Source organism: Gobio gobio (assembly GCF_949357685.1).
Source record: "Gobio gobio genome assembly, chromosome: 25".
Lineage (NCBI taxonomy): Eukaryota > Metazoa > Chordata > Actinopteri > Cypriniformes > Gobionidae > Gobio > Gobio gobio.
The window spans coordinates 8427023-8499111 of NC_137121.1; the positions used below are offsets into that span (position 1 = coordinate 8427023).

A 72089-nucleotide genomic window follows, 5' to 3' on the forward strand; every position below is an offset into this window, starting at 1 on the left:
GTTAAATATTAGTTAATATTAAAACCTATTGGTTTTATATTTCCCCACGGAGGTGCTCATATGCTTTGCGCAGAAAGGGATGGCTGTGCCTACACAACCTGGAAAGAGAGCATCGCTTTTCTAATATCTTCATGTTTTCTCCTGATGTTCCAAAACTGATAGTTGTAGTAAAAGGTGTGAAGAACAAACTATCTTCCACAGGGTCAAGAACTTTAGGCTTTGTTTGATAATGCGCTGCGAGAGAAAGCAAAACTAAAAATATCCGGCATGTGGGCGTTTCTTCAACTAGGGGCACTTTTAGCCATGTGAAGTTTAATAAAAAAAAATTTTTTCAAAAGTCACATAACAGTCTCATAAGTTTAAATAATTTGTCTAGTTTTAAGGTCAGTAAGAGGACAAACTTAGATTACAATAGAAATTGTTATCATTTAAAATAATCGTTATTGTTTTGATGCCCGAGCATCAAAAACTCAAGGGCTCACCTCCAGGGAGGCCTGGGCCTACTACCTGCTAGCAATCCATGCTCACTGTCATAGAGACTGGAACCCGGGAACTCGCCCTCAGAGAGGCCTGGTGAGGCCTACTACCTGCTAGCAGCTTGTGCTAGTCACCCAGTGACTGATGCCCAGGAACACGCCCTCAGGGGAGGCCAAGAGAGGCCTGCTACCCGAACTGCAATCGTGCCAGCTGCCGGAGCGTGTTGGGTGCGACCCCAGGCTGACAGTAGCTTATCTGCTGGCTGACGAAGAACTGGACATCCAGTTACCACCTGGGGACTCATCACCAGGGAGGCCATAATGGGCCTACTAGTTGACAAGGTTTCTGCTGAAGCAGACATCGTTGGGGAAAATCCTCCCAGGCACACATGGGCCACGACATCGGGACTCTCTTGCAGGGAGGCCTGCTGAGGCCTACCACCCGTCCTGGAGTCAACTGCCCAGACTGCCCAAGCTGGCTCCTCACAGCTGGCCTTCATAAGCCCCTCCTGGGACCGGTCCATCCCAGCAGCCACAGAGCCCTCTGTGTGACTGCGCAGTCTCACTGGTAGTGCCTACAAGCGTGGACCTAATCACATTGCCAATAGCAGTGTACTCAGCAAAGAACGCCTTGAACCCTCTGAAGCGAGGGGAGTACAGCTTACGTCACCTGCCTTCAGGGCGGCCACCTGCTTATCCGGCGGCCTGCCATCCATGCGAGGGCGTCAGCCATGGCAATGCTTTAGCTTCAGGGGAGCATCCAACCAAACCATCACGGAGCAGAAGGTTGCGAAGTGCAGCTCAACCCGAGCCCTAATAGGTGGAGCAGAAGACACAGAGCAAGGGGTGAAGTATTCAACACATACTACCAAATGGCCGTTACTTTCAGGATGAAACTATAAGCTATATATAGAAACTATATAGGCAACAATAAGCTCTGGGAGGCGGGGTTTAGCAAAGCTAGTCTAACTGCGCACAAGCGAAGAGACGCCTAACCCCGCCCTACGACCACTGCCAAACGTCGCTATCCATTCTGCTTCACACCAACCTGCATTACTAAACAAAACCCAGAACGCAGAGAAGGGGGGCGGGCCTTGGCAGGACGACTCTCAACTGAGAGGAGGCTGAACTAGGGGTGCAACAGAGAAAGCCCTGCAATATTCAAGAAGAAAATATTCGATTTGTGAGAAGGTTCTTTGTTTCATAACTGCCAATGCATATGTAACCAGGTCAAAAGTTACTAAAGTCAATAACTGGACTGGTTATCAAAGCCCTGTGTTAAGTGAACTGAACATATAAAGTGTTTTAGTGCTTTTTTCATCCATGGATGGAATGTTACGCTGGCCCTTTAAAAAACGTCACTGTCTGGAAGTGTCGTGGGAGTGGTCTGTGAGCAGCGCGATTTCCCAACGTGGTTCGGATGATGCTCATGCGGGTGCTGTGTCGAATCAAGGCCACAAAAGTTGATGATATAACCAAAATAGTGAGAAATATGCACTTTTAGTACTTTCTGAAGTCCTTCTCAGTGTTGGCTTGGCCGGATGGCTGTGTATTGTGTTAATTGATGGTGATTTCTGTCGAGACGCATCTCTGTGTGGAGAAATCCCAACAACACAATTCTCTAGAAGCGTAAGTGATGAACTATCGTCAATACCAGCATAATGTTAAGATTATTTTGTGTATAATTTGATGTGAACCAGTGTTTTTGATTTGTGGTAATTCTGTCTAATTAAGAGGGGAGAAGAGTGCTCTGTGTAGGCCCTCAGTGTGTTTCTGGGGTGAGCGTGAAACATCAGAGTGAGTGTTGTTCACTTTAGTTGATTTCCAAGAAGTGTTTAGTAGTCTTGTGTTTCAAATATTGAAGAAGAGTGATGTATTACTTATTTTACTGTCCGCAGGGGAAAATTGAGTGCGTCATTCACTGTGAAAACATGTACAGGTTATAGAGTGGTGATGTAAAGTAAGTTTGAATATCATTTATTTATTTTAAGTTGTACAAGTGTTTATTTGCTGATGTAAGACTAAGTGTTAAATTGTTTAATCATTTTTGAAAGGTATTGCAAATACTCAAAAATGTAACTTCTAATTTCATTGCCATGTATTTTGCATGTAACATAAGTAGCCTTTTCTTGGTCTTCTGTGCTGACAAATGTTATAATTATTTGTACATTTGTTTTCTAGAATGAGAGGCTGCTACTGTTGTCTATGTTAACTAGTCTAGTTTCTGTGATTGATACCTTTAATGTTGTGACTGAGAACAAGAGAGATAGAGAGACTCATTTTGATGTGAAAAGCAAACTTTATTGATTTCAATCACTTTACACAAACCTTTCTACTCTAAGTTTCTGAAATTTTGCTTAATTAACGCTGCGCTGTTCCAAGTGCAGTCTGGAATAAAATACCCTGTTACTCTGTGTCCGGTGTTGTCACTATCTCACATACCGGGCTACACATATTTTTAGAAACTTTACAGTAATGGATCTTCTTAGATCTCTGCAGAAGATTAGGCATTTAGATTTGTGAGTTTCATATGAAGAGTATAAATCTATAGTAAATTCTGCATGCACACTACTGTAACACAACTCAATGCAAAAACAGAATCTATTGCACACAACAGTACTCTTGAAAACATGATCAGGATGTGAAGTTTTTTTATTTTCTTTATTCACACCACACACACACCACAATCACTGTGCGGCATCATGTCGCTGAGCTGCATCGGGCCACATCACCTCATCCACATCGCAGACTAAATTGTCTCTTGCCAGGCACCGTGGGAAAAACGCCCTGGAATTTCATCCGCATCTTTTGTCGCCAGAGAACTCGGTCTATTTTGGCCAAGCTGACATCATCAATGCTCTCAAAGTTGACATTATCGGCAATGACTTTGTCTCTGATCTCCCGGAGTCTGATGAGGTTGTTGATTTAAAGACATTCACGGCCTATCATCTGCGCGTTGAACTGCAATTATCAGAGGCAGCTGAGCGAACGAAATAGTGTATATATACAGTAGTCAGGTGTGTTGCCATTCGGGAAAGCGAACGGCTTTTGAAGCAGGTCGGCGGAGCGCGCATGTAAGTTTTGAACATATTCTTTAGTCCTGTTGCACGACTCTAGTAGTTTGATTCTACTACTAATATTTTATTTCGTTGTGTGTGATTTTTAGCCTTGTATTACTGCCATAGCCAATTGCAATATTGCATTTGAATAATAAAAATCAGTCAGAAATCTTGGAGTTACATTTGATGACCAGTTGTCCTTCAGAGATCACATTGCTAAGACAGCTCGCTCTTGCAGGTTTGCGCTCTACAACATCAGGAAGATCAGACCGTTCCTAACAGAACACGCAACACAGCTTCTTGTCCAGGCCCTGGTTATTTCTAGACTTGACTACTGCAATGCGCTTCTGGCTGGACTCCCCTCTTGTGCGATCCAAACACTACGAATGATCCAGAATGCAGCGGCACGTCTGGTCTTCAACGAGCCCAAAAGGACCCACGTCACACCTATCTTCATCTCTCTGCACTGGCTACCACTCGCTGCTCGCATCAAGTTTAAGTCGCTGACGCTTGCCTACAGAGCCACCACGCACTCAGCTCCTGCATACTTTGACTCGATTCTACGTCGCCACACCCCCACCAGAAGCCTTCGTTCAACCAAGGAGCGAAGGCTTGTGGTACCTTCACAGAGAGGCAAAAAATCCCTTTCCAGAACATTTTCATTCAACGTTCCCAGCTGGTGGAACGATCTGCCCACCGCCATCCGAAATGCGGATTCATTGACAACATTCAAAAGTCAACTAAAAACTCATCTCTTCCGTGAGCACTTAACCCCTCTTTTCCTCCTCTTTCCCGCCCTACTCTAGCCTGTGCAACACTGAGACCAAGTATTTCAGGCACTTGTTGCGCTCACTCGACTCTTCACGACCAATCGCTTATTGTACCCCCAAGTTGTAAGTCGCTTTGGATAAAAGCGTCTGCTAAATGCATAAATGTAAATGTAAATGTAAATGTTCTCACGAACCATATCCACAATGAGGGTTTCTTGTGCCGCTGTAAATATGGCAACCCTCCCACCTCTATGTGGCATTCTTTCAACTCTAAAGAAAGAAACGTGTTGTCAATTGACATGTTTTACAATACAGTAACAACTGATTTGAAACCAATAGACTACTTTCACAGGCTTGTAAAATTGTATTGTGACAAAGAAAGCAATAGAGTACAATACCTGTTGTGTTGTCTGAATGCCCTGATAATGGTGGCCACTGTGAACCTACTCAGGTTTGGACGGACTCTTAGTCCTGCTTCGGCCATTGTCATGCCATGGACAATGCCATGGTCAATGACTGTTGCTTGCATCTCGTCCGTAATGATGGTGCGAGGTTGTCTTGCTCTCCCTCCTGGACCTTCTCCTCTCCCTTGTTGGCCTCCTCCTCTCCCTTGTTGGCCTCCTCCTCTCCCTTGTTGGCCTGCTCCTCTTCTTCCATGGCCAGCTCTTCTCCCTCCTCTGACTCGAATTCCTCTTCCCCTGACTCTGCCTTCATCCATTGTGTTTGTTTGGAATCGTCAGCAAACTGTGCACTCTGAACTTGCTTTTATACATGTGGTCACAGCATTAGCTACAAGTGTCTTCAATTTTGAGTCGTTGTGTGTAATGAATGACGCCAGGTGTGTTCATTGTGTTCAAATATTGCTGACTGTGGCAAGCATTTTGCATCACATGAACTTTCATTTGAGAATATGAGCAGAGTTCTTTTGCAACTTGTGTTTTAGCAAGGAAAAATGTGTTAAGATTTATGAGAACGGAGGATTGTGTTTTGTGAATTGTGTCTTCATGTGAAATGTGTTTATGATATTGGAAAATGATGGCTAGATTTAGTAAATGTGTTTAGACAACTGGTCATTTGGTTTAGAGGATTGGCTTTTGTGTTTTAGCATTTGAGAAAAACTGTAATGTTTACCCTCGTGAGGGGGACTCACCAGCTCGCCATCGGTGCTTCATGATATCCACCCATAAGCTTCCTTGTAGAATACACGCTTGGGCGCACCACTGGCCTGAGGGGGGTGCTCTCACGGACCAAGCCAGGTGGGCCGTCAGAATCTCACATCCGCTCATCATGGACCCAGCCCGGCCTGATGTAAAAGCGCCTGGGGAGAAAAAGGGTGGGAGGAAGGGATAAGGTCCTTGATCTAGTGCGCCCTAGGGGGCGGGGACCTGTTGCGCTGCTTCCGGCACTGGTTCCGGTTTACTTCACCGGCTTCCTTCCTCCTGCTGCGGGTGTCCCGTCTCTTCTGCGTCCTACTCCGCCACGAAGGGGGCGTACGAGAGGCGACACTGATTCGCTGGCCCTGTCGCCGATCCTCGGACTGTGACCTCAGCGGAATACATGTTTTAAAAGCCGCCGAGCACGCCTTCGCCTCCCTGAACTTCCCCACCACCGCCTCGACGGAGGTGCCAAAGAGTTCAGAGGGCAAAACAGGGGCATCGAGGAGACAGGATTTTTCTTTCTCCCCGATGTCCGCCAGGTTCAAGCACAGATGCCCCTCCATGGCCACCATAGCCGCCATCGAACGACCGATGGTGACTGCTGTTTGCTTGGTGGCCTGGAGAGAAAGATCTGTGGTGTGGCGGAGCTCGGCCATCGCATCAGGGGGTAGGCCCTCCCCCTGATCGAGGTCCTTCAGCAGGTCAGCCCTCAGTGTCGATGGCCGCCCAGACGCGAAACGTCTCGGCGATCGGCGGCATCGACACATACCCAGCATCGGCCAACCCCTCGACATCAGCGAAGTTAGGCAGCTGATATCGATGGATACGGGCCGAATAAGGGCTCTTCCATTCCCCCGCGATCTGCTCGTGGAGATCGGGGAGGAATGGAAGGCTCCCGGGAGCTGGGCGGCTATGGTCGGAGAGAAACCGATCATCCAACCGATTCGAACGAGCGGTTTCTCCCCTGTCGTGCCGCCACGGCAACTGTAGCCTGTGGGTGGCGTGTTCCATCACCTTTAACAGCTCTGCATCACCTTTAACAGCAGGTGCTGCACCATCTTTCAATGTCGGCTGTCATTCCCTGCCACCAAAACTGATTTTGTATCAACTGTGTTGTTTTTTTTGCTGATACATGCACATAATCATGATATAATTTGATTATTGGTTTTTGGAGGGCTTCTGGAACGACAAATTTCCCATCTCGGATTACTATGCTTTCGATTACTTTTACCATCTGATCATGTTTCAAGTGTGGTACAAGTTCTCCATCAGAGACCCACAGATCTTGTTGATACTGTTTGAGGTCAATAGGTGTGACTTGGACAGCACTTGCTACAGAAGCAGAGGGTGTTTCTCTTTACCACTGATCATCTTTCACAGTGGCCATCTTAGCCAATTGGTCAACAAGATTATTGTTTTCCTCATGCACATCCGGATTTTTATTGATGTGTGCGCGCACTTTCACAATGGAAATGGGAGTTTCTCGCGCTTGTATTTCTTGCCATATTGACGTTATGGTGTTGAAATGTTTTATAGGCGTTCCGGCAGAAGTTAGGAATTTTCACAATTGCCACTGAGCCAAAAAAATCAGTTACAACACCAAACGCATACCGACTGCCTGTATATACGCAAAGCAGTTCAGGGTATGCTTTAATCGCTTCTAGTGATGCACTGAGTTCGGTTTCCTGTGCGGATATGTTAGATGGCAATTTAAACAACAATTGTTGCCTAGCATCTGTTTCGGGAAGATGGGGGGCCCACACTGCACATCCAGCATAAAAATGACCATTTTGACGGAATCGAGAACCATCTATGTACGCAGGTGCTTGGCCTGGTAATGGCTGGTCATGTACAAGGCTTTGTGCCTCTTTCACGGGCTGGCATGTGTGTGGACTTCCCTCAACATCCCAGAGCAGATGCAGCAAAATTTGAGTGTTCTTTATGGTAATTTCACGCGCTTGAATGTCTGCTAGCCATCTCGCTAGTCTTTGGGAAGAAACTCCCTTTATTCGGCCCTGTAACAGCATTCGTACCGGCGTGTGCATTGTGTGTACAACAACAGGCTGAAAACCTATAATGGGTTCTGTTGTTTTTAGCATCCAATGCACCGCTAGCACATGCTGTGTACATGTGTCGAATCCTTGCTCGACCAGAGTTTTTTTCGGCTATAATAAGCGATTTGACGCAGTTTTCCCCCATATTCTTGAGCTAAGACTCCGCTTAGTGTGCTTTCATGCGCGTCTACTTGAATGTGGAAAACTTTTGAAACATTGGGCAATCCCAGGGCATGTGCAGAGCACAAACGCTGTTTTAAATCAGTTAAAGCTTGTTTGTGTTCGTCAGTCCATTCAAGGACCTCATTGGGTTTTGTTTTTCCTTTTAGAAGCGAATACAACGGTGCCGCTGTGTTTGCAAAATCAGGGATAAATTCTCGCAAATAGCTTGCGGTTACTAACACTTTTTGCAGAGGTCAAGGCAGTTCGGCAATACATTTCTTTCTATCGTCTGTTAAAGCTCTGTGGCTTTGCGTCAGAATGTATCCTAAATAGTGTACCTCTTTTAGTGCAATCTGGGCTTTTTCTTTGTTCATTTTGAAGCCTGCGTCACCTAACATCTGTAACACTTCGTCAACCAGCTGCAAGTGGTTCTCAAGTTGCCCTTCTGTTGCTAACAGAATGTCGTTTACATAGTGAACGACCTTGCCATTCCCTAGTAAGGGACTGAGCACATCTGCCACAGCTCTGTGAAAAAATGGCTGGGCTGTTGTGAAGGCCCTGTGGCATTCGTAAATCAAAAGTATACTGCATTTGATTTACAGTAAACGCCAATTTCCATTGGTCTTCTCGTTTAACTTTAAGAGACCAGAAACCATTTTTGATATCAAGCACTGTGAACCACGAAGCATTGGTTGAAACTTGTGATAAGATGGTAGCTGGATTTGCCACCATTGGTGTCGCTTTAGGTAAAGCTTTGTTAAGACGCTGATAATCGATGCACAAACGTCATTTACCATTAGGTTTTGGTACTGGCAGGCACTGAGAATTTGTAGTTGAACTGCATTGCCTAACTATTCCTCTCGCCTCAAGCTGTTGTACTATCTCATGAACAGCGACCTCAGCCTCTGGCTTGATGCGTTATTGCTTTTGTGGAGGAGGGTGCTCTCCTTCAATGCACACCTCAAAGTCAACAAGGCCACAGCCGTGTTCATGATTAGCCCAAACATTGCTGTGTTTGCTGATGAGAAGTTGAATTGGATCTGTACTGGATATGGACATAACGTTTGCATTGCCTTTAGGCAAGCATCTCTTTGTAGTTTTATTCGTTTGCAGTTCAATTTGATTTTCCAAACAATTCATTACAAAGCCATGTTTTCTCATAATGTCCATTCCCAGCACAGTTCCTTCACTATTATCAGGTAAATACCAGAATTGCTCTGTTAGCACTACAATGCCAAGATCGGGTTTTGTTTGCGTTGCAGTCATCAAAGTATCGCCTATACGTTTAATTGGAATTGTTCTCGTGGTTAGCGATAACAGAAGGTTTGTGCAAGAGCAGGCGGCTCCAGAATCAATAAGAAGGTTAACCTACCGGCCTCCAAGATTAGCTCGTATTTTGATTCGATTACTGCTTGTGATAACGCTTCCTATAGCAACGGAGGCCACGCACCCCTATTGGGGTTTGCTATGTATTGCTAACAGGGCGGTGAACTCTGCCTGTAATTTGTTATACGGCCTTTCTTGGTTCGATGGCTGTTCTCCAGTTTGCTTTACGCTGTTTTCTGAAGTGGTCTTCTCTTCAATCAACTTCCCTAAACGCTTGAAAATTTCACTGTCATTTTTAGAATGCATTCTTTGATTATTTTGCACTTGTTTCAACTTAAAACAGTTCTGGATAGTGTGGTTATTTCTCTTACAATAATGGCATCGAGGCGGAAAATTAGGTTCAGGATGTTTAGCACCTTTCCCCTATGCTAACCATTGTGTTGTAGAAATGGAACAAGCTTTTGCTTGTTTTAGTCTAGCTTCTATTTTGGACACCCAATCCAATGGGATCGTGCAGAGCCCTCTGAAGCTATTCAAAGCCCTTTGAAACGGCATTGATTTGGACCTTCAACCCGGGTGGTTGCAATTGAATTATATGGAGAAAAATCCTGGAATGTTTTCCTCAAAAAAATAAATTTCTTTTTAACTGAAGAAAGAAAGACATGAACATCTTGGATGAGATGGGGGTGAGTAAATTATCAGGAAATTTTAATTTTGAAGTGAACAAATCCATAAAGTAAATTTAAATATGAGCTGCTTGTTGGTCTAGATTCCTGCTCTGTTCATTGTAAACATTCCGACTTTCTTTTGAAAAACACTATTACAGGAGATCAGGTTATGCAGATTCATAGTTTTCAGTCACGAATGGCATAAAGACCTGGAGGGCAAAACATCCTCAGACTGATCAAACTCTATTTCAAAGAAGAAAAACTAAAATGAACTAAATGAAATCACCTGCTGCAGTATTTCAATCTCTAAAAATAGTGGGACATTATAAAATGCTAAATGGGAAAAACACTTTAAGTGCGATGATCAATGTTCCCTCTAAGCTGCTCTATAAACCACTACAGTATCGCTATAGTGTTAGAACCGGTGAATGAACCGGTCTTTCATAGGAAGAGAATGAAGTTGCGTGTGAGCGACAGTGAGTCATGTTTGCGGTCCAAATAGCTCAAAATGAGAGGCAACGTGAAACTTTGACATGTGAGACATGTGAATTTAAACCTCATCATGTTTTAAAGAAGAGTGGCTTGATTAGGTGGCGGAAATAATGGAGGATGGGCAAGCACAGTAACAAAACAGACATTTACACTTACACACCCACCACAAGTGAAGCGTGCAAACCTCAGTGTTTGGGGTTTCAGGGATGTTTAGGTAACTATGAAAGAGTTCACGTTCCCTTGAACATATTTAGCTATTAGATCTATATATATTTTTTTTTTAACAAATTGAAGCATTTAAAATGATATAATATAGTTTCTCACAAGGGCATATTTTAGGGATCCGCACCATTTAAAGTTTGAAAACCCCTGATATAGAAATTCATAAGCAATAAACAAACATTAAAGTTTGATGGTTTAATGCTGCCTCTCGCCAATAATTGACTACAAAAACACATTAAAAACCATCTCAGTGTAACTGCTTAATTTTTTCATATTATATTATATTATATTATATTATATTATATTATATTATATTATATTATATTATATTATTATAATGAATTGAACCTCTCCTGGGGGAGATTTTTTATAGTATTTCTTGGTAAGAAGACTTGTTAACAGCAGTGTAAAAAAAACCTAAAATATGCTTAGTTTAGTGACTTCTGAATGAACTGCTTAAAAAAAAAAGATTTAATATATCACTAAGTTAAGTCAAGTCAAGTCAACTTTATTTATATAGCGCTTTTAACAATGCAGATTGTTTCAAAGCAGCTTCACAGTGTTAAACAGGAAAATAATGCAACATAATTTTATTCAGCCGTATAGCCGTTCTGGAGAAAACGGTGATGTCATCAACTCATTTCAATTATCATACAGTGACAGTGTGGGCTTTAGAACAGTAATTAGATCAGCGATTTAGTATATATGGTTAATTTAGTTTAATAATTAGATTTATTTGGATATTTAGTTGAACATTTTATTTATTTATTGTCCCCAACTGAGCAAGCCAAGCCAGAGGCAACATTGGCAAGGAAACCAAAACCCCATCAGGTGACCTAATGGAGAAAAATAAACTTTGGGAGAAACCAGGTTCAGTCGGGGTGCCAGTTCTCCTCTGGCCAATTAACAAACAGCGTATGATTATTATTCCGGCAACTTTACAGGTCAGAGGTCATAATAGATCGGAATACTCAAAAGATCGGAGGCAACACGCAGGAGACGGGTTTATTGAGGATGATGGGGTGATTAAATAATTATTAAATAGGAATAATCGAAATATCGGAGTCATCACGCCAGAGACGGTTTATTGAGGATGCCATATTGACTAAACAATTATTAAATTGCAATATTCGAAAGATCAGAGTCATCGCGCCGGAGACGGGTTTATTGAAAATACCCTAAGTCGCTCTAACTCGCCCTCAGACCTCTGGACCCCCACTTCACTTTCAGGAGGTCGTCGCTGCGGCTCGGTCACGGCCGCCTAGATCTTCGCCATCTCTCCACTTCCCCGGCTCATCGGCTGTGCGGTGGGCTCCATCCTCACAGTCATTGTCTCTAATAATTTGTTACATTTATATAGCGCTTTTCTGGGTACTCAAAGCGCTTTACATATGGAAGGGGGGAATCTCCTCAACAACCAACAATGGGCAGCATCCACCTGAACAGCCACCACACACTAGCTTATTGGTGGAGAGGAGACAGAGTGATGAAGCCAATCAGTATATGAGGATGATTAGGAGGCCATGATGGACAGGGGCCAATGGGCAAATTTAGCCAGGATGCCGGGGTTACACCCCTACTCTTTTTCCGGAAGACATCCAGAGATTTTTAATGACCACAGAGAGTCAGGACCTCGGTTTTGCGTCTCATCTGAAGGACGGTGCTTGTTATTGTGTCGCTATCGCTATACTGGGGCATTAGGACCCACACAGCCACACATATATATATATATATACAGTATATAGAAATATACCTTTTTTTTTTTTTTGTAAAATGACCTATTGTTTCGCTAGATAAGACCCTATTCCTCGGCTGGGATCGTGCAGAGCCTTCTGAAGCCATTCGAAGCCCTTTGAAACTGCATTGATTTGGACCTTCAACCCGGTTGGTTGTAATTGAAGTAGAATTGAAGAAAAATCCTAGAATGTTTTCCTCAAAAAACTTAATTTCTTTTTGACTGAAGAAAGAAACACATGAACATCTTGGATGAGATGGGGGTGAGTAAATTATCAGGAAATTTTCATTTTGAAGTGAACAAATCCATAAAGTAAATTTAAATATGAGCTGCTTGTTTGTCTAGATTCCTGCTCTGTTTATTTTGAACATTCCAACTTTCTTTTGAAAAACATTTTTACAGGAGATCAGGTTTTACAAATTCATAGTTTTCAGTCACGAATGGCATGAAGACCTGGAGGGCAAAACATCCTCAGGCTAATCAAATTCTATCTCAAAGAAGAAAAACAAAAATGAACTAAATAAAATCACCTTCTGCAGTATTTCAATCTCTAAAAACAGTGGGACATTCTAAAACGCTAAATGTGAAAAACACTTTAAGTGCGATGATCAATGTTCCCTCTAAGCTGCTCTATAAACCTCTACAGTATCGCTACAGTGTTAGAACCGGTGAATGAACCGGTCTTTCATAGGAAGAGAATGAAGTTGCGTGTGAGCGACAGTGAGTCATGTTTGCACAGGTTTCTAGCCGTTCTGACGCCCTAGGCGAAATCCTTCTTGGTGCCTGCAGTCAAATTTTAAAAAGCAACATTGGTATTACTGGTGTTACTTAACAAATGGATTCATACATTCCAAATTATATTTGTTAATAAGGATTCAAATTAATACCAGAAAATTGTAGCCAGATGCATGTATAGCCTTAATATATATATATATATATATATATATATATATATATATATATATATATATATATATATATATATATATATATATATATATATATATATATATATATGAAATGCTGAAGTGAACAGTGTGCAGTTATATTTTGCCTCTAACACATCGAGCAATGCTATTTGCCCATTTCACTGCGTGATTTCTCGACTACCACAAATACTGCCCTAACAAAATACAGATTCGTGCACTTTTTACTGTACCTGTTTTTTAAATTGGCCTCTAGTTTGAATTTAGCTTTATTGTATGGTTGTATGGCAACACTCTTTTATCTAATGGTGTTGTTGAGTGCTCCAAACCCAAACTTTTTTTTTTACAGTAATTGACTGTATGGCATCTCTGATCCAATGGCATATAGGAATCGTCAGATTGACAGTACTCTGATCCAGTGTGGGGGAACTACTGGGGGCAGCAATAACATTTTAGGGTGGCCGTGACACCCTTTACACACAAAAATCTAGTGCCAGATATGCGCTATTGGCTCCCCCCCCACTGATGGCGCCCTAGGCGACCGCCTAGTTTGCCTATGCCTAAAAACGGCCCTGTGTTTGCAGTCCAAATAGCTCAAAATGAGAGGCAACGTGAAATGCAAATACATGTGAATTTAAATGTCATCAAGTTTTAAAGAAGAGTGGCTTGATTAGGTGGTGGAAATAATGGATGATGGGCAAACGCGGTAACAAAAACGACATTTACACTTACACACCCACCACAATTGAAGCGTGCAAACTCAGAACACATCAGTAACACACGTCAGTTTAAATGAGTGTGTTTTGGGTTTCAGGGATGTTTAGGTAACTACTGTATAAAAGAGTTCACATGTTCCCTTGAACATATTTAGCTATTAGATCTATTTAAAAAAAACAAAAACAAATTGAAGCATTTAAAATGATATAATATAGTTCCCTTTCAGTCAGTCATGTTCGACGTACGTCGGATGTCACAGACGAATTGGGATCACTTCAGGGCGCCCCTATCAGCTTCGAGATATAGAGAACAGGCCAATTGCCATTGGCGTGCGAGATTTGTATCTCGCGCTCCGCCCCGTCCCACGGGTATTAACAGGAAGTGATAGCAGCGCACTATTGTCATTCACTTCGGAGCCGAACGGCGTTGATGAAGCAAGACTGCTTTTCTAAAAGAGAACCTATCTACAAGAGAGATACTCCAGAGAACGAGAAGGACGCTTTGTGTTGGCGAAAAGACACAATCAGCGCGATTGCGTGCTCACCGCTGCATCAGCATAACAAACTGCTGTTCTCACAGCACTGTCGGTTCGGTGAGGGCGTTTGTTTCAGTGAGTGCAGACACAGGACTGCACTTACCTCCTGTGTGCTGCCGCGGCCTTCCCCTGGGTGCTTCAGCACTGTTGAAAGAGCGTTTCCTCACAAAAGAGCAACACGGGTGTAACACTGCGTCTTTTTCAAGACGTCATTCCACCCGTGCGTTTCTGGATGCGGTTGTTTCCTGTCCTGACGGCCACGATCCCTCTCGCATAAACATGTTGAGACTGTGTTCGTGGGTGATCCATGTTCTCTCAGGGGAACGGGATCACGTCGGCGCGCTGTTCATCTCACCTTCCGCGTGAGGGTTTGAGTGTTCAGCGCACCGTGTGCCGTCTAGCTGCTGGGTGACAGCGTGGATTGCCACGGCAACTCAGCGCACGTCACTTGACGCCTCCGATGCGTGGTCGAGACTGATACCTCAAACGGGGTTGAGTCCCTTCACTTATACCCCGATCTAGTCTCTTTTCTGGTGCACCAGAAAAGGGGCTGCTTTGGCTGATAAGCCTGGGTGACCTGAGGATTACAGTGAGGCTTCCCTGCCGAGTACACCTCCGTGGGCCCCCCACTCCTCTTTCGCATTGCAAGCATGTTGAGACTGTGTTTGTGGGTGGTTTATGTTCTCTCATGAGAGCATAACCACGTCGGCGCGTTGTTCGTCTTGCATTTTTCAGAAGGGCTTGAGTGTTCAGCGCGCCATCGTGTGTTGTGCCATCTCACGGCCACGCTCACTATCTCACATGCCTGCTGGTGGCTTACAGTTGGGATTGCTGGTCCTTAAAAAAAGGGGACCTAGCGTTTCATTTGGGGCTCTAGCAGAGGACAGATGTCAATCGCTGCATCAGAGAGAGGGCTGTTATGTGTTGAAAATGAAGATGATGCTGAGATTCCCACTATAATAGTGGGCGCTCGTGCTGAATCAGATTAATATTTGACAGCCATGCTTTCCCGGGTGCAACGCATAAATCGCCTTGCCCGCCCCTTGCCTTTTCCCGGATGTGCATTGGAAGGCTTTGGCATTGTGGAACTATTTGGTGCCAAAATCTGAGCCGAGGTTGAGCTGCACACAGTGCTGGCCCTTGGCCAGACAATGTCCACCCTGGTCCAGAAACACCATTGACCCGGATTTGGTCAGGAACTGTTCTTCCCGCGGAGGAGGGCCGGGTGGAAAACCATTAGTAATTCTGTTCTGCCTCTGGTGTCAAAAACAGCCAGTGGTACCCAAATTCTCAAGAGTAGTTCCAATACCTCTGGGTCTCGGGAGTTCAGGAATGGCAGCGTGTGACGCTACAAAGCTCTAATTCCCTTGCCCCCACAAGAGGGCGAGACTGGCAGTGTGTGACGCTACAAAGCCTCGCCACTCTCATTCCCCTCTTCTCAGCGGTGCGTGGACAACAGTGCTCGACACTATGCCTCGTCGCTCTTGTTCTTCGCTGAGGAAGGAGGTGAGGCTGACCGTGTGCAACGCCCCAAAGCCTTGTCACGCTCAGCCCCTCCTTCATTTGGAAAGCGCGCTTGGCGGTGTACAATGCTCCCATGCCTTGTCAGCCTCTGGTGCCTCTCCAAATCGCCAGCAGGGGGTGCCGGCTGTGGGAACGCACACAAGCGGCCTTCCCACAGTCGCTCACCCCCTCAGCGGAAGCAGGTAGTGTTGCACATGTAAGAATGGATTTCACCTGAGAATGAACTCACGAGATCTAAGGTGCAATAAGACAATACAACTCCACTCATCTGAATAGGAGATCTACAAGAGAAAACAGGACACTACCTGTTTCAACCTTATCTCCTCTCCCTGCTGAGGCCTGACCTTTTTCACCCTCTCTTTCTCAGGGCTCACACAATCATGCAAATCTCAGATCCTGCAGGCCCTTTCTTGAGGGTCAATATAAATACTGTTGGTGCGAATGGTAAAGAGGTTTCAGTCCCACATCAGTAGAACAGGTCCAAATAAAGAAAACAATGCTTGTTCTCCTGGTGTGGGAGATGCTCATTGATAAACATTTGCTGTCATCCCCCAAAATAGGTGTGACCATTTGGGCACGAGAAAAGTTCAACCAGAAGCTGCATAAATATCTGGGTGCTGAATGTTTATTGTTCTTTTGTTCTGGGTGAGTATTTAAGGGGAATTGACAAACCACTCAAGGAAGCATCTGTAATCAGAACTTCCCACACTGTTGCGTGTGTCTCTACTGCCAGGTATGACTCCTTAAAACTATTTTGATACTATTTTGATACTATTAATTGGTAATTGTGATTTGTATTCTATGCTGATCAGTTGTGTATGTTGGATTTTTTAAATTCCTTTATTTGATGTTTTGCCTGGCTAAATAAACATTCATTTTGATTTATCTTGTATTCTTCTGAAATCATTATTTTATTAGTGTCCGTGAGGAGTAAGTAGGAGTTACCGCAGATCTCTCTGCCAGGGCAGATCATAATGGGGAACCCCATAGCGGGAGCATTGAGCCATGCATGAGGGAAAACCTGATTTCTGACTGCCACTGTTATTATAAGTTGCAGTTTCCGTGACTATCACTAAAATTACACGTTTTGTTATGAGTAAACATGTGTGACTCACTTAGAGGTAAGATAGTTCACCCTGCAATCCTCTGTAATATCAGAACTGACTAATCTGTGTCCGTTAGAGCAAGCAAAACCGGACGCTTAGCCTATTTGAGACTCCGTGTCCCATGGAGGAAAGAATATTTGAAAATAAGTGATACTAAGAAAAATCAACGATCTAAATTAAATCGCAACTAATCTTAAAATCAGCTGATAAACTCTAAACGTAATACACTTTATGGAGTCACATAAAATTGGAGTCAGATTAACTTATATATATGGAGTCAGATTTGAGGAAATGGATCTTCACATTTTAATGAATTAAAGTGATTTTTGCAGAAGCGCCAGAAAAGACATACACGCAGAAGTCCTTCAACCAGCTGCTGGATTTCGAAATTTGAGCCAGTGGGTGGACTTTACACACAGCACACTCAGACCCCACTGCGGGCCGCTACCATGCCGTCCGTCGGGTCCCTGCATGCCTGTGGTGCCGTTGGTCCCGCTTGCACGGTCTCTGGGAGCCTGGCTAGTGCTTCCCAGCCCGTCTCGCCAGCTCATCCGTACCATCAGACTCTGCTATGCGATTCAGTTTGCCCGGCGCTCCCCCAAGTTCAGGGGCGTTCACTTCACTTCAGTATCGAAGGAGGATGCCCCTGTGCTTTAGGCCGAGATCGCTGTCCTACTGGCGAAGGACGCAATAGAGCCGGTCCCTCCAGCCGATATGGAGTCCGGGTTCTACAGCCCGTACTTCATTGTACCCAAGAAAGGCGGCGGGTTACGACCGATCTTGGATCTGCGATACTTGAACCGCTCCCTTCACAGGATGCCGTTCAGAATGTTAACGCAGAAACGCATCTTCAGGTGCATCTGTCCCCAAGATTGGTTTGCAGCGATCGACCTGAAGGACACGTACTTTCATGTCTTGATTCTCCCTCGACACAGACCGTTTCTACGCTTTGCATTCAACAGACGAGCATATCAGTACGAAGTCCTGCCCTTCGGGCTGTCCCTGTTGCCCCGTGTCTTCACGAAAGTCACGGAGGCGGCCATTGCTCCCATGAGAGAGCGTGGTGTTCGCCTCTCAACTATCTCGACGACTGGCAGATACTTGTCCAGTCGCGGGATCAGTTGTGCGAACACAGGTACATGGTGCTTCGGCACCTCAGCCAGTTGGGTCTTCGGGTCAACTGTGAGAAGAGCAAACTCTGTCCCGCACAGAGGATCTCTTTTCTTGGGAGGGAGATCGACTCTGTCGCCATGACAGCGCGCCTCACCGAGGAGTGGCACAGCGGGTCCCTCCATGTCCAAGTGACGCAGAAATGCCGCCAAACCTTCAGCCCGTGGTCAGACCCTTCATTTCTACGGGCAGGAGTGCCTCTAGAACAAGTGTCCAGGCATTCTGTTGTCTCCACGGATGCCTCATCCACCGGCTGGGGTGCCACGTACAACGGGCTTGCAGTTTCGGGTCTGTGGACGGGGCCCCAACTGCAATGGCATATCAATTGCCTGGAGTTGCTGGCAGTTTGTCTTTCTCTCAGCCGCTTCAAAACGCTGCTCAAAGACAAGCACGTTCTGGTCCGGACGGACAGTACTGCGGCCGTTGCGTACATCAACAAACAGGGGTGTCTACGGTCCCGCAGCGTGTCCCAACTCGCCCGCCATCTCCTCCTGTGGAGTCAGAAGGCCTGGCACACTGCTGGCCCCGGGGCCTACGCAAATATGCGTTTCCCCCAGTGAGCCTTCTCGCACAGGCACTATGCAAGGTCAGGGAGGACGAGGAGCAGCTCCTCTTGGTCGCTCCGTATTGGCCCAACAGGACTTGGTTCCCGGAACTAGTGCTCCTTGCGACAGCTCCTCCTTGGCCCATTCCTCTGAGGAAGGACCTCCTGACTCAGAGACGGGGCACCCTGTGGCACCCGCGTCCGGACCTCTGGAAACCCTATGTCTGGTCCCTGGACGGGACGCGGAGGTTCTAGGTGACTTACCACAGGCTGTGGTAGACACCATTTGTCGATTGGTGCTCTTCTCACCGAGCAGACCCCCGAAAGTGTTCGGTCAGATCTATGCTCTCTTTCCTTCAAGATGGGTTGGAGCGAAGGCTGTCTCCCTTCACCCTCAAGGTGTACGTTGCCGCTATTGCCGCAAATCACGATATGGTTAATAGTGAGTCCTTAGGCAAGCACGATGTGATCGTCAGGTTCCTGAAGAGGGAGGAGGAGACTAAATCCGCCTCGCCCTCCCTCTATACCATCTTGGGACTTTACTCTGGTGCTGACCGCACTGCAGAGGGCGCCCTTCGAGCCTTTTCAGTCAGCTGAGCTGAAAATCCTGTCTCTAAAGACGATACTCCTGATTGCATCGGCCTCTGTCAAGAGGGTAGGGGACCTGCAGGCATTTTCGGTCGACGAATCGTGCCTGGAATTCGGGCCAGGCAACTCTCAGGTAACCCTGAGACCCCGGCCCGGATATGTGCCCAAGGTTCCCACTACTCCCTTTCGGGACCAAGTGGTGAGCCTGCAAGCGCTGCCCTTGGAGGAGGCAGACCCAGCCCTGGCTTTTCTCTGTCCAGTTCGCGCCCTGCGCATCTATGTTGACAGAACGCAAAGCTTTAGGACTTCAGAGCAGCTCTTCGTCTGTTACGGAGGCCAGCAGAAGGGAAAGGCTGTTTCCAAGCAGAGGATGGCCCACTGGATAGTGGATGCCATCGTCTTGGTGTATGAATCCCAAGACGTGCCCTGCCCGTTCGGGGTTTGAGCTCACTCTACCAGGGGTGTAGCTTCTTCCTGGGCGCTGGCTCGTGGCGCCTCGCTACCAGACTTTTTTAGAGCTGCGGGCTGGGTGACACCTAACACGTTCGCTGGGTTCTATAGCCTACGTGTAGAGACGGTTGCTTCTCGTGTGCTCGCTTCCCATAGTCAGTAACATTGAAGTGCCCGTTCTAGTGTCGGCTTGCTGCGCCATTTCCTTCCCCATGGAACGGATACGTGCGCTTATTTCTCCAGTTGAGTTCCCCAGGAAATGGTGAACCCTGTTGAGTCCTCCGCAACCCGCGCATTCGGATGTGGCGGACCGTCCGACGCCAGGTCTGGCACTTGTATGCATTGGTGGAACTTGTGTCAGGCTGGGTTCCGTATGTTTTGACCCCTACAGCGGTCCCATATGTGTATTCTCCACGGTACAGCTCCCTTCGGCAAGCTTGTGTCTTTCCCTCAGCAGAGCTCCTCTGCCATCTCAGTACGGTGTTGTTCCCCTGCCTGCAACAGGCCAGGGCCACCCCTGGGACTTACGTATGTTGCACTGCCCAAGGCCAGTCCATACGTGTATTCTCCACATGGTAACTCCCTCCGGGCATGATGTGGCTTCTGCAGCGTCCCTCCGGGGCACGCTTTCCCAGCATTATCCAATAGTCTGCTGAGTGGGTCTTGCGGAACAGCAGCAGTGACTCTCCCTGCGTGAGTTTTCCGCTCGGTACAGACGGGGTCTGAGGGGCTCTTCGCTGGGCGCTGGAAGTGGTAGTAACTGTGGTGTTTTCCAAAGGGATCCAAATTCGTCGCTGACTTCTGACGTACGTTGAACGTGACCGACTGAAAGAGAACGTCTCGGTTACGTATGGTAACCCTCATTCCCTGAAGGAGGAAACGGAGACGTACGTCCCGTTGCCACAGTTGCTGTACCATCACTGCATGGCCGAGTCACTAGTTCGGCTCCTCAGTGAAAAACAATAGTGCGCTGCTCTCGCTTCCTGTTTATACCCGCGGTGCGAGGCGGAGCGCAAGATGCGAGATCTCGCACGCCAATGGCCCATTGGCCTGTTCTCTATATCTCGAAGCTGATAGGGGCTCCCCCTATGAAGTGATCACAATTCGTTGGTGACGTCCGACGTACATCTGTTCCCTCCTTCAGGGAACGAGGGTTACCATACGTAACCGAGACGTTTCTCACCAGGGATTGTTTAGGGATCCGTGCCATTAAAGTTTGAAAACCCCTGATATATAAATTCATAAGCAATAAGCAAACATTTAAGTTTGATGGTTTAATGCTGCCTCTCTCCAATAATTGACTACAAAAACATTTAAAACCATCTCAGTGTAACTATTTAATTTTTTAATTATTATATTACATTATTATAATGAATTGAACTGTCCTGGGGGAGATTTTTAATAGTATCCATCCATCCATCCATCATCTTCCGCTTATCCGGGGCCGGGTCGCGGGGCCAACAGTCTAAGCAGAGACGCCCAGACTTCCCTCTCTCTAGCCACTTCCTCCAGCTCTTCCGGGGGAACCCCGAGGCGTTCCCAGGCCAGCCGGGAGACATAGTCCCTCCAGCGTGTCCTAGGTCTTCCCCGGGGCCTCCTCCCGGTGGGACGTACCCGCAACACCTCCCTGGGAAGGCGTCCAGGAGGCATCCGAAATAGATGCCCGAGCCACCTCAGCTGGCTCCTCTCAATGTGGAGGAGCAACGGCTCTACTCCGAGTTCCTCCCGAGTGACCGAGCTCCTCACCCTATCTCTAAGGGAGCGCCCAGCCACCCTACGGAGAAAGCTCATTTTGGCCGCCTGTATCCGGGATCTTGTCCTTTCGGTCATGACCCACAGCTCATGACCATAGGTGAGGGTAGGAACGTAGATTGACCGGTAAATCGAGAGCTTTGCCTTGCAGCTCAGCTCCTTCTTTACCACGACAGACCGGTACATCGACCGCATTACTGCAGAAGCTGCACCGATCCGTCTGTCAATCTCCCGTTCCATCCTTCCCTCACTCGTGAACAAGACCCCAAGATACCTAAACTCCTCCACTTGAGGCAGGAACTCTCCACCCACCTGCAGCGGGCAAGCCTCCCTTTTCCGACTGAGAACCATGGCCTCGGACTTGGAGGTGCTGATTCTCATCCCAGCCGCTTCACACTCGGCCGCAAACTGTCCCAGTGCACGCTGAAGGTCCTGGCTCGAGGAAGCCAACACGACAACATCATCCGCAAAAAGCAGTGACAAAATCGTGTGGTTCCCAAACCGGACACTCTCTGGCCCTTGGCTGCGCCTAGAAATTCTGTTCATAAAAATTATGAACAGAACCGGTGACAAAGGGCAGCCCTGCCAGAGTCCAACATGCACCCGGAACAAGTCTAACTTACTGCCGGCAATGCGGACCAAGCTCCTGCTCTGGTTGTACAGGGACTGAACAGCCGTAAGCAGGTGGCCGCCGACCCCATACTCCCAGAGCACCCTCCACAGAATGCCACGGGGAACACAGTCGAATGCCTTCTCCAAATCCACAAAACACATGTGGACTGGTTGGGCAAACTCCCATGAACCCCCCAGCACCCCGGAAAGGGTATAGAGCTGGTCCAGTGTTCCACGACCGGGACGAAAACCACACTGTTCCTCCTGAATCCGAGGTTCCACTATTTTTAATAGGTTTTCTTGGTAAAGAGGACTTGTTAACATTGTAAAAAAAAACTAAAATACGCTTAATTTAGTGACTTCTGAATTAACTGCTTAAAAAAAAAAGATTTAATATATCACTAAGTTAAGTCAAGTCAACTTTATTTATATAGCGCTTTTAACAATGCAGATTGTTTCAAAGCAGCTTCACAGTGTTAAACAGGAAAATAATGTAACAGAATTTTATTCAGCCGTATAGCCGTTCTGGAGAAAACGGTGATGTCATCAGCTCATTTCAATTATCATACAGTGACAATGTGGGCTTTAGAACAGTAATTCGATCAGTGATTTAGTTTATATGATTAATTTAGTTTAATAATTAGATTTATTTGGATATTTAGTTGAAAAATGTATTTATTTATTGTCCCCAACTGAGCAAGCCAAGCCAAGGGCAACAGTGGCAAGGAAACAAAAACCCCATCAGGTGACCTAATGGAGAAAAATAAACTTTGGGAGAAACCAGGCTCAGTCGGGGTGCCAGTTCGCCAACTAACAAACAGCGTATGATTATTATTGTGGCAACTTTACAGGTCAGAGGTCAAAATAGATCTGAATATTTGAAAGATCGGAGGCAACACGCCGGAGGCGGGTTTATTGAGGATGATGTGTCGATTAAATAATTATTAAATAGGAATAATCGAAATATCAGTCATCACGCCAGAGACGGTTTATTGAGGATGCCGTATTGATAAAACAATTATTAAATTGCAATATTCGAAAGATCGGAGGCAACACGCCGGAGATGGGTTTATTGAGGATGCCGTATTAAGCAATTATTAAATAGGAATATTCAAACAATCCGAGTCATCGCGCCGGAGACGGGTTTATTGAGGATGCCGTGTCGAGGGGGAGTCTAATTGACACAGTCTCTGCAGACACTTCAGGGTCATGCGTTGGTCTTGTCTGGGCGCAGGTCCACCATCTGATCTGGATACGGCCTGGATCCGGCTGACTGCAGTAGACCTCAGGATAGAACAGAGAGACTAACATTTAGGTACTAAAATTTACACTTTTGGACCAATATGTACCTTTGAGGTATGCACTCTGGGTACAAAGATTTACCTTTTGAAAGGGTACTGCCCCAGTGATAGCTTTTGTACCCCTTTTTTTTTTTTTTTTTTTTGAGTGAAGTGTTGATAAAAAAAAAAAGGATGCACAAAATTAGAAAAATTTTTTTTTAAATGTAAATAGTTAAATTACAGTTAAAGGTATATTTCAAGTATAAGAAATAATACCTAAATAGGGACATAGCAGTAGTGTAAAAATTAATATAGCCTATAAATAGTAAACTATGATGTTATTATGGTGTACTTACAGAAAACTCACAAGTACACTTGCAGTATAAAACTACTATACTTTTAACGTAAGCCTATACTTTTATATATGCCAATTTAGTCCCAGGCAGTATTGAAATAGTACACTTACAAGTTTACCACTAGTATATTAGCACATTAGTATGCTTACTATACATAAAATATACTTAAACCACCAAAAAACTGCAGGGTGTTTAAGTAAAAATTTAAATCATACACACAATTTAAAGAAATACAGTAAAATAAGAGGATAAAAGCAAAGCTAATTCATTACATAAATGTTTTATATCAAGCACATAAACAAAACACTATTTTGATTAAGCAAAAGCTGTGACTCTGCTCTCGTGTGGGGATTGAGTGAAATATATGTTAGTGAAATATGATTGTATTACTTTGATGGTAAACATATAGCATCGTCTTACTAAAACTTGTTTTTGGGAGATATAGATTGGCAACTGATAGCCTATTTCTATGCATTTTATGTACGTACATTAGCTAGTTGCAACTTGTAACTGAGTTTACTAAGGACTGTATTGCACTGGTTTAGACTAGCTGTGCTTGCACTGGTGTGTCGGTCAGAGCACAGTAGGATGGAATCGAAAATAACAGTCATAAAGTCCAGCATTAATAATCAGCACAATAAACGGCACAATCAGATCACAGGGCATTGAGTGGATCATCTTATCAGACATGCTATCTGAGGTAGGCTAGTATGTTGTGTGGTCTGAAACAATAAATAATAAACAACAATTAGCTAATATCGAACATTTCCATCATTATTAACAATAACTGCCATTTATCCTAATGTTGTGCTATTATAAACTTTTACAGTAATACCACTAGGTGGCGCAAAGCACTGATAAACGGAGGAGTAAAGTTTGTTAAAGGGGTACTTCAGCGGTGGGAAGATGAATGTGTATTTAAACTGTGCCATTTATGTAGTAGAAATGTGAAATTATTTTTTAATTTGGTGCCTTCTAGACTGAGAAAAGATAGAAAATGTATTTTTGTCTCATGTGGATGAAAGACAACAACTTCCAGAATGCACTTGCAGCCTACTCTTGCCCGCCTCGGCTCCGCCCCAACGTCGTTTTGATATTCATGGTAATCAGTGGTGGAAAGAGAACTGAAAAGCATAGCCCTACTCAAGTAAAAGTAGGCTACTGTTACTTGTCAAAAAATGTAGTGCAAGTAGAGTAAAAGTAGGCTACCTGTCTTAAATACTCAAAGTAAGAGTAAAAAGTAGCCCTTAGTAGTGAGTAGCTATTATTTACATTTACATTACATTTACATATTATTATGCTATGAATGTTATTCCACCTTACACCCTGCAAATAAAAAATGCAGCTTAGATACTCTTTTATGGATGATTCTCAGTAAGAACAAAAAATAGATCACCAACAGTAGCTTATTTCAGTATTTAAATATTTCTCCAAGTTTTATTTTTGACTGCTAGCACTAAAAATACAGCCATGCAATATTTGAGAAAGCAACCAATAATAACATTTATGACAACCATTCTGTGTAGAGGTTTTCTTGCAGGTTAATTAAAAAAGGTTGCAAAGTGTTGTACATTAACAATTTTATGTTAAAAAAGCAGAGTTCTTTCTTTTCAAGACGCATTCATTGCTACTGCTTTAATTTCAGTGGATGTTTTCTCAGTAAAAAGAATACACTTCAGAAATACACTTCACCTCTTATTTTTGCTCGCAATTAAAAAATAAATAAAAATATGCACTTCATTAAGCCGACAGAAAGCAGGTTAATGCGTTTACATGTTGAGCGAAATCGATGTAAGGGACACTAGCAGTGAGATTGGTTAATGCCTAATGCACTTTGAAGCCTGGCAAACAATCAAGATTATCAAGCTAAATGAAGTGTTTCCAGCAGATGGCACCAGAATACGTACCATTTTTGTGCATGTATTAGAAAAAGTAATATTCTGCAGTCAATTCTTAGTAATTGTTTAAGGCAATTTCAGTCATCATACAGTAACCACCAACAATATATATATATATATATATATATATATATATATATATATATATATATATATATATATATATATATATATATATATATATATATATATATATATATATATATATATATATATATATATATATAAACTAAGCAATTAAAATAGATTATTAGTAACAATATTGATTATTAAACAATTCAAGTTTCCGCTCTTTGTGTCCCTTACATGTTTGTTTTTCTTCCTATAGCGATGTTTTTGTTTTCTTCCTTTATCTGGATACTCTTCGTCTTCAATTCATCTATCAGGAGTTTTATGTTCACGTTTATAATCATGTTGTAACGGACATCTCTGATTTAAACTAAAGAAGCCAGAGAACGCGGAGTGATACGAGAGGTGTAAAAGTAGCTCCGGTTGTGAGCGATTGTGATGATCATCTGTCAGATACTGATGATGATCCATTTGTCACAGAGGAAACCCCGTGAAACGACTCCGTAAACATATGCTGTTAAGTCTAGCAAACTAAGAATAATATAACGAATAAATAAAATTATTATCATAAAGGTTTGTCCAAACCGCACCTTGACGTTTCCGCGGCGATGGAGAGCAACAGGTGCGCTGGACTCCCTCACCGGGCGGCTCTGGTTCTGGCTCGGGGTGGCAGTAAGGGAATCCCTCTGAAGAACATCAAGAATCTGGCCGGTGTTCCTCTCATCGGATGGGTTCTGAGAGCTGCCTTGGATTCAGGAGTCGTTGACAGGCAACTACATTTGATCTTTTTGTTATAATATGCTTTTTAAGTGTTCATTAGGATACTTTTCATTATTTGTAAGAAAGCAGGCTTAAAATTTGCCTAAATAAAAAGTGGCATTTATATAGGGGAGAGCGGGGCACAACCTAACGCTTTTTGACTTTGGGGTTCAGAGTATTTATTTTTTCACATTCATTTCACTGTCTACAGTCTACAATTATGTGGTTTTGTTTCATTAATACAGTGTATACTTTTTTCTTGATTTACCCCGAAAGAATGGAAGTGAAATGTGACAACATGCCCCATAGGTGGGGTAGGCTACATTGTAACATGTGAGGGGCACATTGTAACATGTGAGAGGCACATTGTAACATGTGAGGGGCACATTGTAACATGTGAGGGGCACATTGTAACATGAGCGGCACATTGTAACGTGACCAAATAACAGCTTAAAATGATATCTGATACATAAAAAAAAATATCCAAGACAAACTGAAATATTTTGACAATAAAATACAATTATTAACTTTTTAAAATAAAATAATGGCATTTTTTAACCATTCAAAATATAAAATTGTTTGAATTTGACAACAAGCACATTGGTAAAAACAGCTATAAGAGCAAAGTTAAAAACATATAACCATTTCTTAACATTGACTCTCAGTCATTATTCACCTTTTTCTCATGGTTTCTCAATTGAATTCGTAAAAGTATCGAATATAATAGCATAGTTCTCATTGTAACGCAGTTCAACAGGGATTTAACCCCATCTTGTGCAGGGCCGGCCCTGACCAATTTGCTGCCCTAGGCAAAATTTTACTTGGTGCCCCTTGTATCAAGGTTTAGCACTACATGTTATCTGTCTAAGTTGTGGAAACACTCGTACTGTTTTATTTTTGTAATGCATTGATGTTTTATTTTTATTGTTGTTGATGTTTTATATGATGTCCAGTCCATTCTACCCCGTCATTATGTTCATGATATTATTATTATTATTATTTTAAAGGCTGATGATAGTAAAACTATACAAAAATTGCACCTATGCCACATTACAGCCTAAACACAAAGAGCAAGAGTGCATCTAACATTCATGCACAAACTATTCATTGAGAACTAGCAAAAGTGTTTGTTTTCCAGTAGATGGCAGCAATCTTCCACTAAACTATGTTTTCACCAGGAATTCAACTGAGAAATTTTGATATTTAATGTGAATTTGACATAAAATGTTGCTATTTTAAATAAACCTGTATATAAATATCATTACTAATTTCAGCAAATACATTTTAAAATTGCTATACACCCCCTTAAAACTGCACAACTGCAGAGTAAAAACATTAGGCTATTTAAAAAGTGATATTACATGTGTTTAATATTTTTATATAATTTTTTTTTTTTTACAAAATCACACTGGCTGTGGCCTCTGGAGAACCCAGAACAGCTGCTTGCATAAGGTAAAAATAACTGGAATTAATTAGCAAACATTAGTATTTTACTACTATGCAATTAAATAAACTGTTCATTAATTTGCCTACATCACTTTACTTGTGTTTACACTGCAAAAAATGCTCTTCTTATTTAGAATCTTTTTCTTGTTTCCAGTCCAAATATCTAAAAATTCTTAAATCAAGGTGCATTTACTAGAAAAGTAAAATAACATAAGACATTTTCTTGTTTACTTGAAAATAAAATCAAAATGAAGTGAGTTTTTGCTTAAAACAAGCTAAATTATCTGCCAATGGGGTGAGAAAAATAATCTTATTTCTGTTTGGGACAGAAACAAGATTTCAATCAGAAACAAGATTATTTTTCTCACTCCATTGGCAGATAATTTAGCTTGTTTTAAGCAAAAACTCACTTCATTTTGATTTTATTTTCAAGAAAACAAGAAAAATGTCTTCCTGTTTCGTCATCCTGGCATGTGTGGAAAGTGTGTTACAACTAACCCCGCGTTAGGCTGTTCCCCACGCTCCCCTATACGTGCATTAAAGATATATTTGTTCAAATACAGGCTGAAAATAGCGTTTTAGTCTTGATTTGTGTTTTGTTAGTAAAATGAGTTATTTTTACTACACTCTAAAAAAGCTGGGTTAAAAACAACCCAAGTTGGGTTGAAAATGGACAAACCCAGCGATTGACTTGTTTAAGCAAACATTTAATCCAATCGCTGGGTTAAAACAACCCATTCACTGGGTTAACACAACCCAATCGCTGGTTTAAACAACCCAATCGCTGGGTTTGTCCATTTTCAACCCAACTTGGGTTGTTTTTAACCCAGCATTTTTTAGAGTGTAACTGTGACTGATGTTACTGTGTGTGGCAGCGTGTGGGTTTCCACAGATCACGATGAAATTGAGCGGGTCGCTAAAGCCTGGGGCGCAAAAGTTCATCGCCGCAGTCCTGAAGTTTCCAACGACTTTTCCAGCTCTCTGGAGACCATCCAGGAGTTCATCCGACTGAGACCCGGTGAGACAGACCTTCATCATCACGCGACTTTCATTTTATTAATGATCTTACTAACTTACTGACATGCCTGATGACGGGTAAAGATGCCCCAAGAACAACGAGGATTTACTTTTAAAGTAACACATTTAGATATAAGCATGTGCTGGAGGAAGATGACTCAGCCACTGTGTTGTTATAGGAAATAAATAAATAGTAACCGTTGCTAATTTATTTGCTATAACACAACATGTAAAATAGTAAAAGAGGTGTATGAAGCCTTTAAACTTTTACAGAATGTATAAATTACTCAAGTTAAATATAGATTTATCCAAAAATTATTCAGACACCAGATATAATTGTTTACTAGTGCAGGACACTATAGTTGATTTATGTAAGTGAGGATAGCAAAATAAAGTCAACTGTGACATTATACCCAACAAGTCTTCATACAGTTACTAACAGTAAAATTGATTTAAAAAAAACTGAACAAAATGAAGCATTGCTTGGTCATTGGTTGACCTAATTTGGTATTATCTAAATGTGTACTTAAATGTAACAGCTGTTTGGTTGATTGTAATCCATTACATACCTTTCTATCAAAGTGATCTGACATTATCAAGAGTTCTTGTCATTTTATTACCATTTTCTAAACCAGGGGTTTTCAAACTGGGGTCCGGGGACCCAGGGGTCCTCCAGGATGTTGTAAGGGGTTCCCAGATGTAATGCGAATTTCAGAGAATAAAAAGACAAAGCAAAAATGGTTAAAGTCTACTGAGCATTCTAACTGTTTAATTTCAAAATGTTTCTCTCCTTTTTTGCCGTATACATACTTTCCAGAATTGTTTGCTTTGTAAATCTACAGATTAAATGTTTTTTCATACATAAAAAATATATAGATGGATATTAGGAAGGGGGTCCCTCATAAAAGGTTCATCATATTTGGTGGTCCTTGGCATCATAAAGTTTGAAAACCCCTGTTCTAAACTATAGCGAGTAAACTGGGATAATGTGAGAAAATGTTGAAGGTGTCTCAATAAATGTTGGTTTGACTGTAAGCAAGTAAGCATGTATGTATGTATGCATATGTATGTGGATATATATATATATATATATATATATATATATATATATATATATATATATATATATATATATATATATATATATATATATATATATATATATATATATATATATATATATATATATAATATGTTGATCTGTTTGAGCGCAAACAAATGATTAAATGAAAATAAAGTTACATTTATTAATTTGTTTGGCTATTTAATTAATTAATTTAATGATTTGTATGTCTAGTTAACAGTTTAAATATGTTTTAGATCATTTATTTCAATATTTATTTAATTTTGAGTAATTTGACCCTCCATTAAAGCTACACTGTGTAACTTTTTTTAGTCTATTCTTAGCTAAAAACACTTTATATATACAAAATATATGTGCTCATTAATGTATATTTACTTCTTTACTTCGTAAAGTATTCTTGTAAGTTTATAATATGCCATTGAAAATGTATATGGGTGAGGGGTTCGAATGCGGGTCGCCATGTTGCCCCTCTATCTTTAAAGTACATTAGCCAAAGAGGGACATATCCGTGAATTCAAGCTTCGCCTTTCGCGTTTTAACACTCGATGGCACCGTGTCGAATGTGGACGAGGTCGAACTGGGAGCCATAATAATCTTGGACTAAATCGGCCACCATAGGAGTTAAAATGAAAGCGGAATTGAGAGGAAGAGAAACTAATATTCACTGGATGGTCATATACCTTTTAACCGCAGCTGTAGCTTTAATAATTTGTGCGTTAGGGCCGGTGAAAATGTTATTGAGGCAAGTAGAAACCAATCATTTTTGTCATTTTTTATTTTTGCATGTATTTTTCCATGGAAAATGTCATTTTAAATTTTTGATAAAAAGTTGAATCATAATTTGCTGAGAAAATGATATTTGTTGAAATTATGTTTCATAAGTAAGCAGTATGCATTTGTGTAACTTAAAGAGGGAGAACTGGAATATAGAGCAATTACAAACAATTAAAAGATGTACCATATTTAAGGGTTTGCCTTTATCAAAAAACATTTATTACCCTCCAGCTTTATTGTATTCGCTGTAATTTATTTTCTGTCTGTGTTTTAGAGGTGGACATCGTCTGTCATATTCAGGCTACGTCTCCATGCCTGCACCCTCATCATATCAGAGAAGCCCTGCAGATGATCACCGAAGACGGTTGTGACTACGTGTTTTCAGTGGTGCGCAGACACCAGTTCCGGTGGAACGAGGTTCATGGGAAAGGTATCTCGAAAACATCTCACAAGGAAACAACTGGAATTTTTTTTGATGTTTAGTGACAGTCTAAATAGTTTAGATGCCAGGCCAGGAGCTAAATCTGAAATTCATGAAGTTCACAAATCTTTCACTTCTGCCTAATTAGCGGGTAAGAATCCGACTCCTCTGAACATCGATGTGGCGCACAGACCTCGACGCCAAGACTGGCCTGGGGAACTCTATGAAAATGGCTCTTTCTATTTTTTTAAGAGAAAAGCCCTGGAAAACGGCCTTAAACAGGTGGGTCATTATCAAAATATGGACAAACCTGAACTTCTCAGTCATGGAAAAACAGTTATTATGTTATAAAAATATAAAATTGCCTCTATATTGTGTTACACATTTAGTTTTTTTTAAAGGAGTCATGAATTGAGAAATCAACTTTCCCCAGAGCTTTTGATATATAAAAGGTCATGGTAATATAAGAATATCCTGTAAGTTTCGGAACTTAAAACTTCCTTGTTAGTCAAAAAAAAAACTTTTATTGACACCAGGCCCAGCAAACGATCAATCTCAGATTATGTCCCACCTTGACGTCATTGTGTGGTGAAACGCCGCCTAAACAGAAAAAGAACAACGCCTGATTCTGTAGTCCCGCCCACCGACTCGTGACCGAGATGATATAGGCCTACATAGAGCTAAACCGGATCGAACTTCTAAGCAATAAACATACCGCATAAGCTTGACGACAGGCTATTTTAAATAGTGAAATAACATTCCTTTCTTGATGTGCGCTGTTCGCTCTCTTGACTTGAAGGGCGCGCGTGTGTGTGTGTACGGTTCGCGGTTATATCCACCGATCGGGCGGGCCAAGTAATAAAAAAATAACATTCCAATCAATCGCGGGTGGATGAGAGATAAATCATTGTGTTTGTTTGAAGACATTTTGCGAGCCCTGTGGGCGGATTCCGGTTGCCGTTTCCCCACACGCAGCAGAAGCTCATTAAATATGCAAATCTTATCCAATCATAGCAGTGGGCGTTTACTTCCAAGTCTTCAGTGCGACACGCTCATAAAAACCGAGCGTTTCTTGAGAGAGCCTCAAAACCAGGGCAGAAAATAGCCTATTACTTATTCATTATGATGTTTTTAAATTTAAAAACCACGCAAACGTCAGTATAAAAAAATAAAAAAGCCAGTTCATGACCCCTTTAAGTCCCCGGAATGCCCCTTGTCCCCTTTCATCTGGTACACCACTTATGACATTTACAGTTATTTATTTTTTTTTAAATATTTTTTCAGAGGTTAAAGCTGAAATACAAAAGAATCCAAATAAAGAAAAAAAACCCTAATTAAAATAAACAATGAATAATATAAACAATTTGCAAAAAAATGCTTGTCCATTGATTTATTTTAAATTTTTGATTTATTTTTTAGTTGGACAAGATCGCCTACTATGAAATGCTGGCTGAGCACAGCGTTGATATCGACGTGGACATCGACTGGCCCATCGCTGAGCAGAGAGTTCTGAGGTGTGGTATTTCAACAAACACTGAGGTCGGACAAAACACAATAATGAAAATATAAACGCAGCCTTTTTGTGCAGGTTTGGCTACTTCGGCCGAGAGGAGAAAGCGGCGGTCAGGCTGTTTCTGTGTAAAGTGTCTGGCTGTTTGACGAACGGTCGGATATACACATCGGTTTCGGGGGAGGACCTTGTGGCCATCAATGCTCGAGATGTGGCAGGCATACAGATGCTGCAGAGAGAAGATATAGAGGTAAAGTTGTGTAGTACAAATAATGGGGCATAGAACCTGTACAGTGTAAAAAAAAAATGTAACAGTAAAATACTGTAAAGATACTACAGTAAACATCTGATCATTTATAAATGGCAAGTTCCTTTACTACAGTAAAAAAATTTAAAGGATATAACAGGATATTTTAAGTGTAAGTTTACATTAAAATACTGTTAAATGTACAGATTTTGGATGCGGAAACAAGCAGTCCTCTTATAATGTACAGTAGCTATGTTTCCATCCACCTATTTTTACCTGTGATTTGTTATGCTAATTATGGGATTTGGCAAAAAAAAAAACACTGAATGGAAACACCAAGATGCAAATAAATTCTAAAAATGTGCATTCAAAAAACGTATGTGCTCTATTGAGGTGGATCTACAGTGCTACCTTTGCAACCCTTGGTAAATATGAGCAAAGGCGTTTGTGAAAATAAATCTTTCATTCACAAAAAAAATGCAAAAACTTTTACCTTTCATTGAAGTAAAACAATTGAAAGTGGGAGGAAACTCACATTATGAAATAAATGTTTTTCTCTAGTTCACGTTGGCCACAATTATTGGCACCCAAGTATTGCAACCTCCTTTTCCCAAGATAACAGCTCTGAGTCTTCTCCTATAATGCCTGATGAGTTTGGAGATAAGAGAGCATTCCTCCGTACAGCATCTCTCCAGATCCTTCAGAATCCCAGATCCATGTTGGTGCTTCTTCTCTTCAGTTCAGCCCACTCATTCACTCATAGGTTCAGGTCAGGGGCCTGGGACGGTCATGGCAGAAGCTTCATTTTGTGCTCAGCGACACATTTGTGTGTTTATTTTGATGTTTGTTTTGGATCGTTGTCCTGATGGAAAATCCAACCTAGGCCGTTAGAAGATTTCTAGAAGAAGCCGTCAGGTTTTGATTTTTTATCAGCTGATATTTCCTAGAATCCATGAAACCATGGATCTGAACAAGATGTCCAGGACCTCCAGCAAAAAAATAGGCCAAAAATGTCACAGATCCAACGGTGTATTTAACCATGGGCATGAGGTACTTTTTATCCCTTTTTTCACTAAACCCATCTGCTGGGTTTGGGGCCAAAAAGCTCTTTTTTAGTTTCATCTGAACATATGACCGTTGGTCCTGTTTGAAGTTCCAGTCGTGTCTGACAACTAAATCTGCTGGAGTTTGTTTCTGGATGAGCGAGGAGGATTTTTCTTGAAACCTTCCCAAACAACATCTGGTGATGTACAGTGAGGAAAATAAGTATTTGAACACCCTGCTATTTTGCAAGTTCTCCCACTTAGAAATCATGGAGGGGTCTGAAATTGTCATCGTAGGTGCATGTCCACTGTGAGAGACATAATCTAAAAAAAAAAATCCAGAATCACAATGTATGATTTTTTTAACTATTTATTTGTATGATACAGCTGCAAATAAGTATTTGAACACCTGAGAAAATCAATGTTAATATTTGGTACAGTAGCCTTTGTTTTTGCAATTACAGAGGTCAAACGTTTCCTGTAGTTTTTCAGCAGGTTTGCACACACTGCAGGAGGGATTTTGCCCCACTCCTCCACACAGATCTTCTCTAGATCAGTCAGGTTTCTGACCTGTCGCTGAGAAACACGGAGTTTGAGCTCCCTCCAAAGATTCTCTATTGGGTTTAGGTCTGGAGACTGGCTAGGCCACGCCAGAACCATGATATGCTTCTTACAGAGCCACTCCTGGGTTATCCTGGCTGTGTGCTTCGGGTCATTGTCATGTTGGAAGACCCAGCCTCGACCCATCTTCAATGCTCTAACTGAGGGAAGGAGGTTGTTCCCCAAAATCTCGCAATACATGGCCCCGGTCATCCTCTCCTTAATACAGTGCAGTCGCCCTGTCCCATGTGCAGAAAAACACCCCCAAAGCATGATGCAACCACCCCCATGCTTCACAGTAGGGATGGTGTTCTTGGGATGGTACTCATCATTCTTCTTCCTCCAAACACGTTTAGTGGAATTATGACCAAAAAGTTCTATTTTGGTCTCATCTGACCACATGACTTTCTCCCAGGACTCCTCTGGATCATCCAAATGGTCATTGGCAAACTTAAGACGGGCCTGGACATGTGCTGGTTTAAGAAGGGGAAAGCATGATGCCATGCATGCTTTCAAACCATGACGTCTTAGTGTATTACCAACAGTAACCTTGGAAACGGTGGTCCCAGCTCTTTTCAGGTCATTGACCAGCTCCTCCCGTGTAGTTCTGGGCTGATTTCTCACCTTTCTTATGATCATTGAGACCCCACGAGGTGAGATCTTGCATGGAGCCCCAGTCCGAGGGAGATTGACAGTTATGTTTAGCTTCTTCCATTTTCTAATGATTGCTCCAACAGTGGACCTTTTTTCACCAAGCTGCTTGGTAATTTCCCCGTAGCCCTTTCCAGCCTTGTGGAGGTGAACAATTTTGTCTCTATTGTCTTTGGACAGCTCTTTGGTCTCGGCCATGTTAGTAGTTGGATTCTTACTGATTGTATGGGGTGGACAGGTGTCTTTATGCAGCTAACGACCTCAAACAGGTGCATCTAATTTAGGATAATAAATGGAGTGGAGGTGGACATTTTAAAGGCAGACTAACAGGTCTTTGAGGGTCAGAATTCTAGCTGATAGACAGGTGTTCAAATAAATAGTAAAAAAATCATACATTGTGATTTCTGGATTTTTTTTTTTTTAGATTATGTCTCTCACAGTGGACATGCACCTACGATGAAAATTTCAGACCCCTCCATGATTTCTAAGTGGGAGAACTTGCAAAATAGCTGGGTGTTCAAATACTTATTTTTCTCACTGTATATAATTAAATTTTAAATTAATACAATTTTAGTCTTTCTGACCCCAAGACTCAACTAATCTCTGCGATTCTCCATCTGTGATTCTCCATCTGTGATCCTTGGAGAGTCTTTGTCCACTCAAACTCTCCTCATCGCCGTGCATTAGGACGATATAAACACACATCCTCTTCCAGGCAGATTCGTAACATCTTTAGTTGACTGGAACTTCTTCATTATTGCCCTGATGGTGGAAATGGGGATTTTGAATGCTTTAGCTATTTTCTCAAAGCCACTTTCTATTTTATGAAGCTCAACAATCTTTGCTGCACATCAGAACTATATTATTTTGGTTTTACTCATTAATGAATGATTAAGGGAATTTGTCCCTTTCTGTTTCCTCTTATTTATACTCCTGTCGAACAAGAAGTCATGACTGGACAATTTCGTCCTAGATACCCTAAAAAAACATAAATATGAATGGGAATATACTTTAGAGATATTTTACTCATAAGAATTTCTAGGGGTGCCAATAATTGTGGCTAACATGCATTGTAGAAAAACATTTATTTCATAATGTGAATTTTCTCCCACTTCAATTGTTTTACTTCAATGAAAGGTTAGAATTTTGTGATTTTTTTAATGAAAGCTCAAAAGGATAAACGATGCAGATTTATTTTCATAGCTGCCTTTGCTCATAATTACCAAGGGTGCCAATGTTAGTGGAGGGCACTGTATCTCAGCTTGTGGACTTTTTTTTTTTTTTTTTTACAATGTAGCATCATCTGTTTCATAACTTTCAACAGGTGATCCTCATATCCAGCGTGAATGAGCCCCTGTCCAGGGGTCTCCTGGAGAAAGTCGCCCAGCAGGCCGGATGTGACCTCAGGATTGGAGAGCAGCAGGGGCTTGAGGTGGAGCAGCTGATGAGAGAGAAGAAACTGCGGTGGGATGAGGTGGCATTCATGGGTGAGAGAGTCATGTTAAAAAATCCAGCTAAACCAGTTTTAAGCATGTCAAGTCACCCTTATTTAAATATCACTTTGTATAATACAGATTGTTTTCAAAGTAATAAACAGGAAAGTAACAGAATCAATCATGCATATCATCAAATATGAGACAAATTAAACTCCCGCTAATATTGTCATATTAAACTCAGTTCAGTGTTGATTCAGTTAAATAACGGTGATGATGTTGCAAAATTCATCAATTGAAGTTAAATCTACAATTCTTATTTTTTTATTGCAGTGTTTATTATAAATGATTTATCCATGCACATATATATTTTTTTATATTCATGTGCCCTCGTAATCTTAAAAAAAAACAAAAAAAAAAACAGAATTTTTGTTTAAATTACAGGCAATATTAAGTTGATGTAATGATCAACATTATGTCAACAGAACTCATCAAAATAGTGCTTGCAAAGGTTTAATTAACTCTTTCCCCGCCATTGAAAAGCAAGATTTGAACTCTATATTATGCTATATTAGATGTACTGTACACCTAATTTATAATAATTTATTCCATTCCTCAGCTCCTGTACATTCAAAAGACCTCTTAACATATATATAATATCTATAATGTTAAGAGGTACCAGTACAGTACCAGTTTGTTTTTGAAAGAAGTCTCTTCTGCTCACCAAGGCTACATTTATTTGATTAAAAATACAGCAAAAACAGTACAATTGTGAAATATTTTTACAATTTAAAATAACTTTTTTCTATTTGAATATATTTAAAAAATTTAATTTATTTCTATGATCAAAGCTGAATTTTCAACATCATTACTCCAGTCTTCAGTGTCACATGATCCTTCAGAAATATAAAGCTTTTGCAACATTATAAATGTCTGTACTATCACTTGATCAATTTAATGCATCCTTGCTGAATAAATGTATTCATTTCTTCTTACGAAATTAACAAAATAAAGTTCTTTCCTAAAAAAACCCAAAAACCCATAACTTGTGAACAGTAGTACAATGTTACAAAAGCTTTCTATTTCAGAAAAATACTGTTCTTTTGAACTTTCTATTCATCAAAGAATCCTAAAAAAATTGTTCCCTTTCAAAAGCTACACTCAATGCTGCATAAGCTTATGCAAATGGTAAATGTCTTTGACATAACCAGCTGTGAAAATAGTGTGAAAACAGGAGGTATTTATAGCCTCGGCCGGTGACGTCATAGGCGCACCTGCTGTACGAGGCTATAAATAGATGAGCTTCAGCTGGAGCAAATCAGATCTTTTTGTTTTCAGACCAACTGTGTGTTATTGTGTGTTACAAAGTCTCTGGAAAAAAAAATCTCTCTCTCTCTTTCAAGACTCAACTTGAGATCTTTGTTAGGAGTTAGTTTTCAACATGGCAGTGTGCAGATTTTTCTCTCTCTTTCTCATCTCTGTTACAAAGAAACATTAGTGGAAAGAGTTCTAGTTAAATCTAATCAGTTGGAAACGAGTCAGCAGAGTAAAACGCTGTATATCCATGTTCTCTTTCAAATAGAACTGGATGCGCACGTTTATTGCTGTGTGTGTTTGGGGAAGAGCATGCGGTCGCTGCATTGAGTCAGACGAGTGCGAGCATTGCAAGCCTTTACAGTTAGAATGCTTTATGCTCGTCTTGGCTACTTTCAGTCCGCACCAGTTTTCGGAGCTCTCGAATGGGTTTGTTGACGAACAAGAGACGGGTCCGTCCCTTTCGCTTGCTCGCTCACCAAATACATGTTTCCCCGCGTGATCCCGAAGCGCGCTCCGGCGTTTCTTCGGCTCGCGCGGGGAATGATGATGAATCTCTGGGTCCGCGGACCTCGAGCAGCCGCCTGCGATCGTTCCTCACATGATAGTGAATCCATACGAGGAATTTATCGAGGTGGTTGTTCGCGCGGTGGCCATGCAGGGCAGTTTGTCTGGTACCGTGAATGAGAGATCTCCGAACGCAGTGAGCTTGAGGTTTCTGTCTAGAAAAACATTTACTTCACGTGTTTTTGTACCCTTGACTTCCACATTTTCGACTATCATGGGTGCGAAATCGCGTGGATATGTGAGAATACCTCAGGTGGGAGACACTCACGAGCTATCTCTCGCCTGGGTCTGCATTTTCATTAAAGAGACACCTCCCCACGAAGCCATGTAGAAAATAAACGTCGGCTGTCGTGGGCAAAGCTTATATGAATTGTATATTGTATATTATTTTATATATATATAATATTATTTTATATGGAATATATATTGTATATGATTTATGTAAGAATAATAAATATAAAGGGACAGGCTGGTGCTGCGCTGCACACTATGGCTGTCTTGCAGGCATATCAGGCTGACCTTCTGAAGGATTTGAGTGGTTCATTTGGTGACTCAGTTAACTCTGTAGTGGCCTGCTTTAAAGGAGTGTAAGAAACATGAAGTGTTCACTCAGTTTCTTCCTCAATGCACTCAAGGGGAGGGGCTATCAGCCACACAACCTCTCTTCAGTCCTTCAAGATTTAGGGGGGTAATAAGCAGAGTGTGGCGAGTCGTGCTCTCCCTCGTAAAGACTGGAGACCGGCTCGTCATCCTCAACAACCTCCCAGGGCAGACCTCGGGACTGTCATCAATATAAGAAGTCCGGTGGTTTGGTGCCCAGTCTGCCCCCACAGGACAGGGCGTGTCAAACATTTGCTCGCCCCACCCCGTTATCCTCAAAACCGGGGATCTGTCCAATCTCAGATCGTCGAGTCTTAAACCGTGAAGTGGTTAAAGTACTCAAGGTTAAGATGTTACGTAGTGTTAATTTCGTCAGACGAGACGAGACTAAATATGTTTGTTAACGACCTTTTTTTCCATGACGAAGACGAGACGATGACGAGACTGCACCAATGTCCAAAAACACTGACTAAGACTAAATTAACATGCATTATTGTTGACGAAAAAGGACGAGACTAAAATGTTTTGCATAAAATAAAAACTAAGATAAAATCTCTCTTCATTTTCGTCTACAATTGTCTCTACTTTTTCATCATGAGATGAATATTCAGCTGTGCAAAATATTCCGAAAGAGTTCCCGCTGTTGCTCGAGTAGGTTACAGGTCTCTCATACCCCTCCTGTCATCTCGGGGGGCACGCGTGGTCACGTGTGGTCACGTGGTTCCCAGAGCGCTCAACACTTCTAGCGCTGTGTCAGTGTATGTGAATGGCTTAAGCCGCGCAAGTTACACAACAGCTTCACTATACAGGTGTTTGCAGCAATTTTTGGTAAACCGTACAGCATAGTGTGCGTCAGCCACATTTACAGTATCACTTTATTAGGGAGAGTGGTAGAGATGCAACATTGTTAACATTAATATTAATGTTTTTCTTGTATTTAACCCTCAGGTATTCCTTACTAATTAAGTCACACTTATACTCATTGGTGGTCAAATGAGACCATACACCTTAACTATTTTAAAAATAAATAGCCTATATTTTAATTAAATAATATTTATTGAATATTTTGAGGAGATCTTTTGGTACTAAATACTATTTGTGCAATACTTATGGTCCATTAATGACCACTTAAAATATTTTTCTTCTAATATTTTTATTATTTATATTACAATTAGTGTGTTAATTAAGGTTAAAATAGAGAATTCCACTGCAAAGAGGTAAATTAGAGCCATTTTGTGGCTGGAAAAATAAAAAAATTCACTTGTAATGCCATTACCCACTGGGTGCCTGTATGGCTCTTTAATAATACACATGTAGTCTAGTTGCTCAAAAAAGTATTGCAGATCATAACTGCTTACTTATTTGTGAAATTTTGAAATGTTAATAATAGTGAATAGTAAAGAATGCAAGCAAATATAATATAACCCCAAAAAAGTGTAAAAACTTATTGTTCCTTATATGTACAGTAGGCTATATACATATGAATTCATACTGAATCAAGATCGAAATCAATATTTGTGCCCATCGTCTCATGAGCTAATGCTGATTTTAGGCATCTATGCTGTAAATCAACTAGTTAGCTATGGTGTTGTTGCACATTATGCAGGTTATATATATTTTATGTAACTTATTTTGCCACAAAATATATTGAGTTTTCCTTTGACTAAAGCTAGACTAAAATGACTAGACTTTTGGTCGACTAAAACTTGACTAAGATACCTTGAGTTGTCTTTTGACTAAAACTAGACTAAAATGACAAGACTTTTAGTCGACTAAAACTTGACTAACAAAAAAAGATATGTGAATGACTAAATATGACTAAAACTAACAGGGACATTTGGCACAAGACTAAGACTAAGACTAAATTAAAAATAGGTGACAAAATTAACACTGTTACAGTGAAGCCGGTCGTGTCGCATATTCAACATTGTGATTGGATTCGGCACGATTGATCCGAAGGACGCATGTATTCGCATATAAAGTCTGCCACAACACAGGAAGTTCCTGAGGTTCGCTCTTGGGGGCAAAAGCTTACCAATTTTGGGTCTTCCATTTGGCTAGCCTTGTAACCGCACGTATACGAAATGTATGGATGTATTACCGGCTCCATTGGGATTCCGGGGCATTCAAATTTTGAATTACAGAGGCGATTGCTAAAATTAGCACAATCACATGAGATGGTGCTTCAACACAGTTTGTTAGCTCATCTAGTTTCTCTAGGGTTGAGACTCAACACCAAGAAAAGTGTTCTTTCTCCTGCCCAGAGAACGACTTATCTAGGGTTTGTTCGGTTTTTGGTCACAAGGTGGGCACAACGGTTTCCCGCTTGAATCAAGACCATTCAGTATTCCCTGAGCAAAGTCAGGCTAGACCAAGATCTTACTGATCATCAGCACCAGAGTGTTAGGTCTAATGGCATCAGCATCCACGGGTTTCCCTTTGGAGTTGTTGCACATAAGACCGTTTCAGTTGTGGCTCAAAGCTAGAGGACTTAGGGCCAATCCTCAGGCAAATAAAGTGGCGCGCCATGTGGCTTCGTACACTAACTATGTGGTTCAGACCCCGGTTTTTGCCTTGGGTCCCACTCTAGGCGTACCTTGTCGTCGCAAGTTGCTAACAACGTACGCTTCCCTGACGGGCTGAGGTGCGGCCTTAAGTGGTCGTCCAGCCCAACGGGAATGGGAGGGTCATCAACTCAGTTGGCACATCAACTGTCTCGAGTTGACGGCTGTATTTCTGGCCCTGAAATACTTTCTCCCCCAATTGAGGGGCTGTCATGTCCTAGTGCGGGTGGACAGTACAGCTAAATATCTCATATATAATCACCAGGGGGTCTGTGCTCACGCTATCAGAATAGCGATTTTTCTCTGGGCTCAGAACAAGTTCCTGTCACTCGAGCAGTGTACATTCAAGGGTGGTTGAATGTGGGAGCAGATTTACTGTCCAGACAGAGTTACAGATGGGGGGGTGGAAACTCCACCCAGAAGTAGTCAAGCAGATCTGGATCAGATTTTACAGAGCTGACCACAGGGAGTGGACCTCTTCGCCTCTTCTCAGACAGCGCAATGTCCCTGCTTCTCTCTGTCACTCTGCCCCACTGGGTCTGGATGTGATGGTTCATACATGGCCCAAAATGCGTCTGTATGCCCTCCTTCCAGTTGCTCTGCTCCTGGGAGTTCTAGCCAGGGTTCGTCAACAAGGGTCTTGCTTCTTATCGATAGCGCTGCGTTGGTCGAACAGGGTTTGGTTCTCGGAGATAGTGTCTCTCCTCAACGGCTCGCCTTGGGCGATTCCGGCGAGGAGGGACCTTCTGTCTCAGGCAGAGGGCACGATATTCCATTCCAGGCCCGACCTGTGGAACCTTCATGTTTGGCCCCTGAAGGGCACCAACTGAGGGACACGGGGCTTTCGCCTGCAGTTATTGAGACCATCCTAAGTGCTAGAGCTTCTTCCACTCAGAAAGTTTATGCTAATAAATGGGGTGTCTTTGAAAGGTGGTGTACGACACAATGTAGATTCAGTAAACTGCCAGGTTACTTCAGTTCTGGATTTTCTGTAAGAAAAGTTGTCATCAGGCACCTGCCCCTCCACTCTCAGGGTTCATGTGACCGCTCTTTCGGCTTGCCACGCCTTGGTGGATGGGGTGCCGCTCGGGAGACATTCTCTACTCGCTTGCTTCATTCGTTGGGTAGGCGGTTGAGGCCACCTGTTAGAACCAGGATCCCTTCATGGGACTTAGCTTTAGTCCTCGAGGGTCTGGTTGAGACCCCCTTTGAAACATTAGCTTGCCCCTCCACTCTCAGGGTTTATGTGGCCGCTCTTTTGGCTTGCCATGCCCTGGTGGATGGGGTGCCGCTTGGGAGGCGTCTTCTGCCTGCTCACTTTGTTGTGCCAGGCAGTTGTGTCCTCCATTAAGAGCCAAGATCCCTTCATGGGACTTAGTTTTAGCCCTCGAGGGTCTGGTTGAGACCCCCTTTGAACCTCTAGAATCAGCGTCTGACAAACTTCTGACTCTAAAGATGGTTTTTCTTATGGCTATAACTTCTCTGAAAAGAATTGGGGACATGCAGGCTCTGTCAATATCGCATCCTGCTTAGACTTTGCCCCAGGTTTGGTGAAAGTGATTTTGCATCCCCACCCTGACTACCTGCCTAAGGTTCCTTTGTCGACTGTACATCCTGTCACTCTTGAAACCTTCTGCCCTCTGCCATTCACAACGCCAGATCAGGAGAAACTTCATAGACTGTGTCCAGTCCATGCTCTTCAGGCCTACGTCCACCGCACTAGCCAGTGGCGTAAGTCAGAGCAACTGTTTGTTTGCCATGGGGGCCGTAACAGAGGTTCTGCCACCACCAAACAATGTCACATTGGGTCAGGGATGCTACTGCTCTTGCCTATGAAGTGCGCGGTCAAGCTTCGCCTATAGGATTAAGGGCTCACTCCACCAGGGGAGTCGCCTCTTCTACTGCGTTAGCAAGGGGTGCTCCCTTACAAAGTGTTTGTGATGCGGCAGGTTGGTCCTCTCCGCACACATTCATAAGACTTTATAGCTTGGATGCTCATGCCACTCTGGGCTCTCATGTCCTAGAGTCGACATCACAGGCTAATGCCTGAGGCTTCTTGCGTTCTTGTGCACACCTACACAACCGTAAGGGGTCCAGGAACCATCAAGCACGGCGGCGTGGGTATTCTCGTTCCCATTTGCATAAGCTTATGCAGCATTGAGTGTAGCTTTTGAAAGGGAACACTTGGGGTTACTTGACTGTAACCCTGTTCCCTGATAAAGCGGAACGAGATGCTGCATTGCTAGGCCGTGCTGATGATGCTTCAGGACTGGTCTTCAAACAAAGAAGATCTTGTTTGCTCCAGCTGAAGCTCATCTATTTATAGCCTCGTGCAGCAGGTGCGCCTATGACGTCACCGGCCGAGGCTATAAATACCTCCGGGTCAATTTCATTGACGTGTTTTCACACTATTTTCACAGCTGGTTATGTCAAAGACATTTCCCATTTGCATAAGCTTATGCAGCATCTCGTTCCGCTTTATCAGGGAACAGGGTTACAGTCAAGTAACCCCAAGTGTTTTACACAACTGTTTTCATCATTGATAATAATCATAAATGTTTCTTGAGCAGCAAATCCTCATATTAGAATGATTTCTGAAGGATCATGTGACACTGAAGACTGGAGTAATGATGCTGACAATTCAGCTTTGATCACAGAAATAAATTACATTTTAAAATATATTCAAATAGAAAACAGTTATTTTACATTTTAATAATATTTCACAATATTACAGCTTTTTTATTTTAGTAACATAAATGTAGCCTTGGTGAGCAGAAGAGACTTCTTTCAAAAACAATCAAAATAGTACAGTTTCCAAACTTTTGACTGGTAGTATATACACGGAACAAAATTATAAACACAACGCATTTGTTTTTGCCCCCATTTTTCACAAGTTGACCTCAAAGATCTAAGACTTTTTCTATGTACACAAAAGGCTTATTTCTCTCAAATATTGTTCACAAATCTGTCTGAATCTGTGTTAGTGAGCACTTCTCCTTTGCCGAGATGATCCATCCGCCTCACAGGTGTGGCATATCAAGATGCTGATTTGATGGCATGATTATTGCACAGGTGAGCCTTAGGCTGGCCACAATAAAAGGCCACTCTAAAATTAATTTATCACACAGCACAATAAGCCGTCTCCAAAAGGCGTTTCAGAGAATTTGGCAGTACATCCAACCGGATGTGAGGCGGATGGATTTTCTCGGCAAAGGAGAAGTGTTCACTAACACAGATTCAGACAGATTTGTAAACACTATTTGAGAGAAATAGGCCTTTTGTGTAAATAGAAAAAGTCTTAGATCTGAGTTCAGCTCATGAAAAATGGAGGCAAAAACAAAAGTATTGCGTTTATAATTTTGTTCAGTGTATACTGTATATATTTATTTATTAAATCGTTTCGGTTACTAACGTAACCTCGGTTCCCTAAGATGAGGGAACGAGTATTGCGTTTTGCTAAAACGCTATGGGGGGAATTCCTTTCCTCGAGATATTGAAGCAAATTTTTATCCAAAAATACCTTTTATACGCAGTGCAGCTGCACAACTCTCAGCAGGAAGCAGCTGCGTGCTGATTGGCTGTGCCGTTGCAACTGCAGCAACCTATAGCGAGACCTTGGGGCGGGACGGACCAATCAGGTCCTTCCAAACTCCCGCCACAAGGGGCAACATAATTTGCATAGCCTAGGGTATATAAGACCCACTCTCGCAAGGTTAGTCAGGTTAATCGACTGAAGCGACTCCTGAGCAAGTGAGCAAGCACGGCAAGCAAAACGCAATACTCGTTCCCTCATCTTAGGGAACCGAGGTTACGTTAGTAACCGAAACGTTCCCTTACGAGAGTACTCTCGTATTGCGTTTTGCTAAAACGCTATGGGGGACCAATGCAAAACGCCGTGCTTGCTTAACGGCTCTAAAGCCGACGACACCAAACCCAGGCCAACCTAGGTGGGCCTGTAGTATGATATCAATAATTCAGAATGGGCCAGACCTGAGTCGGGCCCTCATGAGAATGAACACGATATTCGTGCAATAAGTATAGACCGGACATAATCGGGTCAGGAATAAAGAGTGGCCAGACACTTCGGGCCGTAAGGAATATGCTTATGACTTATACAATATTAAACCCAGGCCGGACTTATCGAGCCTCAAGGGGTTAATCTGTTCATACAGCAAGAAGCCCAGCTTGTAAAGCCGGAACATCTAAATTATAGAATCTGATAAAAGTGGACGGGGAGGCCCAGCCTGCCGCCGCACAGATATCATTCAGAGAAATGCCAGTAGACCAAGCCCACGAAGAGGCCATGCCTCTAGTAGAATGGGCTTTAATGCCCAAAGGGCAGCCGAGATCTTTAGACTCATAGGCCAGTGAGATAGCATCCACTATCCACCGTGACAGGGTCTGCTTTGTAACCGCGCACCCTCGGGTGCGTCCGCCAAAGCATACAAAGAGCTGTTCAGTTTGCCTGTAAACAGCGGAACGCTCTATGTATATTCTCAGCGCTCTGACAGGACAGAGCAAATTAGCATCTATTTCATCTGACTGTGATGAAAGTGCCGAAAGTGAAATAACCTGTGCTCTGAACGGAGTTGAAAGCACTTTAGGTACATATCCATGTCTTGGTTTGAGGACGACTTTGGAGTCGTTTGGCCCAAATTCCAGACACGAGGCGCTCACAGAGAGCGCGTGCAGATCACCCACTCGCTTAACTGATGCAATCGCTAGCAGAAAAGCGGTCTTTAGTGACAGGAGCTTTAAGCTCACAGAATGCAGAGGCTCAAATGCAGAGCTCTTCATGGCATCTAGGACCGTGGACAGGTCCCATATAGGGACTGAAGGGGGACGAGGTGGGTGAAGCCTTCTAGCCCCTTTAAGGAAGCGAACAATGAGATCGCTCTTTCCTAGTGACAGTCCGTTCACTTTAATGTGATACGCTGCTATAGCAGCCACATAAACTTTGAGCGTGGAGGGGGAACGACCCGCGTCCAGAAGCTCTTGTAAAAATGTAAGCACCTCTGACACTGCACAATCATGTGGGGTCAGACTTCGCGCTTTACACCAGTCTGAAAAGACTGACCATTTGCCTGAATAGAGCCGCCTAGTAGTGGGGGCTCTAGCTTCAGTAATAGTGTTCATTATGCTTTCAGAAAGGTTCTCATGTACCCGTTGATGGGCCAAACATGAAGCGCCCATAGATCGGGACGGGGATGCCAGATCTGCCGTTCCGCCTGCATGAGAAGATCTCTCCTCAGCGGGATCGGCCACGGAGCTGCATCTGACATCTGACTCAGCAGTGAGAACCAAGGTTGATTTCTCCAAAGCGGGGCTATTAAAAGCACAGCGCATTTGCTCTCCCTGATCCTCTCTATGACCTGAGGTAACATTGAGATTGGGGGAAACGCATAAAGAGGAAGGTTGGGCCATTCGTGGGCCAACGCATCCTCGCGCTTGGAGAAATATATTCGGCATTGAGCATTGTCTTTTGAGGCGAAAAGATCCACTTTTGCCTCTCCAAACTTGCCCCAAATTATCTGAATTATATTTGGGTGAAGAGACCACTCTGCCGGGGACACTTTGCCCCTGGACAGCATGTCCGGACCCAAATTCAGAATGCCTGGCACGTGAGTCGCTCTCAGCGAGCTCAGATTGTGCTCTGCCCATATTAGGGCTTCTTCCGCCATTGAGTGCAGATCGATAGATCTCAGACCGCCTTGGCGATTTATATAGGCTACCACCGACCTGCTGTCCGTTCGGATCAGGACATGGTGGTATTTTATGTACGGAAGGAAAGCTCTTAGCGATATCGTGACCGCTTTCATCTCTAGACAGTTTATATGAAGGCTCTTCTCCGAGTCTGACCAGAGACCGGAGATCGGCCTGCCCTCGTGAAGGGCTCCCCAACCTAGGTTGGATGCATCTGTCGAGATAACTTTCCACTTCGTAACAGTGCCCAAACTCACGCCCGTCTTGTACCAGACGGGATTTTTCCAAGGAGCCAGAGCTAACACACAGCTGTGGTCTACCTTGATTTGCAATCGGCCCGAAAGCCATGCGTGAGCTGGAACGCGGCGATTCAGCCAGTGCTGTAGGGGGCGCATGCGCAACAGACCCAGTCTGAGAACTGGCGCCGCCGAGGCCATGAAACCCAACATCCTCTGAAAGTGTTTGAGAGGAATGTGTGCACCGGACCTGAGGGAAACCGCTCGGTTCCGAACAGAGAGCGCGCGCTGTGACGTCAGCCGCCCGCTCATCTGCATTGAGTCCAATACTGTTCCCAGAAACGAAACTTTCTGTGTGGGAGACAATAAACTCTTTGCCACATTGATTCTGAGTCCCAAGCATTGTAAATGGTTGAGAAGCCAAGATCTGTGGTTTAATAACTGTATCTCTGACTGAGCTATTATGAGCCAGTCGTCGAGATAGTTGAGAATTCTCATTCCCCGAAGCCTCAGCGGGGTTAGCGCCGCTTCCATGCACTTTGTAAACGTGCGAGGGGCTAGAGATAGACCAAAAGGTAGCACCTTGTATTGGTATGCTTTCCCCTCGAAGGCGAATCTCAAGAATGGCCTGTGATGGGGGGCTATTTGTATGTGAAAATAGGCATCCTCTAGATCCACAGTGAAAAACCAATCTCCCGGGCGAATGTGCGCGAGGATTTGTTTCATTCTCAACATTCTGAACGGGCGCTTCATAAGGGCTTTGTTCAGATGTCTGAGATCTAGGATGGGTCTTAGACCACCGTCCTTTTTTGGTACAAGGAAGTAACGGCTGTAAAAGCCTGACTCGCTCTGTGAGGGGTGTACGGCTTCTACCGCTCCCTTTATTAACAGTTTTGATATCTCGGTTCGAAGCACGTGACTTTTGTCGCTTCTCACCGTTGTCTCTTCCACGGCGCGAAAGCGCGGTGGTCTGCGAGCAAACTGTAGCGAGTAACCTCGTTCTATTATGTTCAACACCCATTTCGAAATGCCGGGAATGGCCCGCCAGGCCTCGGCCTTCGAAGCCAGGGGCTGAATTAATCTGTGGGGCGAGTCGCTGAGTAACAGGGACTCGGTGGCCCGATAACCTTGCGCTAAGCTGGCGCTTATGAGGGAATTGTTTCCCGCCGCCTGAGTGCAGGGGGCCGGGGGACATAGAGGATTGGTGCTTGTGTACAGGCGAGCGCGCTTGAGTGCGGGCTCGTTGACTGTGAGAATAATGTTTCCAGCCACCTGAGTGCAGGGGGCTGGGGAACATGGGGGAGTGCTTGAGTGTAGGGGTACATGCTTTAATGCTGGCACACTGCCTACAGAGAAAAAGCTCTTTTTGTGACTCATATGGGTCGCCGTGAAAACGGCGTTTGTGTACAGGCGAGCACGCTTGCTTGCGGGCTCGTTGGCTGTGAATGTGGCGTTCCCAGCCGCCTTGAAGGGAGCTGGGGAACGTTTTGGAAGAGAGCGAGGCGGTGCACCGGCCGAAGCGGGCACTATCCGCCTTCTCTTCATACCTCTGGCTAGGACGGCTTCGGAGGCTCAGGTTTCGACACATTGCTGGGTCGTGGACCTCGACGCTCCGGCGGTCTGCTGCGGCTCGTAGAGCGGGAACGCTGACCGGGCTTGGAAGCCGCGTGAGGCTGGCGAGCTGAAGGCGGCGCCTTGGCGGGCTGGACTGGTCCAGCCTTAGCTTGACGGCTAGCGGAGGAGCTGGAACGCTTGGGCAGGAAATGTCGCATTGCCTGCGAAGTTTTCTGTGCCTCAGTGAAGCGCTCTGTGAACCCAACCACGGCGGAACCAAACAATCCTGAAGGCGAAATGGGCGCGTCCAGGAAAGCGGTCTTGTCCGCGTCCTTCATCTCCGTTAAGTTAAGCCATAAATGGCGCTCCAACACCGTCAGGCTGGCCATGCATCTGCCGATCGCCTGAGCATTGGCCTTGGTGGCGCGCAGGGCCAAGTCAGTGGCGCCGCGCAGATCCTTCAGAGCCTCGTTATCAGGAACAGACTCGTCCAGGGAACGGAGGAGTTTGGCCTGGAAGACTTGAAGAACCGCCATGGAGTGTAGCGCTGACGCTGCCTGGCCGGCGGAGGCGAATGCTCGACCGGCGAGGCTGGACGTAGTGCGGCAGGCCTTGGAAGGGTGCACGGTCTTTGACTGCCATCCTCTGGCGGAGGGCGGGCAAAGGTGTGCAGCGACAGCCTCCTCGAGGGGAGGAAGGGCTTGATATCCTTTTTTCTGAGCGCCATCGACTACCGAGAGCGCTGGAGAAAAAGAGGATCTGGCGCGTGATGAAAATGGCGCCTTCCACGATTTTGTTAGCTCCTCGTGGACTTCTGGGAAGAAGGGAGCGGGTCTTTGAGCGGTAGGTTGACGGCGGTTCTCGAAATACCACTCATCCAGACGGCTTCTCGTGGGCTCCTCGGGCTGAGACCAGTCAATGCCGAGGTCGTCCACGGCCTTGGTGAGCAAGCGCATAAGCTCAGAGTCGACTGAGGTTATGACGCCGCTAGCCGTCCGCGTCGAAGTGGCGTGCTCCGAGGCGGCGTCCGACCACCCGCTCCCGGATGCAGCAAGGGAAAGGCTGTCATCCTCTTCCTCCTCCGGTCCGCCGAACGAAACAGCAGCAGCCGCCATGCGAGGGGAGCTGTGCTGCTCGTCGGCGAACAACACGGGCGATGGCGAGGCACGCGGGGACATGCCCGGCGTGTGCTCGTCAGAGCGCTCCGGTGGCCTCTGGTCGCGACGTTTTTTCTTCCGTGGCTCTAGAGGCTGGGAGCACGGGACGGGATCCGAGTCGAAGCTGGCGAGCCGAGCCCGAAGGGTCTGCAGCGCCAGCTCGTCGCACTCAGGGCAGCCGCCCTGGTTGAGTGCAGCCTGCGTGTGGTCTCGTCCGAGACATGACACGCAGATGATGTGCCGATCCTCGTCCGCGATGAAACCTCTGCACGAGGCGCAGGAACGAGACATTTGTATCAACGTCTCGGCTCTTTTTGAATGTTTTAGAAAAACAGAAGGTATAAAGGATATGGTGCCGGATGGCGCAGCTGGAAGGCAGGCTGAAGGCGGAGAATCCGACGTCCTCAGGCTGCGTGTTCCGCTGGGTGCGTGTCGACGGCAGGCTTCGATCCGGAGCTCAACGATTGCAAGTCGCTGAAGAAGAATTAATCTGACTAACCTTGCGAGAGTGGGTCTTATATACCCTAGGCTATGCAAATTATGTTGCCCCTTGTGGCGGGAGTTTGGAAGGACCTGATTGGTCCGTCCCGCCCCAAGGTCTCGCTATAGGTTGCTGCAGTTGCAACGGCACAGCCAATCAGCACGCAGCTGCTTCCTGCTGAGAGTTGTGCAGCTGCACTGCGTATAAAAGGTATTTTTGGATAAAAATTTGCTTCAATATCTCGAGGAAAGGAATTCCCCCCATAGCGTTTTAGCAAAACGCAATACGAGAGTACTCTCGTAAGGGAACCATTATACCCTGCCTTGTATTGTATGGGTTAAATATGCTTTTTACATGTAAAATTACTCAAATAAAGTGCAGCACTTTATTATTTAACAATTTAGGTTTGCTTAATCTATGCATCTATCTATCTTCAATCTAGAGCATTTCGCAATGTTTTACACCTGAATGTCCAAACGAAATGTGTAAATGAACCAATTTTTTATTGAGCAGTCTGTGATGTTTTCCCTCACAGGTTCAGAAGCTGAAGACGTAGAGATCCTATCCCAGGTGGGGCTGAATGGCGTCCCGTGTGACACACCTGTGGCAGGTCTCATTGCGGCTAAATACACCAGTCAGAAACACGCCGGCCACGGAGCCATTCGGGAGTTTGCCGAGTACGTTCTGATGATGAAGAAAAAGAGCACATCACAGGTGCACCTGGATCACATTGACAGGGCTAATTTTTAGAACGTGTTCCAGTTTCTATTTTAAACAGTCAGTTTGTGTTGCTGTAATAACATGACACTGGATCTCATTTGAATTAATAAAACACCTGTGTGTGTGTGTCTGTGAGCAAAAAAAACTGTGTTCTACTTTATCTCTTTACTTGAACTCTCTCTCGCTGTATATTTACTCGTTCCTTCAAATGGAATGTTCATTTACTTATTGCCGATCATTTTATGTTAATGTTCAATATTATGCTGTGTGATAAGGAAATGTCCTCATTTCAGTGTTATCAAGGACAGTGTTGTGCAGCAGTAATTTTCCATTGCCTGTCACGCCTGATATTTTACAAGCTTTACAGATGGCGCGGTATGTTTGGACAGAAGACAAGACATAGTTCTTTATTAAACTCATAAAAGACAATTGTTTTCAAAGTAATAAACAGGAAAGTAACAGAATCAATCATGCATAGTATCATCAAATATGAGACAAATTAAACTCCCGCTAATAGTGTCATATTAAACTCAGTTCAGTGTTGATTCAGTTAAATAACGGTGATGATGTTGCAAAATTCATCAATTGAAGTTAAATCTACAATTCTTATTTTTTTATTGCAGTGTTTATTATAAATGATTTATCCATGCACATATATATTTTTTTATATTCACGTGCCCTCGTAATCTTAAAAAAAAAAAAATTAATTTATATCTCTGTTTGGACAGAAGACAAGACAGTTCTTTATTAAACTCATAAAAGACAATAGAATTTGTCTCGGTTAGTTACGTAACTTTGGTTCCCTGAGAATAACAGGAACAAGTACTGCGTCGTTAGACACCTATGGGAAAATTCCTTTTCTCTAAATATTGAAGCCTTTATTTTAAAATGCAGTGTAGCTGCACAGTCAACATTAATGCAGAGCTATAAGCGTGCTGATTGGTTGGGCTGCAAGAACTGCACGAACATATGGCGAGGCGGTGTATCTGCATCCCGCATCAAGTTTGACGCAAATCAACCAGAGGTTCTAATCTCCCTTTTGCCTTTTCCCATCACATATCAGATCGGAAAGGCATTTATTTTCAATGAACATGAAGAAAATATTAGAAAAGTGAAAATAAAGCTTCTAACGCGTTTAATCAGTGTTTATCAGGGTATGTAAACCGACATGTGCTCAATTAGAGACGATAAAAGTGAGTGGGTCCAATATTGTTATTATATTATTGGTCATAAAAAGTGTGTGGGTCGATGCCATCTCTTGGCGAAACGCGGGAATTCATTCAATGCACGGCGCGACTCTCACAGTGCATTATGGGAATTCTCTTGCCATCGAGCATACATCGTTTGTAAACTCGTTATTGCGGTGCATTGTGGGATAGAATGAGTGCACTTAATAACGTCCACTACGGTTTCGGACACCACTAAATGGCAGTTCCCTCAAATAGTGCCCACAGCTGAATCAATCATCCATCCATCTTCCAAACCGCACTGGTCCAGCGCAATATCATGCATACAGGTATAAATTCCTTTTTAAAACGATTATTATATTGTTTGATTAAGGTTTATACATGCTAGTTTCCACGACAGAGTTCAAGCTAAATCTTTTCATTATTACTGCCGGTTTGCTACGTTTCAAATAAACAGCAAGCAGAAACTCCAAAAACGGCAGCCTTTCCCGGTGCACTTACGGTGCGTTCACACCGGACGCAAATGACGCGAATAAATCGCGCTGTTCGCGCAAAGTTGGACGCTTGAACATTTTGAGTTTACTCGCTTCATTCGCGCATGACATTCACTTCACAACAGACGCGAATTCGCGACATGGGAGGGGCTTCTGCCAGGCGGTTCGTCTCGTTGAGAAATGACAGATATGGGCTGTGTTTACACGTCTTTTTTGTTAAAATACTACTGTTAATGTGTGACGACAACTTAGTTTTAAGACTTTTCCAGGCGATAATGTAGTTGTTTAAAGCTCAAATCTGTGGTTTATTTATAAAAAGAGTTCCTATTTGAACATTTTATCTGGCGTTTTCGGAGTTGTGAGCTCCAATGGATCAGCGGCGCTCCGCGCTCGTTAACCCCGGGGAGAGCAGCCTTTCCTCTGCCAGTCCTTCAGACATTTGCCACTGGCTCTAATGTCTCTGTGGTGTCTCAAGCTATAATTCGTCTTGTGTAGATGTAACGGGCGATCTTTGGTCTCATGGATCTATAATTTGTTCCCTGGCAAATCGTTTAGGCAAAGTGAAGTTTCATTACTTTTTTATTTTTAGGCTATTTAACTTTACGTCACCGTTGTAGCCTATAAGCACTGACTTTTAATGTTTGACTGAATTGTTTGCTTTATTTCATGTATAGCCTATTGTACCTTTTACTTATACTTTTGTATTATTGATCATACATAAACTTTCATTTAACAAAAAGAGACTGGGTTGTGTTTCATGTCATTTAAATTTATCACAGTGATAATAATGTGCACACTTGTCTGAACCAGATATTAATATATGATTAATATAAACCTGATTTTGTCCTTGTTGTTGTCACTACTAGAGCAAGCTCCTGATTGGTTAATGTGGCGCGAATATCCGCCAGTTCCAATTTTTCAACTCGTGCGAATCATTCGCTCCACCTCATGCTCGCGTGAATCGCGCCGCAGAATGTCTATTCGCGTCTTTTTATTGACTTAACATGTAAATCACTCACACGAAACGCTTAATTCGCGTCTGGTGTGAACGCACCATTAGTGTCCGAGATCACTCACTCATTTTCGAACAGCCTCTCTTTCTCTCTGCCCATGTGTGTGTGTGTGTGTGTGTGTGTGTGTGTGTGTGTGTGTGTGTGACTTTCTCTCTTGATGATGATCATTTACCCCTTTCATATTCATATCATCACAAATAACTATCACTTTAGTGTGAAGAAGTAACAAAACAAAAAAAAACACTATACAAATACCTTGAATTAAATACAGGCGTTCTGGACTTACAAAATTTTGAGCAGCAAAAGATAACTTTGCATATATTTGAAAGTGATCTTTTATATCCTATGACATTAAAATGTATCTATATTTAAATGACATCGTGGGTGTGGCACCAGCTGCTACGGTAAATGTGGCATATTCGAGCGATTTTAAAATACTCTTCTGTTTAATGCATATTGCCTGTCGTGCACAGTTGCCCTGAAGCCACGGTTGATGTTCAGAGCAAAGGACTGTGGTCTGCTAATGTCTAGTTTATTATCCATCTTATCTAACAGTCCATATACACATTATAGTTTAATATTTAGCTAGTATTTATCACGCACACCAAACAGTTTCTCAGAAAACAGATACATCCTCGTTTTTTTTTTCTTTCTTGCACTGGGAGAACAAAAGAGCTGTGATAGTGTGTAATAAAAACTAAATTCACCTTTAGACTTGAACACAGCATGACACAAGGGCAAGAAATGAGTAGGCAGATTTGTATTGTCATATTTTGGTAAACATTTATGGCTGTTATTTCTATGGAAGTTATATTATCTGATTGCCTGTGATATAACTACTCTTTTATTAGTTATAATTTATGTAAACTTCAATGACATGACATTTTGACAGAACAATTACATTTTCTTCTGGTTCTGGCTTTCAGCTCTTTTGTATATTTATACAGGGTTCCCGCGGGGTCTTAAAAAGCCTTAAAAGCATTGAATTTATTAATTTGGAAATAATACCTTAAAAAGACTTTAAAAAGTCTTGAATTTTGATGTCTGGGTCTTAAAAATAACCAATAATTGAGAACGCAATGCAGCCCCGGGTCACAGTACAAAATACTGCGAACACATGATGCCTTCAGTAAATGAAGATCACGCACTGACTACAGCACCACAACCACAGACTGCAACACAACACAACACAGACCTCAAGCAACAAGGAGAAGTGCGAAATAGGTATACATCTTTTATATAAATGGTCTTAAAAAGACTTGAATTTAACTTGAAGAAACCTGTAGGAACCCTGTTTACAAGGTCACATGCTGTATTCTCCCTCATGGTGCGATAACACTGAACCGCAACTGGGAAGGTTTTATCAAGGCAGATGTAGTGAGTTAAACTTTAACTTTGATTGTGTGTTTTATGACGACAAGTCAACTAAAACATATAATGGATGAATTCTGGTAAAAGGTAAAAGGTATCTATGCCTTGTTAGGGCCCGAGCACAGATGGTGTGAGGACCCTATTGTAATTGCTCAGCCTATTTTTATTCTTCTCCCAAATGAATAGCATTTTTGAGGGCCTAAACATGCACGAAAACTCAAACTTTGCACACGCATCAGAAGTGGTGAAAATTTACGTCTGATATGGGTTTCAGAATTAAGCGGCGTTTGAGCTACGTTTCACGTACAAGTATGAAATTAGACACGTAACAGTCCTACAAAATAATACCTACAAAAAAAACCCTGGCTACAAAATCTGAAAACCTAGAATTTTATATTTTTTGTGGCTGGGTAAACAACATAGATGTAGTGGAAGTATAGTGGTAATGTAGCGGTACTGGTACCCAGTAGCTACAGCTCCATAAAAATAATAAATAAAGTTAATATAGTATCTGGTAAGGACATATTATATTAATAATGCAATCTGTCAGTAAATAAAGTTTAACTCTCTTGCATCTGGTCCGTTGAGCCATGTCTTTTGCATGTTTTACAAAAGACGTCCATTCACAACTGACTTCCGGAAAGACGGGATTGACCAATGACATTTCAGGTTACAATGATATAAGTAAAATCCCGCCCCACGACTGACAAAAATAAAGTGTTTGCGCGAGCATGGAGAATTATGTGCTTCTGTCGCGCGTGGGTTTAAAAGGAGCTTGCGGGTTGCTGTTTCCTCGCATGTAGATCTGTTATTTTCTCGCGAGAGTGATTTACAGCGTGAGCAAGCATTAGTTGTGTGCTCGGTTATCAACGACATTATAATGCCGCCATGGACATGCCCTTCAGCGAAAACTAGAGTAGTTTATGGCGGCATTATTAGGAGTAATCTCCTCACGCAGGCGAAAGGGAAAATCTGGCATCCCACACCTGATCTATGGGCCCTTCATGCATGGCCCATCATCAACGGCTATCCGGGAACCTTCTGGAAAAAGTACTAAATACTATATCAGTGGCTAGAGCCCCGCAACCAGGTGGCTTTATGCTTTGAAATGATCAGTCTTCTCAGACTGGTGTAATGCACGAAACCTGAACCCACAGACATGTGAGGTGACAGAAGTGGTCAGGGTCAGTCCCGGGGGAAATGCAAGCTCATAACGCGTTTCCTAGAAGGCTGAATCCGCCTCGCCCCCCTTCAGTTCCTATATGGGACCTTTCCACAGTCTTAAAGGCTATGAAAGGAGCACCATTTGAACCACTACAGTCAGTAAGCTTAAAGCACCTTTCACTTAAAGTTGCTTTTTTGCTGGTTTTAGCGTCCATAAAGAGAGGTGGTGACCTGCATCCTGTCTAGAGTTTGGGCCTAACGACTCCAGAGTCGGCCCCAAGCCAAGACACGGTTATGTACCTAAGGTTCTTTCCATTCAAAGTGCAGGTCATTATACTATCAGCGCTGCCTTCATCAGAGGGTGAAAGAGACGCAAACTTGCTCTGCCCAGTCAGAGCACTGGAGGTTTTAAATGCAATTAGAAAGCAATTAATTGGTTTTGTTTAACTCTGAAACCATTTTCGAGTTGTGTTGTGGTAAAAATAGCTACGGGTCGCGCCAGTTATTGCCGAGTGCAACCATTCTACAGTATGTCATCGACCTAGAACGCAAACAAAATGGCGGCGGCCATTGTCCAAATATATAATGCATTTTTTAAATAACGTTGATTCTTCCATGGGTTTTCTACTACATATTTCAGTGAGAGATATAATTTATGTTATATTAAGCCACAAGTCTTAACACCAGGGGATCCCTTTAAGTCCAAATACAGCTCAAAACAACGGTGGGAGTGAGTAATCGGTTGAACATGCTCGTGCCTGATTTCTGTTAGATGTGTATAACTGCCAAACATATTATTTCTGTTATTTAACATGTTTTGTTATATTTGTTTAATCTATTCATGAATATTGAGTGTTGATGTTAACAAGGAACTAAAGTACATTTGCGTTGCTCACGGACATTCTTTTAAGGTGCAACAGGAAAAGTTGTTCTCAGTGTGAGGATTACAAGAGTTACTCTTGTTTTGAGTAAAGAAGTCAAGATGTTTTTCATTTTTGTGTTTTCAACTGGGTATTTTCAAGTGATCTCATTCCCTCTTGGTTATATGCAGCCAGCGAGGTATGTGTATTACATTTGTGTATTTGTATTTACCTCTTTATAGTGTATTTGAACGTGTTTATCTTTTACATTGTCATACTGTAGTTTGACAGTGGATTTCATTGACGGTGAATGTGACGACGGAGAAAGGAATGACAAACGCAATAAATTCATTAGTAACCAGAACCATTGTGACTTTTATTTCCTGGAGGTAGTGAAAGTCAAACTCGGACCTGAGTCAACGTTCCCGAAGCTGCTCGTGCCTGGCTCGGACCCGCGTCAAAGTTCCCGAAGCTGATCGTTCCCGGCTCGGACCCCGCGTCAACGCTCCTAAAGCTGCTCGTTCCCGGCTCGGACCCGCGTCAACGTTCCCGGAGCTGCTCGTGCCCGGCCCAGACCAGCTGTGTCACACTCGGCAAGACAGGATGTAACGTTACACAGATAAGCCCACGTTTATCGTTAAGGACCTGCAGTTCATCAGTGTTTCATTAAGATGTCCATAAGTCAGAAACTTAAGCTTGTGTTCTGAAAGGTGACAATAAGTTTGAACACTACAAGGGACTGTGTGTAACCTTAATAATAACTTTGGTTTAAATTGTATAAGGGGAATTTATTGATATTGTCTATTTGTGGCATAATGAGCTGAAAGCCCATTGCCCATTTGCATTCTAAGTTATGTGACGTCATTAATCTGCGCGTGTATTTAGGCTCGTTGCGTGTCTTCTGTGAATCCTCGCCTGTTTGCTTCATGCTGTACGCTGGGCGCTGCTGTGATCGCTCCCAGCGCGTTATTTGGGAACCCTCGCCTGTTTGCTGTACGCTGCTGTGACTGCTACTAGCACGCCGTTGTGGACCCTCGTCTGTTTGCTTCTCGCTGCACGCGGCTGTGACCGTTCTGGGCGTACAACAATCTCGCATTTCGTTTCATTATGAACGTGGGTTTGGCTTTACTTGGATGGCTGTTGTGCGGGCGTCTGTGGACTTCAGGTGCGGGTATGATATGTTTTAACTTATTGTCAATGCCTGGTTAAAAATGTAGCAACTGGTTAGAGGGCAACTCTCCTGCATTTTGCTTTGTTAGTTCGTGAGTTGGCGTGAATGACGACTGTATTAAACTATTGAGGGGATGTCCTTTTGAGTGCCTGGCTTCGTAGCTACGGTAGGTCACCATCTGATTTCTCCTTTTAAATTTTATATATATATATTGTCGTAATCACTTCTGTGAATTCCAGTTTGTGCAGTCATCGCTGTTTTGTCATAGGCCAATTGAGACGGCTGTGATACAATGTTCTGATTCTGCTGTACTGGATTACATCTTTCTATATTCTGCTCACACACATCCTTAGTGGATGCTTTGCCCATATTAAGACCTCAAATTATTGTTTTTTTCTTTGTGTTGATGTTTTGTATGAGTAATTTATGCTTTCATAAGTGTGGGTTTCCTTCCTTTTGTGTAAATATAAGATTTGTGAATTGATTTATTTTTATATATTGTTTATTCATTTGAAGTGGTTAATTTATGTGTAAAACATAAATATTCTTTTTTTTGTTTGTTGATTTTTGGGAAAGACTGGTGAAATTTGTTTATTTTCATTATTTCTTTATTTGATTGGGCCTATTAAGGTTGAATGCCAAGGCCTGTAGGTGGGTGAGTCGTTGTCATCCACCTGTTAGCTTGTATAACCTTTTCCTTAACTATTTTCTTTTGTGTGGTCTGTGTGTGGTGTGGAGAGTGTTTGTTTTAGGAGCTGCGTCCTTGGCCTGGAAGTTGATTGTTTCCCTCCTATCCTTGGTGGTGGTGTCTACAACGATTGCTGTGGCTGATCTTTTCACTGGGGCGCTTTGTGCTGTGAGAGTGAGTGTGTATGAGGGGAACATGCATATCTCTTGCAAGGCCGCAGCTTCCTTTCTGTGAACATTGTACTTGACTGCTTGATACTTGTCTGATTTTTGTGTATGGGTTTTACTATAGATTATAATAAACTTTTGTAATTTTGTATAAATACCTGTGTCTCCATGCTTTTGTCTTTAGTGGGGAACCTGTGCGCGGATAGTATTCTCTGGGCGAAATTCCCAGGGTGGCGTAGTCTAAATTAGAACATATATATATATATAGCGTCCTTTGCCCCTGTGGTTGCCACATATTTGGCGTATAGTCGGCAGGACTTAATTATTGATTTGATGAAATTTTGGAGACATGGGTATTTTTTTTTTTTTTTATGTGATTGTATGCATTTTTGACAAAACAGCGGTGCCATAAACTGTTTTTCTCTAACATCCCTACGTTTTATTTAGGTTTACGTATTTGATTCATAATTTTTTTTTCAATTAAAATTGTTAGATATGGATGTTGAGTTGCAGGAGCTGCGGGACCTGGTGGCCCAATTGAGGACTGAGAATGAAAGGCTGCAGGGACAGCAACCTTCAGTAAGTGCCATAAGTGATTCGTAGGGTAGTAATGCAGCGACATTTAGGCCTTTAGAGGTCGGTGCTGGCACTGAAGCTGTTGATAGGTTTGTTTTTGTCCCCAGGGACCGGAGGTGCCCAAAGTTCAGTGGTAAATCAGGAGTAGGTATTAATGAGTGGGTTGAGGAAGCACAGGCCTGTATGCGGGTCCGTTGTCTGTCCACGGCCGATAAAGCTTTTTTCCTCTTTGATCATTTGGAGGGGGAAGCTCGAGAGGAGATTAGGCATCGTCCTGATTCAGAAAAGGGAGACCCTGATAAAATTATTGCGGCACTTCGTGACCTGTTTGGTTGTTCCTTGTCGTATGTAGCACTACAAGAAGCTTTCTTCTCCCGTAGGCAACATGAGGGGAAGAACTTGTTGGAGTTCTCCCTCGCCTTAATGGGCCTCCAGGAGAAGGTGAAGCAACAGTCACCGGCTGCGATGCCAAATGCAGGAGTTTTGCTACGTGACCAGTTTGTGGAATTCGTTTTAGATCCAGCATTGCGCCGGGAGCTTAAACAATTGGTCCGTCGTGAGCCATCCTGTAATTTTTTACATGTGCGTAGTGAAGCGATAAGGTGGGAAAGGGAAGGGATGTTGGGAGGTGCGAGAGCTCGAAGTCAGTCCCTCCCGTTAGCGTATGGTGTCCAATATGGAATGCAAGGGCGTTCTGGGTTAGAGGGTGGTGGCTTGGTGGCCAGATCAGAATTTGATGAGTTAAAAGAGATGCTAAAACTTCAACAGGAGCAGTTGGGCCAGCTTACTCAAGGGCTTGCCCAGTTACAGGGCTCGTCCTTGCAAAAGCCCTCCCCTCGCAGGGGTCCTGTAATATGTAGACGATGTCAACGTGCTGGTCACTTCGCTAGAGAATGCAATGGCGACCGGGTTTCTCCTCGCCCTTGGCCTCCCTCCGCGATAGTACCAATATCTGGAGGAAGACAGTCCCGCCCAGCACAACAGTCGGAAAACTAGTTCCCACTGGGCTGCAGAGCCACAGTCCGGTTGGGGGGTCAATGGGCTCGGTTTTAAATCATGTTGAAAACATGCCTCTCCTAATTTCGTCCTGTCCACATCTTGTTGCCGTCTTTGGTGGGGTTTCAGTTCCCTGTTTGGTGGACACTGGTTCGATGGTGTCCGCTATTACAGAGAGTTGTTTCCGTAGAGATATTGCACCAGGGGAACAAGAAGAGCTTAAAACGTGTCATTGGTTCCAACTGCGTGCGGCAAATGGGCTTGAGATCCCATACATTGGTTATGTAGAGTTAGACATTGAGCTTTGTGGGTGCTTGGTGCCTAAGTGTGGGGTTCTGGTGGTCCGAGACCCTCCTGGTGGCATGGGTGACAAAGTTCCCGGTGTATTGGGGATGAATGTCTTGCGCCGATATTACCAGGAGCTCTTTGGTCAACACGGCCCTGCATTGTTTAGTGTGCCTTTTGTTACCCAGGCCCCGAGCGTTATGGTTCAGGCACTTCAGTATTGCTGTCATGTTAATACTGAACCGGTAGAGGGTCGTGCTGGTAAGGTCAGAGTTCGTGGCCACCGGGCTTGCTGTATACCCGGTGGCACAGTGAAATTTGTCGCTGCTACATGCTCTGAGCACTATTCTGATTCTCCTGTACTTTTTGAGCCACTCGAGCAGGGGTTACCTGCAGGATTATTGGCGTCCCCTGCGCTAATTCAGGTAATCCGGGGTACTACTTATGTGCCCATTGTTAACGTCAGGATTTCTGATGTCATGCTTTATCCCCTTAGTCCTTTAGGAACTTTGGATCAGGTGCTTGTGGTTAGTTTGCCCCCAGATGTGGCAGAGATTCGATCTGTTGTCGCCACTGTCCAGACTCAGGTTCCCCAGGTAGTTCTCACTATGGAGGAACAGATTAATGCTTTAGGATTGCCAGGATTATCGGAGGAGGAGGTAAGTCAAGTGAGGGCGTTGCTTCATAGATACCAGTCTGTATTTTCAGCCCATGAGGGGGATTTGGGATGTACTGGTTTGTTGGCTCATGATATTCCCCTCATGGACGATATTCCAGTTCGGCAGCGTTATCGCCGGATCCCGCCCTCTGAGTATGAGGTGGTTAAAGCACATATTAATCAATTGCTTGAGGCACGGGTGATTAGAGAGAGCTGTAGCCCTTACGCTTCACCGATAGTCCTGGTAAAGAAAAAGGATGGTACCCTACGTATGTGTGTAGATTACCGTCAATTAAATGCCAAAACCCGAAAAGATGCATTTCCCTTGCCTCGCATAGAGGAGTCTTACATGCCTTGTCAGGGGCTTGCTGGTTCTCAACTATGGACTTGGCTAATGGTTATAACCAAGTCCCGGTAGCTGAGGGGGATCGGCCTAAGACCGCCTTTTGCACCCCATTTGGCCTATTTGAGTACAATCGTATGCCATTTGGGCTCTGCAATGCCCCCAGTACCTTTCAGCGATTAATGCAACGCTTGTTTGGAGACCAGCAATGCCAGTCATTATTACTATATCTTGATGACATTGTAGGGCTCTCATCATCAGTGGCACAACACTTGATGCGTCTAGAGGTGGTTTTGCATCGTTTGGAGATTGAAGGGTTAAAGGCTAGGTTGGGGAAGTGTTCCTTTTTCCAGAAGGAGGTGAAATATCTAGGACATGTCATTTCGTCATTTCGTCTGAGGGGGTGTCCACCGACCCCAGTAAAGTGGAGGCAGTGGCTCAGTGGCGCCGCCCCGAGACTGTAAAGGACTTGCGTTCATTCTTGGGTTTCGCAAGTTATTATCGTCGCTTTGTGGAGGGCTTTGCTCAATTGGCTGCCCCTCTACATCGGTTAGTGGCAGAAATTGCAGGGTCTAAATCCAGGAAGCATACGGTTGAACACTTTGGGATGGCATGGTCCGAACAGTGCCAACAAAGCTTTGATGATTTGAGAGGTAGGCTTACGTCATCTCCGGTCCTGGCCTATGCTGATTTCTCTCGACCTTTTGTTCTGGAAGTAGACGCCAGCCATAGAGGACTGGGAGCGGTGCTCTCTCAGGAGCAAGGGGGCAAGGTGCGACCTATCGCTTATGCGAGTCGTAGTCTACGGCCCACTGAGCGCAACATGTCAAATTATAGCTCCTTGAGGCTGGAGTTTGTAGCGCTCAAGTGGGCCATGACAGAAAAATTTAGGGAGTATTTGTTGGGTCAGAAATGTGTAGTGTACACTGACAACAATCCCCTGAGTCACCTGAATTCTGCAAAGCTTGGTGCTACAGAGCAGCGGTGGGCTGCACAGCTCGCCTCGTTTGACTTTGAGATAAAGTATAGGTCCGGCCGAAGTAATCGTAATGCTGACGCTCTTTCAAGACCCGTTTGGTTGTCATGGGTTAGATAATGCGCTTCCTGGGACTAGTGTACCAGAGGAGATGTTGTATTCTGCGAGGCAGGGAGCGGTAGGTCCCCACGTTCTTCAGGCAGCGATGTCTGCTCTACCAAGTTACTCTACTGAAGAAATTAGAGTCCAGCAGCGTGCTGACAGAGTCCTTGCTGAGGTATTAGAGTTTTGGGATGGTAAGACCTTTCCCAATGTGGAGGAGCGCCGAGGGCTCTCCAAGTCAGCACGAGTCTTACTCCGTCAGTGGAATAGGTTGGTGAATCGAGAGGGTGTAGTGTACCGCCGTATTTTTCGTTCTGATGGAGGAGAGGAGATTCTTCAAATCCTTCTCCCTTCTTCTCTGTGCAGTGAAGTGTTGACCCTGTTGCATCAGGAACATGGACATCAGGGGATAGAGCGCACTCTCGAACTGGTGAGGCAGCGCTGCTATTGGCCAAGGATGGCAGCAGAAGTGGCGAGATTGTGAGCGGTGTCAGGTTGCTAAAGATACGCCACCAGCTGCTCGTAGCCATATGGGCCATTTGTTGGCATCTCGGCCTAATGAGATTCTAGCAATTAATTTCACTATTTTGGAGGCATCTCAGACAGGGATAGAGAATGTTTTGGTGATGACCGATGTGTTTACTAAATATACATTGGCTGTCCCAACTCGAGATCAGCGTGCTGAAACAGTTTCTAGGGTGTTAGTGGGGGAGTGGTTTTATAGGTTGGGAGTCCCTGGTCGAATTCATTCTGACCAGGGGCGCAACTTTGAGTCCATCTTGGTGCAGCAGTTATGTAGATTGTACAACATCAAGAAGTCTCGCACAACGCCTTACCATCCGGCGGGTAACGGCCAATGCAAGCATTTTAATCGCACTTTGCATAACCTGTTGCGCACCCTTCCTCCCTCAAGGAAGAGGGATTGGGCGTCTTGTCTCCCACAAGTGGTATACTACTACAACACCACTCCCCACCAGGCCACCGGTGAGTCCCCATATTTTCTTATGTTTGGGCAGGAGCCACGGCTTCCAGTGGATTTCCTGCTCGGAGGGGTCCAGGACGTCGTTCCTGGCAACGTGCATGAGTGGATTGTAGAACATCAAGTGAGGTTACAGGTTGCTTTTGAGGGAGCTAGGGCACGGTTAAAGTTTGCGGCAGATCATCGAAAGGCGAACCATGGCCAGCATGTTCGGGATGTCCCATTGGCGGTTGGCCAGCTGGTGTACTTGAAGGAGTGTGGTAGGCGAGGACGCCATAAAATCCAGGATTTGTGGAGTCCTGTAGCCTATTATGTAGTGAAAGCACCGGAGGATAACGGTGCCGTTTACTCTATTGCATCACGGGAAGAACCTGGTCAGGTTAAACATGTTCATCGTTCCCTGTTGAAGGGACGAAGTCAGGTGGTGACTCCCGAGTTGAGTCCTAGTGAGGTGTCGTCAACTTTGTTAGAGACTGTGTATGAGGAGGGAGATGAGGTGGATTGCTGGCATGTGGTTCCAAGGGAGCATCAAGAAGCAGGTGCGTCAGCCTTGGACGGTCCTGCTTTGGTCGAGTCATCCACTATGGATGCAATGCCATAAGTGGCTCCAAGCGAGCCTGACCCTGATCCTGCAGAAGTGGGGGGTGGCAGTCATACACCCCCCTGAGCCAGATAATGGGCAGGTGAGGCCAAGACGAGCGACTGCAGGACAACACTCTAACCTGGTTCTGGTTCTGCTATTCGATTAGCAGCTGGTTCTAGTTCAGTTTCTGTCTTTAGACCCTGGAGTTGAGTCCACCGTCGGGGCGATGTTGAAAAAAAGGTGGGGTAGATTGTGGCATAATGAGCTGAAAGCCCATTTACATTCTAAGTTATGTGACGTCATTAATCTGCGCGTGTATTTAGGCTCGTTGCGTGTCTTCTGTGAATCCTCGCCTGTTTGCTTCATGCTGCATGCTGGGCACTGCTGTGATCGCTCCCAGCGTGTTATTTGGGAACCCTCGCCTGTTTGCTGTACGCTGCTGTGACTGCTACTAGCACGCCGTTGTGAACCCTCGTCTGTTTGCTTCTCGCTGCACGCGGCTGTGACCGTTCTGGGCGTACAACAATCTTGCATTACGTTTCATTATGAACGTGGGTTTGGCTTCACTTGGATGGCTGTTGTGCGGGCGTCTGTGGACTTCAGGTGCGGGTATGATATGTTTTAACTTATTGTCAATGCCTGGTTAAAAATGTAGCAACTGGTTAGAGGGAAACTCTCCTGCATTTTGCTTTGTTAGTTCGTGAGTTGGCGTGAATGACGACTGTATTAAACTATTGAGGGGATGTCCTTTTGAGTGCCTGGCTTCGTAGCTACGGTAGGTCACCATCTGATTTCTCCTTTTAAATTTTATATATATATATATTGTCGTAATCACTTCTGTGAATTCCAGTTTGTGCAGTCATCGCTGTTTTGTCATAGGCCAATTGAGACGGCTGTGATACAATGTTCTGATTCTGCTGTACTGGATTACATCTTTCTATATTCTGCTCACACACATCCTTAGTGGATGCTTTGCCCATATTAAGACCTCAAATTATTGTTTTTTTCTTTGTGTTGATGTTTTGTATGAGTAATTTATGCTTTCATAAGTGTGGGTTTCCTTCCTTTTGTGTAAATATAAGATTTGTGAATTGATTTATTTTTATATATTGTTTATTCATTTGAAGTGGTTGATTTATGTGTAAAACATAAATATTCTTTTTTTTTTTTGTTGATTTTTGGGAAAGACTGGTGAAATTTGTTTATTTTCATTATTTCTTTATTTGATTGGGCCTATTAAGGTTGAATGCCAAGGCCTGTAGGTGGGTGAGTCGTTGTCATCCACCTGTTAGCTTGTATAACCTTTTCCTAAACTATTTTCTTTTGTGTGGTCTGTGTGTGGTGTGGAGAGTGTTTGTTTTAGGAGCTGCGTCCTTGGCCCGGAAGTTGATTATTTCCCTCCTATCCTTGGTGGTGGTGTCTACAACGATTACTGTGGCTGATCTTTTCACTGGGGCGCTTTGTGCTGTGAGAGTGAGTGTGTATGAGGGGAACATGCATATCTCTTGCAAGGCCGCAGCTTCCTTTCTGTGAACATTGTACTTGACTGCTTGATACTTGTCTGATTTTTGTGTATGGGTTTTACTATAGGTTATAATAAACTTTTGTAATTTTGTATAAATACCTGTGTCTCCATGCTTTTGTCTTTAGTGGGGAACCTGTGCGCGGATAGTATTCTCTGGGCGAAATTCCCAGGGTGGCGTAGTCTAAATTAGAACATATAAAATATATATATATATATATACATATATATATATATATATATATATATATATATATATATATATATATATATATATATATATATATATATATATATATATATATATATATATATATATATATATATATATATATATATATATATATATATATATATATATATATAGCGTCCTTTGCCCCTGTGGTTGCCACATATTGAAGAAAGTAAGTGATAACAAAACACAAAAAAACATACGTATTTGTTCAAAAACATACGTTTTTTTGTGTACATTTAAGCAAGCCAATATCTTTCAGTTTTTGAAGTTTTTATTATTTATATATTATAAGGATGTTCACTTAAATGCAACATTACCAAGCCTTTACAATATTAAGTTAATCGAAGGATTGATCTAAAGGACATTGACCTAATTTAATTTGATTGTTTTAAAATAAATTCTGCTGTTAACTACACAGCTAATTTTAAGTGTGTACAGGCAATTCCCAGATAATGTAAGATGTCTCAAACAAGTGAAAGGGAACAAGTGTCAGGGAAGTCTACCATTGTACAACAAGCAGTACAGCCTGCAGAGCCTCGTAGAAGTGAAAGAGATCGAACATTAACAGAAAAGGGAAGGGAATTTCAGAAAGGAAAAAGTGAAAGGATTATTACGGTACCTGCTTTGGCAGTATTTATGAGCGCTGGAAAGTTTTGACTAAGGTGGCTAAAAAATCTGTAATCAAACAAGATCCCAGTGATATCCTCCAAGAACACATTAAAGGTATTCAAAGAGAAGAATCTGAGCTGAACAGTGTTTATGATGAATACCGAAAGATTGACAGCCCAGCTCATGGCATGAGATGCAAGTTGGACAGATGTGCATCCGTCACCAGAATTGTAATACAGAATGCACTGTCTCAAATTCAAGGAAATGAGGAGGAGATTATTTGGCCTGATGCTTCATCTGTATCCGCATCTTCAACCTCCAGTGTTTCATTTCAGAGCAATAATTCTAAGTCTAATTCCATTCACTCTGCTGTATCCTCATCCAAAAGACAAGAAGCTGCTGCTGAGTATGCACATACACAGGCTGTATTGAAAATTATGGGTGAGCAAGAAAGCCACCAAGCAGAACTGCAGAGACTTGAAGCTGAGCAGGCACGTGCGGGGGGGGCTTTGGGTGCTCGAGCCGCTGCCCTTTTTCAAAATGAATCAAAAGTGCCCCTCTCAGACAAATATCAATGATAATATCGTGGTCAATAAAACTAAATAAATGTGATTTTTATAACATGACAATGTATACAATAGTAACGGACGTCTCAAAAGTCGGATAATTTCTGTTGAGGCGTTGCCATAACGCGTTGCTATGGGTTGCGTGCGTTTTGATTGACTGCTGATTTTCCACTGTTCGGAAACGGCTCTCGAGCCAAATATGGTCCTTTCAGAGAGTGTGTGGCCTCACGAGAAAAAAGTAAACCAATATTTTTTTTTCATCCATAATCAGAGCTAATGTGTTGATTTAATTACAAATCTATATATTATATATTTTAAAGTATTACACAATTCTCCAATGCCCGTTTGTTAGTGTATACACCAACCAATCGTGATCTGGCAAAGCAAGTTCAAATTCCATTGGGCGATGTGAAGTGGAGCGGTAATTTTCTGTTCTTATTCATAAATCGGTTGAAAATGACATGGACAGACGAGCTAACGTTTGTGGAACGATTTCCTGCGGTTTGTCTCATTTTATTAATTGCATCACTGACAAAATGGATTTTAACTGACAACAAACAAATCACTGTACAAAACCACAGCTGCAAAAGTCGCATTAATGGTAAGTAGAGTTAAATTCACTTGTATTTATGTATATTGATACACCGTTTACTATTTCATGAAACTATCAAATTTAACAAAACCCAAGTTCCACCGGCACCTACAGGCCTATTATGTGAAGTGTAGGCTGGCGAAATGGTTATGTGAAAGGACTTTATTATATTAACGTTACCATTTTTGATTATTATGCTGCATTATGAAAGAACTCTCTTATGTTCATCAAGCCTGCATTGATAAAAAAACAATAAAATATAATTTATTCCTGTGATCACAGCTGAATTTTCAGCATCATTACTTCACTCTTCAGTGTCACATGATCATTCAGAAATCATTCTAATATGAGGATTTAATGTCAATGATGGAAACTGTGATACTCTTTTCAAGATTGTTGGATTAATAAAAAGTTAAAAAGAACAATGTAATATTTCACAATATTAGGCTACTGTTTTTTCTGTATTTTTGATTAAATAAATGCAGGCTTGATGAGCATAAGGATGTATATATATATATATATATATATTGCCCCTTTTTTACATTTGAGCCCCTGCCCCTGAAGAACTCTCTGCACGGCCCTGAAGCTGAGGATAAGTTGATAGTTGCAGACTAAGAAGCAGCTGCATCGACTCGATCAGCATCCACCACTACCCAGAGATGTGACTCCAAGAGGTGAACTCCAAAAGGACATGCGAGAGCTGGTGAAGGTCTTAGCTGAAGCTATGACAGCAAACAGGCTACCCATTCCAGACACTTCAATATTAAGTGGATATCCACTCAAGTTGAATCATTGGAAATCATCCTTTCAGACACTTATAGAGAAAAAGAATATTCCAACTGCAGAGAAAGTCTTCTTCCTTCAAAAATATGTCGGAGGAGCTGCAAGAGAAGCCCTAGAAGGTCATTTTCTGGCTGGTTCAGAAGATTCATACAATGCAGCATGGGACCTGCTCAATGAAAGATATGGCCAACCCTTTGTAATTGCCAAGGCTTTCCGAGACAAACTACATACATGGCCAAAAATAGCTTCAAGAGAGAGTGCTGAGTTGAGAACATTTGTAGACCTTTTACACAGTTGCGAAAGTGCTATGGCTAACAATGACAGTCTCCACATTCTTAATGATGGAATTGAGAATCAAAAGCTTACTGCCAAGTTACCTGACTGGTTAAGCTCCGGATGGAACCGAAAGGCCACACAATATCAACTTGAACACGGAAGGTTCCCAAACTGCAGTTATTTTGTGACGTTCCTTTCAATGGAGGCTAACATCGCTTGCAACCCCATTACATCCTTCCATGCATTACGGCAAAGTGAATCTGATAAAGCAAAGATCAGGAGCCGGAACATTATGACCTCCAAGAACCAAACCGTAGGTGCCAAGATCTTCACTACAAACTAGGGGTGGCACGGTACATGGAAAAAATGTATCCTTTTCGCGCGAAATAAGAGGTGTGTGAGTGTGTGTGTGTGTGTGTGTGTGTGTGTGTGTGTGTGTGTGGACATACAGTAAAGTAAAAGTGGGGTGCTGCAGGTCACGTCACGTGTAGAAATGCAAGTGGGAGAGATAAGGAAGGCTGCCCGAAGTTGGAGGATGCGCCAGCGTCATATAGCAGGCAGGGCAGATGCAGTGCGGAGAGCGGGAGCTCATGTATTGCAAATACAGACAAATATTGTCCATTCTGTCACATTTTCCGGTGTTCTCCTTCGACCCCTGTCTGTCTCATGCTTTGATTTATGATGGGTAGCATATATCTGCTGCAAATGCGACTGTGTTCCCCTCTGTCTCATACACACATGCATATAACATGTTGTATATAAGTAGTTCACATGATAAATGTAACATTTAAAAGTTAAGATATGCTTCTAGTTTTAATAATGTAAACATGCCTTTGAAGTTTGGGCAGAAACTTCTAGCAGTTTTGTGTTTTCGTGTGTGTTTGTTTTTTTTTCACAGCGCTGGATGTCATATGGTGATTGTGAAACACACAGAACACTTCATGGTGAAATTTGTTAATCAGTTCAGCTGAATTAAAGCCACAGTGCATTGTTCTGATCAAAATTGATATGATTAACATGAAAAATGTTACGCCAATGTGTCGGACTCGGTAGACAGCCAGTTAGGAAACTTGATATAACAATTTTTTAATACTGTACCCTAAATTGTGGATGATTAAGCTATATATATCATATGCTGAAGTAAATTTCTGGAGTGTGAATGATAAAAAAACAAAACAACAAGAACCGTACAGAACCGAAAACCGTGACCCTAAAACCGTGATACGAACCGAACCGTGGGTTTTGTGAACCGTGACACCCCTACTACAAACACCACTGAAAGAAAAATAGTCACGTGTGTTTTGTAAAAAAACCAGGACACGGCTTACACAAGTGCTATAAATTAAGAGAGAAGCGATTTTTGGATCGATTTAAGGTAGTTTTACTCTTTCAAAAAATAAAATAGATCCATATCGTAAATAAATCACAATAATAATAATAATAATAATAATTCAAGCACTCAATGTTCACAAATTTTAAGCCCCCTTTAACTTAAGCCCTCAAAAAAATAGAAAATAAATAAGTTCGTTACAAGGTGATTAATTTCTCTCGTGCGTCTTTTCGCACGGCCAGCAAACTCAGTAATAGGGTGATAGGCCCTTTAAAACCAACAAAAATAGTCCAAAAATAGTCCACAATATAAGCAAATAAATAGTGAAAACGAAATTAAATCGAACAATATGTTTGGTGTCCACAAAAAAGAATAATAATAGTTTGAAGGGACCGTCTGAAGTAGACAGACGAAAGGCAGGAATTAATGTCAGGTCTGTGAGTGCGCGGGTAAGATTAGGTTATCCTTTTACCTTATCCTGTTTCGTTGGTCGGATAATTTGAAAGTCTCGTAGAAAGCAGGAGTTAATACTTGCAGGTTCCCCCCGTTGTTCCTCGATTCTTTATTAGGCTACTGAAGCTTTGAAGCGATGGCGGCGTCCCGGTTACAGCTCGCTCAGCGCCCTTACTTTGGATCCGTTCGACCATCCGCCTCAATGATGCAGGTCCTCTTTTCGTTTCCGCCTTTCAACTTTCGTTTGCACTAATTTTTATAACTTTTATGAAGTTGGAAAGATAGTTATTTGAACAGTATGAATATTAGTTATTTTTGTTTCTTTTGAGCAGCGAACTGCTATATCCTCCCCCCATTGGAAAGTCAACCCATGGTTGGTCTACTCCTGAAATCCTAAGAATTCCTCTTCATCTGACGAGTCCTGAAGTATTTCCAGAATTTTTTGTTTTTCTCGACTTTCCACCTCCTTAGCTGTAGGATAGCATGGTTTCAGGTGTAAGGATCGGTTTTGGTGCTAAGACAAAAGCTGAGATACACACCCCAGCAATATAACAATAAAAGTCACTAATCTTGAGAGAAGA

The 72089-nt window shown here is 43.1% G+C and overlaps 1 protein-coding gene across 1 annotated transcript; it reads left to right on the top strand.

Annotated features, from left to right (window-relative positions):
- The first annotated feature begins 26085 nt into the window (after window positions 1–26085).
- Window positions 26086–52219, top strand: LOC307121423 (N-acylneuraminate cytidylyltransferase B-like). Its single transcript, XM_079809014.1, has 8 exons — window positions 26086–26417; window positions 28729–28871; window positions 31003–31158; window positions 31298–31431; window positions 32569–32663; window positions 32738–32909; window positions 36525–36687; window positions 51345–52219. The coding sequence occupies exons 1-8, from the start codon at window positions 26257–26259 to the stop codon at window positions 51557–51559; spliced, it is 1239 nt and encodes a 412-aa protein (XP_079665140.1). The 5' UTR covers window positions 26086–26256; the 3' UTR covers window positions 51560–52219.
- The last annotated feature ends 19870 nt before the right edge of the window (window positions 52220–72089 follow it).

Excerpts from the sequence above, each read along its gene's own strand:
- LOC307121423 (XM_079809014.1), top strand. The coding sequence starts at position 26,257 with ATGGAGAGCAACAGGTGCGCTGGACTCCCTCACCGGGCGGCTCTGGTT. Across the intron at positions 31,432-32,568 it reads TGGAAAACGGCCTTAAACAG|TTGGACAAGATCGCCTACTA; the intron begins GTGGGTCATTAT and ends TTTATTTTTTAG. Across the intron at positions 32,664-32,737 it reads GCTGAGCAGAGAGTTCTGAG|GTTTGGCTACTTCGGCCGAG; the intron begins GTGTGGTATTTC and ends CTTTTTGTGCAG.